A 72,089-nucleotide genomic window follows, 5' to 3' on the forward strand; every position below is an offset into this window, starting at 1 on the left:
TGGCCATATTGCTTTTCCCCAACTCATGGTCCATCCTGCAAAAATCCTGTCCCCGACTTGTGCCTTTCTCTTTTTGCGTGAGTATGTGTCTCTTTCTTTCATTTTTCTCTTTCTCACTGAGCCAAATTCTAGGATGGCAAAGAAGCCAGAACATTCCGTCCCTCAGTGTACTGGTGACATACAAGGACCATGGGACCAGACTGCGTGGGTTAGAAGCCCAGGCCTTCCATGTACTAGATGTGTGACCGTGGGCAAGTTATTTAATGTCTCTGTTCCTCATTTTCCTCATCTGTAAAGTCATGATAATAATAGTATTCATATCTCATAGTGTTGTAAAGATTATGAAATACTTAAAACCGTGTCAGACACATCGTGTTACAAAGATGCTTGCTGAATGAATGAATGATCCTGTCAAAGGATGTGCCAGCATAAAATTAATAAATTACTGTCTCTTATCCTTATGTAGTGTTGAATTATGTACAAAATGCTTTCATATACAGACTCCCCCTTCTTCATAACAACACTGCAAGGAGGTAGTATTTATTATTATCCAATTTTGCAGATAATTGAAGTATAAAGAGGTTAAATGTCTTGTCCAATGTCACACAGAGAGGAGTGACAGAGCTACGAGGAGATCCCGGTTCCCAGACCCCAATTACTCTCCGCCGTGCAGGAAAGCTGACACTCCACACGAATGCCCGTCATCATTCTCAAGTCGCTGCATTTCTTATTCTCTCATAAGGGTAAATCAACAATTAAATGAGCCTCGTGAGGGCCATGTTGATAGAGTCAGCTCACAGTAACATCTTTTTCAGTCCGTTGATTAGTCGTAGAAACCTTGAGCTGCCTATGAGAGCTGGGTTTGAACGTGATTCTATGCCACCATGAACTAGCTGATGCAAGGGACCCAGAAGGCTCTAGAATGGTTCCGATTAGATCCACACCTACCCATCTTGAAATCCTTTGCTGCCATTATGTATCAGTTTCTCGTATTTTCCTTTTTACGATGGCTCTGCTAAGAAATGTGGCCAAATCGGTTTGTCATCTGCAAAATGAGGAGCTAGACTTTGCTCCCACCTTGAGGGAAAGGATTGTTTTTTTATCTAACCCTGAATTCCCAGCCCCTGACTAGTGCCTGGTGATTACGCGCTCTGAAGATCTCCTGATGAATGATCTTTAAAGTCTTGCCCTGCTCCAGCACGTAAAAACATTGACAGCAAAGACAGACAGAAAAATAAAATGATTTTTAAAAAAGATACAGTAACTCAAATGAGTACAGCTATTGGGGGCCACTCACACAGGCTTAAATGTCTCAGCAGATTCTGAGTGTACCAGTGAATTCATGACTTGGTCAACAAATGTCCATGACAAAGACCCTGAGTCACCCAGAGATACTCGTAGTTCAGTATTGTTGAGGAGGCATTGTTAGTATTGTGTGATTCACCATATTAGGGAACCCCCATACTGAAGATATGACCTGTTGAAGACTATAGCTGGTGACCAATAAAACCACAACAAATTCAACTCAACAGACACTTTTTGGTATCTACTATGCATCGGATGCTGTGTGAATTCTGGTTCTCTGAGAAGCAGACACCAAGATGGGGTGAGATTTGCACGACATTCTGATGAGGAAATGTCTACGAAAGATAAAAGGACACGAGTAGTTGGGGAGAGCCCTCAGACAGATACAAATCTGATCCCCGTGGAAGAGGGAAGGCAGGATAGGGAAGGAAGGGCTGAGATCACAGGCATTTCTGAGATAGTGGCGCCCAGGATGATGGCGGGAACCCAGGCAAAGGACGCCCCTTGGCAGAGCTCCATGTAGAGCAAGAACGGTGTGGCTCTAGTATTCCTATAGTGTTTAGTCTTGGGGGACAAGCAGTCCAGGGGAAGCTTGGCCTTAGCCTGAGTGCCAGGGCGAATCTGAAGGCACAGCAAGGAGGCTGCCAGGCTCTCTTGAAGACAGTGGCCCACATACATGGTAGCCATAGACACTCTGATAAGTTCCAGAGGTACAGACCTGCATAAAATCCAGTACTTTCCTTCGGAGAACTTTCTTTCTTTTAAAGGAAGAAGGTCATGAACAATGGGGAAAAGAAGAGAAGGGACACATATAGTAGAGAAGAATAAGACATTAACGTATTTGGGCAAACAATGGTGCCTCCGAGAAGTCATCAGAGAAGACAGGATCACTGCTCAACGTGTTCAGGCCTGATAGCTGAAACGAGGTGTCAGGAGCCGGATGAGCAGACGGACTGCCCTATGGGAAAGAACAGATTTTAAGAATCAAACTGCCTCGATCTGTGAAGAGGCAGCCTCAAAGGGGTCCCAATCAGAGTGCACAAACTCATCAATGGATAACAGAAGGCAGACAGGAATTTTCTGATCGAATCCCACCACCAAGGAACAAGGAGAGAGTGTTTTAGAGCAGATGAAAAAGAGCCTGCTTTACACCGAGGGTTGCCACCTTTTACAGTTAATCGAAAGGATGTGAAGATGCTACAGCAATGCCCCAGTCATCTGACCCTACCAGCAGGGGAATTTTCCCATGCATATAAAATTTCCATATGACAGGATGTATTTCTTTTAAGGAAAACTAAAAAAAAAAAAAAAAATCATATTGGAGAGAAATCTTTCTGAAATGAATGGACCAATACTCGGCCTTCCTAAGCACCATTTAAATTCTTCCAGGTAACTCAGATGAGCTTGCTACAAGCATGAATGACTATGCTCAGATATAGTGATACCCTCACATCCAATAAAGTGTGGAGAACTATTTGCTCCTACACCAAATGGCTCCAAATATTTCACTTCCGAAATTGCCCCCTCCGCTATCAAGTAATCAGTGAACCCTTCTTCCTGCTTTCAAAGAATTTACTTACAGGAAATGTAGACACACTAGCCCTTCTAACTCATTGCTTCTAATCGCCTCTGGGATGGAAAACCTGATAACTGTTCTCATCGAAATTACATTTAACGTGAGAGTCAGAGTGTTCTGAATGAAAAACTTAGGTTCTCTTCTATGATTGAGCCATTAGGAGTCCATGAATTCGATGACATGTAATTCTGCGACAAACATGAGTTTGCATGTGTGTTTTGATGGTGGAGGGAGGGGTGTTCTAGACAACTGAGCTTGCTGAGCAAGTGACAGCTGGATAAATGAGATACTACATGGTCTCACCGTGATGGACAGTTAAGGGAAACTAGGATATTTAGGACTTCGCTGTCTTATAAATGTTCCTGGGCTCCCCAGTTACAACAGAGTAACTGGCACACGGAGGTGAGGACAGCTTCTCCAATGTTTATGCTCATGGGTTTTTCTCCCTCAGGTGAAAAGTGTGCATACGTAACTAATATTTTTCTTATGTCTCTCCTAACCATGCTTGAAGCTTGAAAGGTAAAACCTGGCTTCATTTCTACTCAAAGTTGGTGTTCAGTCAACCCTTGCTAAAAAGAGTTCTGTGGAACAGGAACAGCCATGGCCTGGCCCAGCATTCCCAGTGTGTGGATTTATTATGAAGCTCACGAAAACGCCGCTGCCTGCTCTCCCAAGGACATCAGTGTTTGGAAATGGATGAAAGAGCAAAGATGTCTGGAGTTCCAACTGTGTGTCAGGCACTGAGCTAAATGTCTTAATATCCATTACTTCATTTTAAAGATGAGGGATCGGATGCTCAGAGAAATTAGTGGAATTGCCCAAGGCCATGCAGCTGGTCATGAACGGGGCTGAAGCAAGAATCCACTTTTCTTACTTCAAGTCTGATGCCCTTTCCTTTACATGCGGTGTCCTAAGGAACCTGGAAACCCCATCTCCCGCATGGAAGCAGACTGGCTGGAAGGACAGCCTTAGCAGCTCCACGGCCACTTTCTTCCAGACCAGACCTCTGACTTCACCCTCATTGCTTCGCCAGGTGTCAGCTCTGAGTCCTGCTCCTCACACTTGTTCTGTTGGAAGAGTGTGTCCCACTATAATTACCAACTCAAGACCAGACCCCTCCTACCTGGGCTTTCTCATTTTCCCCCATTTCCAGTTCACCCTTTCTGACCCAACCTAGAAAACCTACTCACAATCCTTCAGATGGTTTGTACTTCTTCTGCATTCTACACCTTCCCTGTAGGATGCCTCTGTCTCAGTAAGAAGACACACCTCCCTCTCCTCTGTGCATCTCGGCTCCTGCCTCCTTCAGATCCCTCCTCAAAGTCATCTTCTGTGGAAATAACTGGTTATACCCAGCTAACTCGTTAGCTACATAGTGCTTGGGAAAAAAACATAGACCCTGCAGTCAGGAAGAACTGGGTTGCAGTCCTAATATGACCAGCAACTAGTTGTCTGATAGGCGAGTCACTTTTTTTAACCTGTTTCTTTAACTATAAAACCAAGATTTCAACACACCTTGCCCAGCTACAGCAGAGGCAATGCAGTATGGTCTGGTTGCGTGCTTGACATTGGGAGACAAACTGCAAGAGCTGAATCCTGGTGATATCACCTTCAGCCAGTTATGGAGTTGCTCTAACGCCTCAATTTGCTCATCTGCAAAGTGGGCTGATACTTGTACTCATAGGAGTCATGAGGACTGCAACATAAGATAATATATGTAAACCCCCTGGCAGAGTATCTGCATGTTGTAATTGCTCAACAAGTGTTAGTTGTTAGTGTGGTTATTCTTTATCACCTACCCCTCCAGGGGAAGGGGAAAACAGCACTGCACTGACGCTCCCATATGGGCTTGCGAGACGCCATTATTTAATATTAGGAGCTTTGCAAACAGCCCAATGGCAGGTTAGTAGCTTGAAATCAGCTGTGATGTAAGTATTTCACTACAGAAATCAACAAATGCCACCTATGGGAGTGGGGGATTGGTTTTAGGTTTGTTTGGTTATTTTCAAAGAAAAATATTTACCAGCACGCCATTACCTTGAACTGTGCCTGAACACAGTAGATTGTGTGTGTGTGTGTGTGTGTGTGTGTGTGTGTGTGTGTGTGTGTGTGATGTGAATTATACTAAGACTCTTCTCAGGTCCCACCCTCCCACAGTTCCTGCCACATCCATTCCTTCCCCCCTCACTAATGGAGGGGCGCCATCTAGTGGCGGAAATAATAATACATTCTCTCAGATGTCTTCACTACAACAGGGATCAATACAAACTACCGCCTGGAAGCCAAATCTGGCCCTCTGCCTGATACTGTAAATAAAGCTTTATTGGAACACAGCCACACCCCATTCGTTTACAAATTGTCTGTGACTGTTCTTTCACTACAATGGCAGAGGTGAGTCGTTGTAACAGACAGTATAACCTGCAAAGTCTGAAATATTTACTCTCTGTCCCTTTACAGAAGAAGTCAGCCGAGCCCGACCTCCAGTTCAGTTGGGTAAGCCGCTTCCTTTACACTGACCCACCACGTTCATAGACCTCAGTGCTCAAATTACTGGTTCCACGGCATTGATTTCCTATTGTCGTACACATAGGTCATTTCCAATATTCCTATCACAATCAGTACTGTAGTGAATCGGTTGTCACTTCATCGTAAAAAATGTGGAGGTGTCCCGAAGGGAAAGAGCTCATGCTGCCACCAGAAAAAAAGGCACTCAGACCCTCTCCTGCTCACAGCCTGTGGGATTTGAGGCAAAGTACTTAAGGTTTCCTGAATCTCAGCTCTTTCATCTGTTAAGTGGAACTAACAGTATTATTTACCTCTCCAGTTTGTTGTGGAAAGCAAATGAGATCATTTATTAACTAACCTTTCACAAGCCACAAAACGCAAGTTCAGTAATGTTGGTTTTATTACCTGCATAGCTGAGGGAGGAATAAATGACTTTCCCCATTGATCACCTAGGACTCTGTGGAGAACACAAGTTCTTGTTTTGAATGTGCTCCTAAAGGCATTTCCAACATCCCTGGTCTGGTCCCTGAGTCCCACCTGTTCCCTTAGAACATGAGCTTAGAACCCAGGCTTGGGTTGCAGATAAGAAGCAAAGGGTCCTGGGGGTTGGAGGCAGAGGATGGAGGTCCACGTGCCAGATGCGGGACACCGTGGAACAGAGGTTCTCGGCCCCACAGTCTCTTAGGGTCTGAGCCTGAGAAGAGAGGTCTCGCTGCTAAAAAGGAAACAGCTCTTGGGGCTCTCTCCTCAGCCCTGCAGACGAGACGCCTCTGGCGAATGCACTCAGGAGGAGAGCTGAGAAGCAAAGTCCCCACCCATGAAGGTGGAGACATGACCCTCAGGGATGTGGCCTGCTCCTCCCTGGCCTCAAGCAAGCCCCTGGGCCAGCTGCTCCCCAACACCACCTCTGGGGAGGCTGTCCCCCAAAGGATGGGGTTTCCTTCTCTTTCTGCCAATATCTTAGGCATCTCCTCATTCCTTTGTCCTTGTTCCCCCTGTCCCCAACACACACACCTGGCTTATAGAAGGGACATCAGATGCCCACCATAGCAGACATCGTAAGTGCCCCCCAATAACCCCTTGACACAGCCTGTTCCCATGCACACAAACCTGAAGATTTCCAAGTGCTGCTGCGTGCTTGGCCCTCTGTACAGGCTGGAAGTGTGAGCTCATGCGTCCCACCCCCAGCAGCAGCCTTCAACCAGTGACTGATGGCAGTGGGTGGATAAACACCCAACCCCTTTGCCCCTCAGGTAAAATAACTTAGGAATGTTGGACCCTCTCTCCCAGAAGTTTCCCAAAGGATTGAGTCCCAGTTGCCCACAACACTAACCTACTTGCCTTTATTGGCTCCTTCCCATTTTCCCCACTCATGTACTGGTGCATCCTGGGATCACCACCCAAATAAATTACCAGCACTCACTTTCTTATCTCCACGTCTTCTTCCAGGGTATCCAATCTAGGACATCCAGTTACGGCCACCTACTTTGTGCCAGACTCTCTGCCAAGTAACTAATAAAGCAAAGAAGGGAAACTCCTTAGAGCGAGTCTATAAGGCTCAGCATGGTCTGGCTTCTGCCTGCCTTTATTATCTCACTTCCAACCACTCCCCCATTCACTCATTTTTGTTCAGCCATATGAGTGCCCCTTCAGTTCCCCCAATATACCAAGCTCTTTCTGGCCACCGGCCCTTTGCACATGCTGTTTTCTCTGCTTGGGACATCCTATCTTACCCCTTTGCTCAGATGACTTTTCAGCCTTCGGGTCTTACCTAAACTGTCACATTTTCAGAGAAGTATTTTCTAATCACCTTACTTAAGTAAGACCCTCCCTTTATCCTCATTATACCATCTTAATATTTTATTCACTTGCTGGTATAATAGCATTCATCAAAATTTGTAATTATGAGCTTCATTGCTTATTTGGACTGGGCAGGGATGATATCTGCTTTATTTACTCTCATATCACTAGTGCCAATCAGAGTACCTAGCACAAATTAGGCACTTGAGATATATATATATATATATATATATATATATATATATATATATATATATATATATAACTGTTGGATCAATGAATAGATGAAGGTCAGAGCTGAAACTTTTTGTCTTCCATTATCCCTACTTGTGTACCCACCTACCTTGCCCTCACCAAACACTCATATGCATTACTGTAATCTTCTTAGGAATATTACCATATGTTTTCCTCTCTGTGCCCCTGAACAACTGTAAATCAATTAACCATAGTCTATTTGTTGAGGGGACAAATGGAAGGAGAAAGATGAATAATTTAGAAGTCCACAGCCCTGTATCTGCCTTTAGTGTCAGTCTATGACCGTGGAATAGGAAACAACTTCCGAGGCTCAGTTTCATTGTCTGTACAACGAGCTAAATAATTCTGCCTCAATACCATGGAGCAGATGTTGTGTGTGAATGGGCCTTACAAACTGCAAAGCACCCTACAGAAATCTTACTGAATTCCCTTGTGAGGTTTTGTGAATAGCCACACCAATCCCTTGCTTTCAACATGGCAAATAGCAAAATGTTTTAAGCCCTGAGAGTTTGCTTACAGTTGCTAATAGTTCCCCCGCGTAGTTCACATTCCCACATTGCACTCGAGGCAGAAAGCCAGAACAAAAGCATCCTGAACCAAATAAGGCCTGTCAGACATGCATCTTTAATGGACTACAGCTGGATTCACTAAGCCAAATTCATGGTGGGTTGTTTCAGGACCCTGGACAGCTCTGGGACCCACAGCAGGACCTAGAAGGGGCCCCAGAGAGGCGTCACCATCCAACATAGGATGAGATCTCAGAGAGCCTTGCTTAATGGGATCTGTCAATGGAAGGTCAGTACAGGTATCAGAGATGGTAGTTGACCTTGGTTTTGTATGCAATGAATCCAGGAAAGACCAAGGTTTGAGTGAAGTAGAAAGGGTGGGAAATCTAAAAAGGTGCATGAATCTTAAGTTGTGTCAACTTCTCACTCATCTGAGAGATGAATTCTAGGACACAGGAGCACATCAATTGGTGTCAGGGAGGATTTCAATGGCCTCCTGAAGGTGGAATTCATAGAATTCTCTTTTGAGAATCAGAATCAGGAGGAAACGTATGCCCTTCGATGACGAATAATGTTGGATTTGAATCTCACCTTCATACTTCACTAGCTATCTGATTGGGGCAATCCGTTCAACCTCTGAACTCAGATTCCCCATCTACACACTGAAGGTAATAATATTTGTATTATTGAATCACTGTCCTCAATTCAACACCCTTTCCCTGGCCATGACCTCATCCCAGGTCGACTATATTTCCCTGCCCTTTGCTTTTATAGTGCCCATGTGACTCTTTTGGCCAATGATATATGAATGGAAGTGCCATCAACATGGGATGAACATATTCTAGCTAGCTGACTGATGACAGGAGGAGGACAGAGATACACGGACCAGTGCTACATCAGCTAACCCACAGAATTGCAATGAAAAGCAAAGCTATCCCAGCCAAGTTCAGCTTGAACGAGTCATGCTCCAGACAATCCACAGACCTGTAAGTGATAGTAAACTGCTGTGTTAAGACACTGAGTTATGGGGTGGCTTGTCACACAGCAATAGCTAACAGATGCAATAGCCAATAACACCCACCTCTCAAGTTTGTCATACAAATTGCATTAGACAATATATGTAGGCTCCTAGTACAGTGTCTGACACACATAAGAAGCCCAGTACACCGAGCCCCTTTCTTCCTCTCCTCCAGTGTGACGTTTGTCGGGTGGCTGGCTTCTACGTTTATCCTGATGCTCCAGCTTCTGCTTAGGAGACATCCCCAATGACTTTAAAGAGAAGAATGTTTTCCTTCCCGATTTCATTTGCCTGGTGCCAATTAAATCAAATTTATGGAATTTACTCTGGTTGGTAATTATCCTGGGAAATAAATTTATTTTCAACTGTTTAAGAAGCCACTGCATTCTCCTTCTCCACCTCCCCAAATTTGCTGGCTTTGGGGGGGGGATTATGACTGTAGAGCCTCCATTGCGAGGGAAAGAAGCTATTGCATTATTTATTTTCTTTGTGTTTGTATTTATTAAGACAGGTAAGGGATTTCAGGCTATTCAAATTTCTCACTAAAGGGGAGGGAAGTGTCAAGGATTTGTTCTCTCAGGCCGCTATCACTTCACTATGACCAAGGTCAAACTGAAGTTAATTATATCACTAAGCCCTAAGTGGTCCTTCCAAGGCCACGTGACTCATCAGTCTTGTTTTTGTTTCTTTTCTGTGTTTATTCTTTCACACATGAGCTCTACAAGTAGACTGGCTGGATTCAAAAACTCTCTGCCAATTGCCAGATGTGTGATCTTGGGTAAGGTACTTAATCCCTATAAGACTCAGTTTCCTTGTCTATAAAATGGGAATAATAATAGTGGCCACCTCATACAGTTATGTGGTCGAAATTAGACAGGGCACATCAAGGTTTAACAAAGGCTTACTCCACATTTCCTGTGGGCTTCCACTGGGGGTACAGGAACGAGCAAGATATTCCCCATGTGTAGGGGAAGGGCACAGTCCTGACAGGCACAGAAAAATGAATCAGGCTAAGCACAGAGGGCTGTGGGGACAAAGAGAGCCACCCAACCCAGCTGAGGAAATGAGAAGTTAAGGAGGGCTTCCTGAAGGACGTGACATTTAAACTGAGTTTTTCAGGTGGTCTGGTTTTTAGTCTTTATTTGTCCTGACCCCTCCCACAAGCCCACAGCCCCTAGAGCCCCCCGTGGTTCCACATATCCCCAGATGGAATGAGAGAGGTACAGAAGGGCCTAGAAAGAAAGAAAATTAACTCACATTCATTAAACCCCTAAAATGAGTCCTACACTTTCACATAACTTTTCTCACTTGATCCTAACAAACTGGCAAAGTAGCTTCAGTGATTTCACTCTATGTGTGAGGAACTTGAGCCCCAGAGAGGTTGACTTACCCAGAGTCACAAAACGAATAGACGGCTGATGGAGGTTTCAAGCCCAAACTTCTCAACCCTAGTCCCAGTTCCATCTTTGTTGCACCCCTTAGAACATTCTGAAAGGAAAAGAGAACCAGTTATTGGGTTGCTAAAGAAGGAAAGGCCAGATTTCCCAATGCATTTCCTCTTTCTTACATTTCTTCAATGCAGTTAATACATAATTGTTAAATTAATCAAAATCTAAAAATCAGAATTAAAATTTTAACATTCTCGGAGATCATTGGAACTCCCTTTATTTAGAGTTCCTGATTCCCTTACCCCTCCAAAAACAAACAAACAAAAAAACAACCTTCTGCAATCCCATACAGAGCTTAGCACTGTTATTGTTTGGGTTACAATTTCTTTGTAATTCTGAGAGGATGAAAATACGAACTGTCCACTTCCTCTGCCTTTAATTTCAGAATAGAAAACACAAAATTCTAAAAATACAACAAGGATGGAAGTGTATTTAAATTGTGACAAATTAAGATAGAGAAAAGGAGTGAAACAGGAAGGAAGGGTTAAAAAAAAAAGGAAGGAAGGAAGAAACTGAAAGAGGGGAGAGAAGAAACAGACAGACAGGCTGGCCCTGGGTAAAAAAGAAGAGATCCAGAGAAAGAGACAAATGCGAGGTAATAAAAAGTGGGAGGGTTGCAGAAGGCAGGAAAGGTGGTGGTGAGAATGAAAGAGGGGACAGAAGACTCTAGACTCGAGAGGCTCACCAAGTTGTGAAGCAAGATGGAGCATGAAGCTGCACTTGGCTTTCAAAATGCTTTCACCTGTTTCCTCCTCCTTTGACATATCGATAGCCAAGTAACATTATTTTTGGTCCTTCTAGCCCTCTGTTCTTTAAAGGACCTTTACAGAGCAGTACATCCTACAAGGAAGAACATTATTCTCAAGACTGATGTAAACACACTCGGAGAACTGGATGAAATAAAATACAGGGCCAGAGTTTCCCCGGTTTACTGATTTGGGGCATTGTTAGAAAATCATTTCACCGCGTATTCGAGATGCTTCTAAGAAGATCAAGTCAGCGACCCATGTCTCCGGAGGCCCCCTTTTAAGCTCTATGACATTGAAAACAACTCCAGCAAAATCAGTTCTTAGGTCAAAAAGAGACTGAAGTGAAACTGAGCAGACATGAATTGATTTTTCTGAAATCCAGCAGGTTTTCCTGGTGAACTGAGATAACCGATCATACTAGCTGATGGAGCTGCAGCTCTACACTGAGTTTCTCATTAGGCATTTTTTCCTCCAGAAGCTCAGGCTCCTGCAGCCCTCTGTGAAATATAAGCAGAAGGAACTGTTGGAGGCCAGGGCAGATAAATAAATCTGGTCTGACACCTCAGACTGTGGTCTGGGTAGCCACTGGGGCTTAACTGGCCAGAACCAGTTCTGGATCTTTCAGACTTAAAGGGCCAGGGCATGAAAGCTTGAGAGAAGTTTTCTTGTGCTTTCAAGTCCCTCTGACTCCTTCCCCCAACCCCTGAGGCAGTCAATCCAGGCCAGCCTGAGATGCTAAGAAGAGAGGGTCAGGAATGGCAAAGGCCTGGAATCTTCCTTACTGTCCAGAGATCCTCCCTGACCTGGGTAAGGAGGGCCTACGATGCGTGTGTACTCAGTTCCCACTTTGAACCACAGGACCACCAATAGCTAGGCTGTGGTCAAAGCTGAGAAAACCCGTAGGTCATGGCCCTACATTTTGTCACCAAAACAAACAAACAAATCGAATAAGCAATATATTAATGCAATATCATAAAAATGAAAGCTATGCCAAAAATACATAAAATAAATAGTGAAAGTCCCCCCATTATCCACCACTCCCACCCGTTTCTTTTCCCAGAAGTAACTACTAATCAGAGTCAGGTGTGTGTAGCCTTCTAGCCCTCTCCTTAATTCATTTGCCTGCATGTCCATACACATATGAAGAGTTTCAGGATGATTCATTTAGGTAAATAGGACTATACTATAGATACTATCCTCTCACTTGCTTTTGGTATTCAACAATGCATCTTTCCATGTTTTCTCATATTTTCATGTCAGTACCTAAAGTCCCCCTTCATTAGCTTTACTCGCTGCAATAGTTTGATAGCTCATTAAATGGTTTCCAATTTTTCGCTATTACAAGCAATAAACATTCCTAGTCTATATACATCTGCACAAGCACTTCAGTATTTCTGCAGGATAAACAGATATCTTGAATGGGGAATTGCTTAGGTGAGTTTCCATATAGGGAAACTGAGGCCCAGAAAGGGGAAGAGTTTCTTTTCTTTTCTATTTTTTTTTAAGGAGGGCACAGCTCACAGTGGCCCATGCGGGGATTGAACCGACAACCTTGGTGTTATTAGTACCGCGCTCTAACCAACTGAGCTAACCGGCCACCCCGGGGAAGAGTTTCTGGAGGAAACATAAAACATGAGTAGCAAAACTGGGACGAGACGTTAGGGCCCCAAGTGCCAGGCCAGGCTCCCCGATGACACCATTCTCACTGGCACTGTGAACTTGGACATGGCCAATCTACTCTCAGAGTCTGTGGGATTTCAGACTCTATGCTGAGCAGAGAGGAACGAAAGTTCAAAGGCGAAGGGAAGGATGGCAATCCCAGCAACAGGGGGAAAAGGCTGTGGTGGTCAGAGGTACCCAGCAGAGGACAGAGGAAGGGACATTGAGCTCAGAACTTAAATCCTTCAGTTCCTGTCTGGCTCCCCTCTCCTCCACCTGTGTCATTCCATATGACTGAGCCTCTGTTTCTTCCACCATAAAACAGACTTCATTACTGTCTGCCAGGCTTCTCGTGAAGGCTGAGCACAGTGCTCCACTGACCATGCTTGAGCTCTCGCTGTGTGCCTGGGACTCTGCTAAGTCCTTTTCCTGAGTCACGTTATTTCACCCTCACAACAACTCTATAAGGTTGATCCCATTTTTGTCCCCATTAAACAGATGAGGAAACTGAGGCACAGAGTAAGTCTTGGCCCAAGGTCACCCAGCTAACACATGACAGGCCCAGGAGCTGAAGCCAGGCAGCCTGGTTCCAGAGCTCAAACTCCTGGCCCTACGAAAGGCACCTGTTGGTACCCCAGCACAGGCATGAAATCCCTGGAACAGGACAGACATGGCTCTGAAGGTGCAAGGCCCCGGAGTAGCGACCAAGCCAACCAAGCCCGAGCTGGGATGTGCTAGAGCGAGGCCCTGATGCTCAGAGTCAGGTTCTACAGCCTGACCTGGTGCCGCGGCCTCTCACCATGGCTGTTCCGCAGCATAATTAACTCACCCCACTGGGGCCGCCAGTACCTGGGGCTGGCAGGGCCCTAATGGAAGCACGCTGGCCATAATTGCCTCCATCCATCACCCCAGCCCATGGAAGGGGACAGAGTCTGGCTGGAGATTTAAACAAGCTGTTTCTTTGTAGAAACAAGGGCCACTGACACAGCCTCCCTTGCTGGGAGTTCACACAGGCAATGCGGACCAAAGCTTTCAGGTCACAGAAGAAGGGGAGCGAGTAGGAGGGCATGGAAGAGGGAGAGAAGAAGCAGAGGGAGAGAGAGAAAAAGACAAGGAAAACAGATAGGGAAAGACGGTCAGCTAGGTAGGAGAGAGAGAAGGGCACTGTGCCAGGAAAATGCTTCTCAAAATGAACTCTGAATCCGTTTGGGGCTAGAGATAGAGACAGAGACAGAGATAGAGACAGAGATAGAGATAGAGACAAAGAGAGAAACAAAGAGAGACAGAGAGACAAAGAGAGACAGAGATAGTGATAAATTGAGAGATACATATATGTGTATATATTACATGTATGTTTATATATATATAAAACATATACTTATATATACATATATCTATGTTTTCATTTTGATGATACCTTAAAAAATAAATACAATCACACCCAGAATTATTCAGCCTACAGCTCCTGAACAGATTACTGCCATCTAATTTAACTGCCCAGCTCCCGCCCACCCCTCCACCAGTCTGTGAAACAGGGAAAACACTTCCCTTTCCAGGTTAATGCGAACTCTGAGTAGCATCATGTATATGAAGTGTCGAGTACATGCTCATGCAATCGCAGCCATGATTACTATTTCTGTTTACAAGCTACTCATAGCTTCTCTGCGCAGCCTTGGGAAAGTGTATTTAGAGGAAGTGATATCTGAGCTGGGCTTTGAAGACTGAGAAGTCCACCGTGTCACCAAGGAAGGGAGCCGGCTTTCCAAGGAGAAGGCAGGAGGTCTTTGAAACAGGAGCAGCCAGGTGTGCTCAGCAATGGCTGGAATGTTGAGAGCAAGAGAAGGGTGTTGGGAGATGAGGCCAAGGAGGTCAGCAGGAAGCAGAATCGGGAGCTGCGGCTTTGGGGCGTTGGCTGTGGGAGCCAGGGGCCTTCTCTGGGCCCCACGTTCCCAAGGCCAGAAAGGTCTCCAAGCTCACCCCAGTAGCAGGTAGGGGGGTGTTCCATGGCACACCAAGAGAAAGGCATTAAGGAGTAGCAGTATGTCTTTTGGGAGGTTCAGTCACTATAGGCAGGAGCTAAGTTGTACAATATCTATTTTACCCAGAACACATGGGGCACCCACCCTCCCGCCCTGCCCCCATGCCACCCCTGCCCCAACCCCCACACTCACAGCCATGAAAGTCTGATGAAACAGGCACTTGGGCGGCGCTTGCAGTATTGAGAGACAAAGGGGATTTGGCTGAGCTTCATCGTGCAAAACCAAAGCGAGGAAGACGGCTTGCTGTATTTCACCAAGACCCATGTTTTTCTCTTCTTCCAGAGGATACGACGAGATTACATTGTTCAGCTCCCCTTGCAACAAAGTGCAGCCACAGGTAGTGAACACTAGGACATATCCCTGCTTGGCCCCAGTTCCCTGGATTCCATGGGCCATTTCCACGTGTCCATCACTCTTTCAGAAAGGTCCAAAGCCAAGGGGTTGCCCCCACAACTTTCCTTTGAGCCTTGTCCTGGGATGATGGGGGCCAGTACTTACAGAAAAGCCAGCCATGGACAGGAGTTCACATGCCTGTAGGCGGCCTTCAGCCAGGTACTGAACACCTAGACCCCTGAGTTGAGGCGGGACCTACTGTAAGGTAAAATTCACACTCCAGAGGTCCCCACGGGATCACGCCAACTTTGGGGACTTTGTCTGAAATTACCTCCATACTGGCCCTCTTCCCCTTCCCAGCCCTGCCTGCTTCTTTCCTGGATTCTCCTGGGAGCACTTCCTAAAGAAATCACCTGTACAAGCATCCCGATCTCAGGGCCTGCTTCTGGGGAACCAGCCTGAGATGCTGTATGACTGAGTGCCAGCCAGCCAGATGGGAGAAGAGGTGCCACGTCCTGGCCTCACATAACAACCCACCTGTCCCCCTCCATGCTCTTTTCCCTTCATGCTAATAGGAATAGAAATGACCCAGAGGGTCACCTTGGAAGACACTTATTGATGATGGCAGAACCTCCAATAGCCTGGATCCTGAATTCCCGCTTGGAAGAAAAATAGGTGCCAACCAGAAACACTACACTGGACTGTGAGACAGAAACCTTTACTGTGCTAAGCCAGTAAAATGTTTGTATATATTTGTGATGGCAGTCACCCACACTAAAATAAACAGTGACTTTATTGTAGCCTCAGTAAAATCTAGAACAGATGAAAAGCAAGAGTTGAGTAAACTATTCACACCTCCCAGGTTGGGCCCTCAGGGAGCCCCCACAAGCTGGGCTTTTGAGCTGGGGACACCTGTTGCAAAATGTTGAGACTTAAGGCCTCTTCCATCAAGACCAGAATTCCCAGAAGACAGCTCTGCATAAACCCCCAAAAACCTGGGATTCTGTTGAAAGATGACCCTTCACAAAGCAACTCACACAGTGCCCGTATAATAAGGACCAAAGCGATTATTAATAGAGAATTATTCACAGGGGTCTGTTCTCCCTCTGGATTCCAAGGGGGCAAAGTTCTTGCTTTCTGAGAAGGTCTCTAGGACCACCTTTGTTGAAGAGAATCTGGATAATTGGCCAGCAAGAGAAAATGTCAATAGAAGTCAGAGGGTAAAACAGTAACTGTGTAAAAAATAAATAAATAAAATAACCAAGACAGTATCGCTGGAAGATAAGAAAGAGAAACAGAGAAGTCATTGTGAGCTGGGTATTAGAGAGAGTTTAAGACTTAGGAAGTGAACATAGCTTCATCTGAGGGGAGGATGATAATAAAAATAGTGATCTGGAGAGAGGAAATTTTGTGTTTTCTCTGTAATAAGGATGTCCTCCAATTTGGCATCTCTTTAAGAGACTAACCATAGACTTGAAATTCTCATAATTAATTTTTAGTTCCTGGACTGCTGCCAGACATGTCACACCACACAAGACTGGTATGTTTGGCAGCTTGGAACATATTGGATGATGGTATTTCTACTTTCAGGGGTCTCCAGGATTTTGTAGCCAAGTCTAGGATACGTTTCATCTCTCCATTCCCATGATTTAAGGTTCATTTAAAATAGCCTAGCCCCAACAAATTTCTTTAATCTCTACCATGAAAATTCACCACCAGCTTCCACCGTATTTGCCGGTGCCTCTAGCACTTAGTTTCATTATCTCCTAGTCAAGTTAACTGGTGACATGTTTGATTTTTCAACTTGATTGTAAAATCTTTCAGAATGTGTACCATCATTTTATTCTCATAGCATCTGTCTTGCACTCAATAAATGTAAAGATTTCTGTCTTGATTATCACTCTCTCCCTAGCACCTTCAAGATTATCTGATTGATGGTAGATACTTGGTAAATGTTTGTTGAATGAATGAACGAAACAAACAATCCATCATAGCCATTAAAATTGGGTTGATAACAATCACAGTCTCCAAGTAAAGCAGGTCTACACATGGCTGCCTTGCTACTCACGTGTTCCTGCTACTATTCACCTTTGCAATCAAATTTTACCGTGGGCTTACAGGTGGGACAAATCTTAGATACAACCGATCTCCGCTGAGAAAGACAAATATTAGGAAATGAAGCCAGAGCCTCACCTACTTCTTAGATTGCTAGAAATCTGTATCTTTCATTCATAAAATATACTCCCCTTGCTTTGTGTAAGGGGTAAAACATGGGCCCTGGAATCATACATATCCACTCCTCTGGTTACCAGTCAGGAAGCTTTGGTCGAGTTATGCAACATAACTTGACCAAAGCTTAAAGAAACCTCAGTTCCCTCAACAGTAAAATGAGTGTGACAACCTTACAGAAAGATTGTGACAATTAAAGGTAATCTATGTAAACTCCACACCCAGTGTAGGTAAGTGGCACATAGTGGTAGGTACAAGAATCTTTGTCTCCTTCCTGGCAGATGGCACACACACAAATGGAGACAGAAAAAAAGACACCATTCTGATATTTTTGGGATGATACACAGAGGACAGGGCTATAGGTCTTCCGCGTCCTTCAAGTTCATCCACAGAAAGAACAGGGCCATGCACAAACTCAAGGACCCAAATTAAGTTTCCTCAGTAGCTCAACTCCCTCACGAGTTAGTGTCGAGACACAGTATTGACAAGGGGAGGAGGTACAAGATTGATTCTTTTATGCTGCAAACCTGGTTATCCCTTCTGACAAGGTGAAATGATCGCTCTGTCCATTTATCTTAATTGGACCATTTTCCATAACGATTCAATTTGTAACAGAAAAGAAACACTATTTCTATTTTTATTTTTCCAAGGGACTGATGAAAGAGATTTACATAGCTAATGAAGGCCCTTTTATGAGAACAGAGAAAGGACCAGGCTTTATTTTGCGAAATTTCCTTCCAATTGAGATGTTGCTTATAAATGTCCAGTTTTGAAATGACCACCTCCCAGGGGGCTGTCTAATCACATAGTCCAAATGCTATGGCAACAATCTCTCGAGAAAGATCCATACACACGCAGGTGATCTTATGCCCAAGTGAAGCATATATTTGTTACTCTAAAAAGAATTTGGTGTGTTAAAATTATGTGGTGTGTCAAAATAGATTCTTCTCTCAATGATATTTAACTTTTTTTACTCTCTTTCATAATATTGAAATAGTTTGACTATGAGACCTAACTGCTTAAAAACACAAGTTTACTCATAGCGTTTATAGCCCTTCATACAGACTCATATTCAAAGGTCTGAATTCTCTTAGAAACTCTTCGTTTATGTTAGAAAAGAGAAGAAAGGGCCTGCATCAATAAAGCAGATGATTTTCATTCAGAACTACTCTTGAATTAAATTATTTGTATATTTCTGAGAGAAAATAATTCTGGGACCAGAGTGACCTAGATAATTACCTTCATTATTTAAGCCATCTTACTAAATCTGGCCCAAATTATTGGTCTTTGAGAGCTGTTGAAGGAGGCATTTCAGAAAATCAAAACACTCAAGATATTTAATAATATTTTTTTTCCACTGGATTCACAGGCTCGCATGATGGAAAAGGTCAAGGACTTATTTAGACAACCAAAAATATCTTAGCCCTAGAAGAGACCTCCTGCTCAATGTTTCTATGGAATCTTACATCTTCCAAAAAAAATATTTGCAAGAACAGTTTATCTTTTCATCCCAACAATCACCGTGTGAAACACGGACCATAATCTCCATGTTTACGGATGAGAAAACGGAGGTTCAGAGAGGGACATGTTTTGTTCAAGGTCACACCACAAATAAGTGATAAACTGGGCCTGGACCGCAGACCTCACTCCCCATCCAGAAGTCTTCTTACTGTACCATAGCTAAATCTAGATGTCTCTAAGGATTGAGGTGAGAACCAGTGGTCCCAAGGAGACATAAATAACCCTCTTGCTAGTGTGTTTTTTCATTTTCTCTTGGCATATAGTGTCCAGGCATTGCTAAGTGTTGAGAATATTGGACAAGAAAGGAGCTTGTCATCTAGTCATGTCTCTAACGTGGGCAAGAAGCTGTGTGAGTCTGGACCTCAGTTTCCCTATTTTACAGACTTGGTGGTTTCTTTCTTTCTCTCTCTCTCTTTCTTTCTTTAACTTGATGATTTCCAAGGTCCTTTAAATTTCTGATTCTTACAACCTGAGCACCTACTATGTGCTGTAGGTCATGCAGAGGAACAAAGAGATACTTATGACTGAACAGCCTGTGACGTACTGAAGCAAAGGCTAAATCAAGGTGGAAAGCATGAAAATAGAAAAGAAAGGCAGATCCTGAAGGGCTTGGAGGCACAGGATGGGTGGGATTTGGTAAGCAGTGCGTATTCCAGGTAAAGGAAATGACATAAGCAAATTATCTTAGCAACAGACTCTGCTGCAGTTGGACTCTCAGCTGCAAGTCCCAAAAACCCAACTCAAACCAGCTCAAACGAAAAATAAGAAGGTGGCAGGGGAGGGGGGGCTCTACAGGAAGGATAGCTGCTGAGACACAGACTTGAAGACACAGGATAAAGCCAGAAATGGGGACATGGCCACCAGAATTTCTGCCTCTGCTTCTTTTGGTGTGCTCCGTTCAGAAAGGCTTTCTCCATATAATAGGCAGGACAGCTGCTGGAAAATCCTGTATCAGTTTCAAAAATATGTGCTCCAAGGAAAATAGAATAAACTTGTTCTCCAACTTGGAAAAATCTAGAGACAAATGATGATTATGGGATTACCTGAGTCTGGGCTACACATCCACCAGTATGGGGACAGGAATATGGGGGTCCCTGTGATTCCCATCAGAATCACATGGGCTAAGATAGGAGTTCCCCAAAGTAAGCAGGAGATGCCTGTGGGGACAGAGCCAGGAGAGCAGTTTCCAGGCTCTCGGCCTCACGTGGAAAGGTGCTGGCTCAGGTAGTAAATGGCCATCAACTGTGATTGGATGGCCATCAGCTGTGGCTAGTTGGCCGTCAGCTGTAACCAGTGAGCCATTGGCCACTAATATAACTGCTGTGGCTATGCTAGCAGAAAATGGGGGCTAGCAAGGGGATTGTGGATTGCGGATTGCAGAGAGGCGGATGCCGCCAGCGAGAATATAGTGGTATGACACCCCTATCTATGGCTCCATGGATGTTCCTGTTTGACCTCCCATATCCTGCATTCTTATGTGGGAAGCAGGACCAGAGACCCCTCATGACACTCCGCATGACAACGCCACATCAGGAAAAAAGGGAAACAGATTCCTAGCAGATAAATAGCAGTATCTAATATAGTGCTTCACATCTGTCAACCCTGTTGTACTCAACAGGCTGAGGCTCAAGCCAAGTAGCCTGTCTGTTAAGAGAGAGACAAAGCCAAACCAGAACCAAGATGCAACTGGTCAAGTCTGTCCAGAGCTGTTGTGATTCTCTTCTCTGATTTAAAAAGCAACACAGGCAAATATATTTTTTTAGAGTGTGGACAGCATTTCAAAGAATAAGGACAAATAAAAAATTACCATCACTAAGAAATAATCACTGTCAAAATTTGGGCGTGTTTTGTTCTAGGCTCTTTTCCTCTGTATCTATGGCCCATATTTGGCATGTGCCATTCTATCATTCATGGTCTTGGCTAATCCACAAAGTGCATCCCAGGACCAGGTCAGCAGTAAGATCTGCCCAGATTCTCTTCCAGACCAGACTGCCATTCCCTCACTGCTGCCAGTAGCTCACAGCTGCCCCCAGCTGAGATGCTTCAGAGGTTTCGCCCTGTCAGGGCACCAATAGCCAGACTGACTACAATTGAGTTATCAAAGCTCGGTTCCCCTCCCTCAAGGCACAAACACTCTAGGGTCCCATTGATGCTCCAGCTTCCTGTGGAATCAGGTAGAAGCTAGACTTCAACTGAAAGTGCATCTTTGGCTTCTTTCTCTCCCCTGTCCTGCTTTTCCATCTTCTTAGAAGTGTCCTTCAACTTATCATTTGCACAGAAATTCTCATCTCAGGTCTTGCTTGTAAAGAATCCAATAGAAGGTAATGGGTGAGAAAGTTTTAACTGCGCTAAGGCGTGGGTTCTAATCACCTGCTCTTTAAAGATGGATGAGCCATTTAACTGCTGGCCAAACCCAGCCAACCACTAGCATTCACATCTTAACATGGTTTTGTGATTTTCAGTTCCTTTTCACCCTTGCAATAACTCTTATGAAGTGCTAAGAGCTGTGTTTCCTGGTTTAAAAAGCCAATTACTTTATGCATTTCTATAGTCGTGTATTTATAGAATCATTAAGGCTCTGGAAAAAAACATGCATTATTCAGTTCAATTTTAACGCATTTTATGGGAGGAAAGTATATGCTGGAGCAGAAGTCTTAATTTAAGGATTCATGAAGAATTTGGATTTATTGATTATCATATTCCCTCCATTCTAAGACATACAACTTAAAGTTTTTAAAAGTCTTAGAATCGATGAACATATTTAGTCAATGTTTTTTTTCTCCCACCCCACTCCCCTGAAAACCTATTAAATATTTTATTTTTCTTCATTCACATGAATTCTAGAATCACCTCATTGGATTCTAAGACATTGACCCCCATGAATAAAACTTACAATAAAAGTAGCTTAAACCTATAAATTAATATGACACAAAATGACATCTTTGTAACACTGAGTGCTCTCAACCAATAACATGGTATGCCTCCCCATTTACACAAGTTTTCGTGTATTTCTCCCAGTTGATCACTCTCATTTTCTCCAGGTATATCCTGTACGATTGTTACTAAAGTTACTATTTTATATTTGCATTGCTAATAGGAATCTGAGTTGTTTTCCATTATATTTTCTAACTGGTAATGTTAAAGCTATTTTTAATATTTCTTAAAATATTTGATTACCTTATAGATCTATCTGATTAGTACTATTAGCATTTCAGTTAATCATTTGGGGTAAGCTGTACAGAGAATTGTACCACTTGCAAATAAAGATAATGTCTCCTTTTTTCCATTGTTACACATTTTACTTCTGATCTATGTCTTATTACATTCACTAGCACTTCTATACAATGTTTAAATAGAGATTAAAAGAAATCATTGGAAATGACACTGGTATTTTACCACTAAGCATGAAATTGAGTGCTTAATACAGGTATTTTTCAGCATATTATATAAAGTGAGTCTACCCTAAGTCATTAAAGAAATTCCATCAATAATGGGGTTGAGTATTATCAAATGTAACTTTAGGCATTTATTAAATCAGACTCAGGATGATGTGCAGAAAATACTTTCCCATTGTGGAGTAAGTGGGACTTAGAGTTGCAAAGCTGCCCTAGGTCTGATCTTGGTCTTGACCCGTTGATCTAACCTCTCCCTGCTTCAATTTCTTTAGCTATAAAATGATGCTAATCATAACTTAGAAGGTTCTGGGATCACTAATTAATCTAGTTTGTGCGGAGTGTCTAACACACGGATGATCCCATGACAGATGTTCAATTACCTGGCATTTCCAAAGTAAATCCTGCTTCGTCATGGCACATCATTCACTTCATACACGAATAGATTCAATTTGCCATCATTTTACTTAGAATTGCTGCATCCATCTTTGTCACCGTGGGCCAAATAGAAACATATTTTCTCTTTGTATCACTTGGAAGATAGCTATGCCTTAAAAGTTAGAAGGGACACACTTAAATAATTTTTATATTGACATGTAACATACATGCAGAAAATTGCATGAAGGGATGCATTTGTAAGTCTGTTAGGACCCAACGTGCTTGATGGCTTATTTCTCATTTCTGCGTAATGCCAATGGCCATTATGTATTGGACACTTATGGTAGGCCAGCGCTGTTTCATGCACATCATTTAATACGATGGTCACAAAATCACCATGAGGGGAAAATTACTCTCCCCATTTTATGGATGAGGAAAATGAGGCTGAAAGAGGTGAGTACCATGCCCATGGTTACATAGTAACTGATAAAATAAGGCTGAATCTAAAATAAATTCTCTATGTACTAAGCAATGGTGTCTTGATTGAAATGAAAAAAATCTCAATTGATCTAATTCTTTGTTCATTTTTGGTAATTCATATTTGCTCTCAAAATCATGCACTTCTCACCAAATTTCAAACATATTAGAATTAAGCTGTCTACAATATTTTCTTAGAATATATAATCTCTCCGCTACCTGCGTTAGTTCTTTTTTTAGTTCAGTCCTAGTTTCATGCATTTGGGCTAGCTTTCTCTTTTTTTAATTTATAATTGCCAGAAGTTTATTTATTCTATGGTCATTTTGAAAAGCCAGCTCTTGAGTTTATCGATTTTATTTTTTCCCATTTTCTAATTAATTTCTGATTTTTATCATTACTATTTCTTTCTCCCTGGTTTCTTTGAATCAGTTTTGAATTTCTTTATTTTAATGCTTCATTCCTTTTCATTCTATCTTGTTTAAATTGAAAATATTAGGACATAACTTTCCTTTAAACATGCATTTGGTCATTTTCTACAAGTCTTTAAATACAAGGTTCTCATTTTCCTAATTTTCAAATAATACACAATTGTAGTTTTGATGTTTTCTTCGACTTAAAAGATATGGAAGATACTTTTTTAAGGGTTTTGAATTTTTCATTGACATTTTATACTAATTTTAATTTTATTTCGTTCTTACAAAGGCTTTACCCAGAACTATTGCTGACATTCCCAGTGTCACTTTTCTTTGTAAACTAGTATAGGTAAATGCTCCATGAACAATAAAGAATATCTTTTTCTATCCATTTGCAAAATAAAAAATGTAATCCAAATCCATGAAATCAAAATCAATATCCAGCCAATCATCCATTTTCTTTTCTGTTTTTTTCTTTTTTTTTTATGCCAAAAGCCATGTGATGTTCTTATTATTTTTATTTTGGTTTTGGGTTTTGAGTTGTGATGTGTTTGGGGGTTTCATTTTTCTGGTCTGTTTGTTTATTGCCCCAATATCTGAAGGATACAATATATGCCAATCAACTGTGATTCTGGATCACGTAGAAAGGGGCTTAACTGGCACTCTTTAAATATCAGGGATACGTGTGTGAGAGGACTAAAAGGATTTCTCAGAGACTCTGATATGATCTTTTGGACGTTTCATAGCATTCTTGTTGAGAATCACCGAGATAAATTTACATTAGTGTCATAGCGTTCTTTTCCCTTTTATCAATATAAAATGAGTCCCTCTGTCTTAAGTGCATTTGCCCCGCACCATATATGTTTCCTGATATTGTGACTCCTAGACTTAGTTTTATTTTTAACACTTTTTTTCTCTCCCATTTAGGTGAAGCTTTGACAAATAGCTGTACACGTCATTGGCTTCTGGTGTGTTTTGAACCAAATCTGAGAAGAACTGTCTTTCAACAGGCGAATTTAACCTAGATCCATTCCTTGTCATTACTGATGTTTGGCCTTCACAAATAACTGATACGTTTGACTTCTACCAGTCAAGTCAGCCTTTGACTTCATCGGCTTTTTGTTATACAATACTTCAAGTTTTATAAGCCAGTCCTGCACGTGTTTGCCCTCAGGTTCATTGCTTCCCCTTCCCCTGCTTTGCTTTGTATGACAGAGGGGCTGAGCCCTACAGACTGAGTGTCCCAGGTTTCCCCATCAGCTGGCTTCAGGCTAGGTGTGGCCGGCAGGAGTCATTGGCAGAAGAAGCAGGAAGAAGTCAGGGTATTTCTCTCTCCCTTCTGACCTGGCTGCACACCTTCTGTAACTCTAACTCCTGCCGGACAGGACCCCGGTGGGTCCACTTTCCACTCGGTGACCCCTGTCCCTGGGCTCAATTACACTACTGCCCTCTTCATCCCTACAGCCCAGAATCTCCATTCTCTGTCCTCTATGTCCCCTCCCCTTGTATACTTGTCCTCTTTCTCTGGGCTTTACCTCTGCATCCGGAGAGAGTGTCTTAACTTTGCCATCCTTGACACCACATCCATGTTTTGCAGGGTTATTTCTCTTCTATACAGCGTCTAATGCAAATGCGAGGTTTATGCTATTGCATTTTATATTTCTTTACAATCTTTATTTCAGACGATCTTGGCTTTCATTCCAGCAATGCTTTTAATCTTACCATTTCATCTGTTGTTTCTTGGATCTCAGAGTTCAAATTTATTGAGAACGCAAAGAAGACTCATTTACTTTTCCATATTTTTCAAAGGGTTGCTTTTCTTTTGAATCTAATAGTGCCCCCTTCTTATGTCCCAGAAATATCTTCGAAGTTCTCTTGTTTGTCTTATGATTCAGAATTGATGAAGGAGAATTCTGTTCAGGTGTGTGGCCACTAAACAATCTGGATGGATCTTCTTTGGTCTTTATTATTGATATTAAACATGTGATGACTATTAGAATCCACATCCAGACCTTAAGCTGAGGATCGATTATTATGCACAGACTTGAAATTCCTAGTGGCTTCATGTCTCTGTTGGACCAAAACAGGTTCTCTGACTTCCCTACCTGGCTTTCTGGGGATTTATTTTCAGGGATAACTTTACACAGCCTTTTCTCTTTGTGAAAAGCACAGCATGGACAGCTACACTAACCAGCGTGCCCCCGTCTCATAGACCTAACTCTATTCCTTCATCTTCCTGACTTCACAGTCTGGCACACAAAGCCCCCTACTGGTTCTCTTCTGCCACGATCCCTTCCTTTTTCTAATTTCTGGGGAACTGTAGTCCCACAATGTGTAAATACAGAAAGGTGATAATAGGGGGTGTTGGAAGCTAAATGGCAAAATAAAAGTTGGACGAGGCAGGACCAGTGGTAATAGGAAAAGGAAGGCTAAGTGTAGTTTCCAGAGTAAGAATGAGGCTCTTAGGGCAGATATTATGGACTAGAATGTAAACCGAGAACTAAGAAGAAGAAAAAGGAGCAGAAACCAGAGAACAGGACTACTGTTCCTAATAGCATGCAATGTGCACGGACAGCTGTATTTCAAAAACAGAGCCAGGATGGATGTGACCCCTTGGCAAATGTTTATTAATTTTATACAACCAAAATTAATTATGGAAAGTAACATAACCTTCTGTTTTTCATTCCTCTGGCAGAAAGCCCCCCAAAAATGTTATGTAAAAGTTATCCTATACTTGGCTGCCAGAAAAGAAACAACTTGGTGTGTAGGATTTGAAATGGCCCATATGTCACTTCAAGACCCAGGCCTCACTTGTCCATGACCTTGGACAACTCCTTTTTCTGACCTCAGTTTCCTTAGCTGGAAAATGGGAATAATAATACCTATGTCAGGGGGCCATGTAGGGGACTGAGTCACATATAAAGTATCTAGCACCCCAGAATCACTCAGTAAAGGTTCGTTTTCATCCTCCTCCACCCGGCAGCTTCATGAGCCTAATGACAGTGAAGGGGGGCTGCTTACTTAACTGGGGCGAAGCAGTTCTGGGGAGCGGACGTGCATTCTGGATTTCATTATGTGCCGGAAGACAAAAATGAACAGTCCTGCGGATGGTAACCCAGCCCTCGCAGCTGCCTTTCTGCTGAGGGATTTACATTCTGCGTGATTAGGCCGGAAATGGACAGGAAGCTTTATTGTGCTAGGCTGACAGGCCATGGAGGAGTAAATTGATAAAGACGCCTGGGTCAGCAGCAAGCTGGGTGGTTCCTGATTTACAGAAACACATCGAATTCCATTACTCAGCCCCTTTCTTCCTGCTCCCATCTTCCCAGCCCCTCCTACTAGACCTTCCTCTACCCCTTCTTGCCAACTGGTGGCTTATTTATCGGAAGGAAGAGGATTTACTGACAAAGATGAGGCATCAGCCAGACCCACAGCAAGTAAATTCCCAGAGATGCAACATCGGATCATTTGACTTTAATACAACAAATATCCGCTGAACTCTCTTTGCCAGAAGCGGGGATGTCAGTGATGAGAAGGACACATAGGTGAGAACCAGTCCCAGCAACTTGGGCACTTAACCCTTCCGAGCTTCAGTGACCTCCTCAGAAAACCATGGGGACAATGCCAGTTCCTGTCTCACAGACAATAAATGCTCAATGAAAAGTAGCAATTATCCCCAGTGCTATCCACCCAGGTTCCCAGACTGCAAACTCTGGCCTCCTCCTTAAGACATCTGACCACACTAAGGATCCGGATGCCAGATTTGCAGAAAATATCCCACCCCTCTCGGGATAACTGTGCTGTTCTCTAGATTATTGCTTCAGAGAAGGAAAAGGCTATGGGAGGGAGAAGAAGGGCTCTAACATTCACTGAACAACTCTTTTGGTCAGGCAAGATGTGAGTCACTTTACACCATTCCATTTAGCAGCCTTCTCGTTGAGCCCCCCACTTTCAATCTCACCCTTTCCTTCAATCCTCCACACCAGCCAATATATATTTCTCAAACACAAGCCTGATCTGATTGAGGCTTGAATTAAAATCTTCAAGAGCTTCTTATGAGCTGCCATATGAAGGTGAGAGTCCTTAATTGGCAGCTAAGAATCTTCATGACCTGGTCCCAGGTGAATAGCCACTCCCCACCACCAACTCCACCATCCACCTGGATTGCTTATATTCCAAGCAGCCAGCTCTCACCTCCTCCATGCTTTTGTTCATGCAGATTTTCATCGATACTGCGATGAGTGTACATATTAATTTGGGAAGGGCTGACATCTTTAGCTATTGATTGACCCTTCCCATTCAGGACAGCAATATGTCTCTCCATTGATTCTGGCCATTCTTCATGGCCGTCAGTAAATCTCTGTAATTACCTTCATATAAATCTGGCCTATTTCTAGTTAATCCCAAAGAGTTTTATCTTTTGTGTCACTGCTGCTATTATGAATGGGGTCCTTCTATACATTCCATTTTCTAATTACATGTTTCTGATCGATAGGAATGCTATTTTTTCATCATGTTCCTCTTGTATCCAGTTACCTACTAAACTTATTAGCATCAACTGCTTTTAGCTGAATCGCTTGAAGTTTCTAAGAAAACAATAAAACAAAAAAACCCAGCCATGTCATCTATAAATCATAACTTTTTCAGTTTAAACAATTATGGTAAATTTATCATAAGGATATTGAGGCACTCACAAAACCCAGGGCTCAGGAACCAGTAGAATAAGAGTTTCAAATGCCATGAGAATTCTGTTTCTCCATCTGTCCCTTTCAACCGAAATTCAACACTATTATGTTAACTTATTTTTGTATGGATTAAAGTATACAATCCTATCCTTATTTGTTTACTTCAATTAGTTTATACATCAATTCAAAAGATCTGTATGTTATAAAAATACATATATACACATACTTAACTAAGGATTACTTTTGAAAGACATGTTTTTCAAAATAGTCTGAAAATGCCAATATAAAACAAATTTGTTTTTTCATTCAAATTTATGAGATGGATAGATGTTGATACATGTAGTTATAGTCTATTCCTTTTTCTTTTATTTTTAAAAATAACGTACAGGAAAATCGAATCTTTCTTTAATACATGTACAGTTCTAAGAGTTTTAACACACGTATAGATTTGCATAACTACCACCACCGTCGGGATACAAAATAATTCCAAACAATCCTTTTGTGCTGCCCTGTTTTAGTCAATGCCCCCTCCCATCTCCAATCCCTGACAACCTCTGATCTGTCCTCCATCACTGTAATGTTGCCTTTTCCAAAATGTCATATCAATCCATTCATATAAATCATGTCATTTTGGATCTTCCTTTCTAATGTTTATCTCTCTCTCTCTCTCTCCCTCTCTCTTTTTCTTCTCTTACTGCTTTGGTTAGGATGCCATTGGTTTCTATCAGTTTATTTGCACCTCTCCACCCAGACCTTGAGATGCTAAAGAGTGAGGATGGTGTCTCCTTCAGCACCTACCCTAATTCTTGGTCAATGTGGGTCATCATTACGTGTTTGTGGAATACATAAAGACAGAACTGTCGCTGGATGGGCTTCTGGTGGGGCCACCATGCAAGCTTCCCCTGACACCAAAAACCCTTCTCCAAGAAAGGGGTAATTTGTGGTGCCAACCTGGCTCATAAGCCTGGAACGAAGTCCCCAGGCCCATTTTCCTGTATTAAACTTGTCAAGACACAAAGGAAAATCCCACCTATTATATGCTCACTGTGCCACATAGAACTGTCAGCCTCTAATTAGAATTAATTAGCTAATGGGGGTTTCACATTTGGAAGACAAGAAGCTCTGCCTGTGTGCTCACTTGGTGTTAATTAGCATGGAAACTTGTTTCAACAGAGAAACTAGCTCAAAGCACTGAGGTACCACTTCCCATGCAGGCTCCAGAAAGTAACCAGTATGATGCTGGCTAACAACCAATAGGGCTGTCTCATGTTATGTCAAGATTTGAGGAAAAAAGAACTCATGGCTCTCCAGGGAGTTTTATTAATGATTCCCTCACAGGAGGACTTCTGTGGAGAATTCAGGACATTCTGGCCATCCTGGAACAGGAGCTCCAAGTTCAAGAGGCAACTGGAAATAAAATTAGGAGGGGCTGGGTCTGGAACCAGATGCCGCCATTAAAGTGAGGCAGCAGAAACAAGACACCTCAACCATTGCCCACTGGATGAGGGTCTCTAACCAAAAGACATACCCCCCACTCCCAGATTGGGTGGGATGATCGCTTCTTGTACTTGCCAAAAAAAAGGATATAACAACCTTCTTGTCTTGAGAGAAAGAGATTTGCTCTGTTTCACACAGAAAGACACACTATGAGAGCATATGTATTAGGGCTTCATCTCCTGATACATAGACGCTCTTCTGGTGGTGGCCTCCCATAATGTGTGGGTTTCTTGTGCTTGTTTCATAGCCATTAATGGACCTGGATACATCTCCGTGGGCAGGCGGTGGCTAGAGCAGGGATCCGTGTTCACCCTGGTGCGGGCTGGGCAGCATGCAGACTGAATTTCCACAGCCACGACAAGTCCCACTTCATCATTCCTATAAAATGCCCCTGCCTCTTGCTCGTTGGTTAGTCATGGCTGGTATTATATTTGGTCCCTTAACAGATAGGGTGAGGATCGGTCCATGATAGACTGAATGGCAACAATTTCAGAATCAAGGATTTACTTCTACCCCAACCTCAGCGCCTCAGAAAAATAATATTAAAAAGCTAAATAAAAGTATTAAATAATTTGAAAAAATCAGGTTCTCTATTAACCAGATTTAGGTAAAAGTGAACTGTTTAATAAAAAAGAGGAGGCGGGGGGGGCTCATTTTTTTTCTTCTGTCTCACAGCAAATCTATTTCTTTCCCTTCGGATGGGTCCTTCCTACTCTGGATTGACTTAAGCTGGAGCTAAATCTGCAGGTAGGGGCCCCAGGGGACAATGAAAGCATACAGATCAATATGCATTGAAATCGTCTGTATATGGTGTTAAAATGCAGATCCTGAATCCGTAGGTCTGGGGTGGGGTCTGGGGTTCTGTGTTTCTAAAGAGCTCTGAGATGATGGCAGTGCGGTAGGACCACACTTCGAGTAACAATGTGTATTAGTTTCCCATTGTTGCTGTAACAAATCACCACAAATTTAGTAACTTAAAACAACACCAATGTATCTTCCTCTATTTATGGAGGTCAGAAGTCTGAAAACTGGCCTTAGAGGGCTAAGATCAAGGTGTTGACCTGGCTCCATCGCTTCTTGAGGATCCAGGAGAGAATCTCTCCTTTGCCTTTTCCAGATTCGAGAGACTGCTCCCATTCCTTGGTTCACGGCCCCTTCCACCACTCCAACATCTGCTTCCACCATCACATCATCTTCTCTGCATCTGATCTCCTTGCCTCCCTCTTATAAAGATCCTCGTGATTACATTGGCCCCGGTGGATAATCCAGGAAAATACTCTCGTCTCAAGATCTTTAACTTAATCACAGCTGCAAACTCCCTTTTGCCAAGTAGGGTAACATATTCACAGATTCTGGGGATTGGGCCATGGACATCTTGGGGAGGGTGTGTCGGTCTTCTGTCTACCACACAGGGATTAATGAACCTGGAGAAAATGGTAAAGGGTGTGGGCGGTGATCTAGGTAGATAGTGTTTTGAACTGGGTTGGGGTCACACATGACCAGGGTCTGCAAAGACACAACATTTGGAGTTCCTATTATTTGGGCAGGTGGGTGGACAGGCCATGATAGCTGTCAGGGAGTCTGGGAGAAGGTACTGGAGTTCTGGGTTAAAATTAACAAGACTTCAGGAACTGCAAGAGAGCTCAGGCAAGGGCCTGGAACAGACCAACTCTAGAAGTGATGGGAGACTTAACTGGTCCACTCCAAGCGTCGAGGACAGAGAATCGAAAAAGTCCTTGGCTTCTTTCTCTCCCTCACTAGTGCACTCCCAGCGGGAGCTGCTTCTCTGGACCTCAATGTGACTTGCAAAGACGAACTGGCTGGCAAAGCGTAAATGACAGGGGCCCTGAGGGAAAGTGACTGTATTGGCTCAGAGTTCCTAATGGCCAAGAAGAGGTTGGACACACACTCTGGAACTTAAAGCAGTTTTCAGAAAGTCCAGACGAAGATTGGCATAAGCTGTGACAGAGAAGATGGGCAGCTCTCCGAGCCCCAGTTCTGCCCACTTGTGGCCCCAGGGAGAGAGGTAGAGCATATGCAGAGGGATCTCCCCAGGAGACTTGTGCTTTTAAAGGTCAGGCAAAGATGGAAACTTGACATCTCACCAAGGGGTGCTGGGTACAAGCGTGACACTGACTGCTACAAACGGGTGGGGAAGCTACCCTCCCAAAGAGCTGGGGCGTTAAAAATGGTTCAGAACAAAATAGGCTCTCTTGGTTTGGTTTAGAAGAACAAGAAGATAAAGCAAGGAAGGTTGGGGCTCCATGCCTAACTCTCTACCTTTCTCTGCTCTGCCATGAATCCCCAGAGAATAACCCCTATGGGCTCTATTGCCAACCTCTTTTGCTGCCTGGTTTTTGGCTGGGCTTGACCCGTGGGAGATGCAGGCAGGAAGTAGAAGGGTGGAATTAGAGAAAAGTTAAGGTATTTACTTTCCTGCTGCCTCCCTGCTGGAGCAGAGTGGCCGTGAGTGCATTCCCCTCCCCCAGGCCACAGCTCTTGTCACATGGCGCTCTCCTAATGTTACAGCTCTCTCTTGGGTGCTGATAACTGATCCCTCTCCCTACCCTTCAGATCTAGGAACAACAGCTTCAGATCTAGAACGATACCCTTGGTCTTCTCATCACTTCCCATGTCCCTGAGTGGGGGTAACCCTCTGCTCATCAATGAACTCCTCTAGCCGGACCACAGAGCCCACAGGTTAAAGGCTGTTAAACGAGGTAATACATGGGACATCGCTTTAAAACCATAAAGGGTCACACAGGTGGGACGGGTTATTTGCTAAAGACCTTTGGTGTTTCACCATCTCCTGCTTGTTTCCTCTAACTTGACCTATCCCTTCCTTAAACTCTCTCCAATTATCCCTGAGTGTGCTCCCCCCTCCACACCCCAGCACAGCACATCAAACCTGCCTTGTTCCCTATCCATTAAGCTGTCCTTTTGTCACCCTTCTATCACCTCCCATTCTCCTCCTCCAAGGCGCTCATGCTCTCTGATGCCCCCCACCCCCACCATTCCTGCAGTTGCTTCTCTGGGTGCTACGTTCATGCACTAATATGTCTGCAAACTGGGACTTATTAAGAAGGAAACAAGTTATACTCAAAGCCTGAAAAAATCCCCCAGAGGAATTAACAAAGTCTGACTTCTTTCTGGAAAACAAGTTGGCCTGAAGCAGATTCAACCCTCATCATCTTGAGTGGGGTGGGGAAAGTCGGGGTCTAAGGGTGGTGAGGGGTGCTCAGATACAGTCCTACTTCTTTGATAGAATATCTACATGGCCTTTCGTAAGTCACTTCCCTCTCTGAGTCTCAGTTTCCTCAACCGTGGAATGAAATTGTTGGATTGGGAGATTCCTCAAGCTCTCCCAATTTTATAATGCCATTTTGTTAAGGTCATGTTCTGTTTGGGTCACTGGGGCACAATTAACTCCAATTATCTATAAGCAGCATTATCCTAAAAGAGTCCGGAAACCCAACAGTCATGCCAACCTCTAAAATGAAAGCTCTAGCTCCATGGATATACTTAATCATTTCCTCCCAAAATAGCTCTCCTCCTGTATCCGTCTTGATGAGCTCCATCCACCCAGTAACCCAAGCCAGAAACTGAGGGATCACCTAGATTCTCAGAGTCCTCACTCTCCCTCAGCCCCCACAGCGGATGAATCACCAAGTCTTGTTCAGTCTAACTATATAAAATCTCTCAGGTCTTAACCTTCTTCTCCAGCCCACTTCAGGCTCCTATCAACGCTCTCAGACTTTTGGAACTGCCTCCTATATGGTTTCCTGACTCTAGGTGTTATGCATACCTCCCTCTAATACCAGCTGCCACCGTTAAAATCCCCAAAACACAAAACTTATGTTCAGTACTCTCTACCTTCTCAAAAAACGTCACTGGGTCCCTGTCTAGAAAATAAGATCCAAACTTAGAACACAACTTCTGAAGCTCTGGGTGATCTGAAACCCTGCCTGTGTCTCGGTCAGAGACTCCAAATTGATTAATGAGGGTAACACGGCTTCTAACCGCTGGCTTTTGGGCTACGCTCTGTGCAAGAACATTACACGGAATATCTCAAGTCTCAGCTCAGGGAAGTGACCCTGGCTGCAGATGTCTCCAACCACTCCTTGACTTCCAGAAACTTGGGACTATGTTGAATTCTGATGTGTCCTCTCACTTCCAGCACCCATGCACCCCAAAACTCAAATTAGAGATGTTCCATCATTGACAGGGAAAATCCAGGTCCCTTTCAAAAGGACTGAGAAGATGCAGAATGATGTGGGGGCAGCTATCCTAAAGCAATTAGCTAAGAAAAAAGAACAAACCATTATGCAAACAATCAACCATTTAGCTTCAGGCAGACTTCGGTAAAGATACCAAAAACTAGGAGAGGGAATTGAATCCTTTTTTTTTTTTTCCTTTCTTTTCTCCCAGTTCATTCCAATTCTCTTTGAAAATTAGGCTTCCATATGGTTAATATTAGGTCTCTGTAGCATTAGGAATGTGCAGCCTTAACTCATTAATATCCATTAACAGGAAAGGCTCGTAATAATAACTCGTCCCATCTGTGTGGCCCTTTATGGTTTTAAAGCGATGTCATATGAATTATCTCATTTAACGGCCTTTAATCCGTGGGATACGGGATCCAGCTAGAGGAGTTCATTGATGAGCAGAGGGATATTCCCACTCAGGGACACAGGAAAAGATGAGCAGACCAAGGGGTGCCTGAGATGTAATGAGGAGATGAGGGGGGTAAATCAGTTAAGCGCAGGGCTCTGAATTACAAAATACATATAAAAAGAAATGCTGCCAGTGGTTCTTGTAAGGGAAGAAAGGAACAGGAACCCATTTAACAGAGGGCTGCCGAGACAGGTCTGGCTTTCATGAGCAGATGAGAGTTAACTTAGAATTAGCATATCAGAGTGTGGCCCATCGAAGCCTGGGCTTGGTTTCTTTTGCAGTAATGAACGTGCTTGGAAAACCATGCACTCACTGGCGGGATAAATATCACTCTTGCCCTTTGCCCTTTATTTTCTCCATAAGCCAAGAGTGATGTTTCTGCTTGTCCAGCATGGACACGGACGGACACACACACACACACACACACACACTCACACACGTAGTATGATGTTATGAGGAAGTTAAAAGCACATTGTGGAATCACAATGACCTGCTCGGCTCCTTTGAAACCCCTTCCATTTGCAAGTCACACCAGCTCTGGAAGCTTGAGTTTCCTCATCTGTAAATATGGTAATATTCCTTACTTCATAATGTGAAAAATTAAGTCAAATAATCCAAGTAATGATGTGACATGTAGCACACACTCACCCCGAAGGTTTACTGTTCCTATTATTATTTAAAGACCAAGCACTTGCTCGCCTATCCCAGTGGGTTCCAGCTCCCTGGAAGCACGGTGGCCAGAGCTGATCTTTGTATCAGACTCTGTGTCCAGTGCAGGACAAGCCCGTAGCACTGCTGCAAGGTTTAGCTGGGTCACTCCAAGTCCTATGACAGAAGTGTCCTGCACATAGTAAGTGTGCAATTGCCAGTGGCTCTTATTCCTATGGTCAGTTAAGTTAGTGTGTATGGCCTTGACAATTTTCTAAACTCATGGAAATGCTCCTCCATGACTTGGGGACCCCAAGGTCCAGGGAGGCCCACAGTAGTTCATGCAGTAGGTAACGAGTGGTCTGGGGAAGGGGTTCCCCAGCTGGATCTACCTCCTTCCCACTGTATTATACCAGGCAGTTCACTGTGGCTCTTCTTGGATCTCGAGCCTGCTGGCTTTCAGGCTGGAACTACAGCATCGGCTCTCGTGGGTCTCCAGCTTGCCGACTGCAGGTCTTGGGATGTGTCAGCCTCCATAAGCACATGAGCCAATTCCTTCTAATAAATCTATCGGTCCTATTGGTTCTCTTTCTGTGTAGAACTCTGAGTCATCACCCCAATCTACAGGCAGAGTAGAATTATCCCATGGGTGGTGCCCATCCTGGGTGGCAGAGGTCACTGTTCATCAATGCCTCTTGAGAGGCAGCCTGCTGACCCAGTCGCAGGACTTAGATCCTCTTGAGGTCTTGGCTGAGTCCATGCCAAGACTTCCCAGGAAGGGAAGTTCTCTGGACCAGTGGCCCTCAAAGGCCCAGCAGCATCAGTATCCCCTGGGAACTTACTAGAAATGCAAATTCTCAGACTCACCTGAGATCCCCTGGAGGTGGAGCCCAGCAGCCTGTTTTGACCAGCCCTCCAGGTAATTCTGATGCCTGCTAGAGTTTGAGAACCACAGCTCTGTAAAGCTTGGTGATGGGGAGAGGAGCCATATCCACTGAACTGAGGCAGCTGGAGCAATGGGATTCAGGTCTGGGTTCCGATTCTGATGCTACTATTCACTATCCATGGGACTTGAAGCAAATGAGTTAACCTCTGTAAGCCTGTGTTTCCTCCTCTTCAAATAGATGTAACAATGCGTGTCATGCCAGGTACTCCTAGTTCCTCAGGGATTACAGTACATCCCAGGGTGACTATGATGAGTGAACAGGTACAAAGTAATGGCCTGGACCGTGCACAGAGTTCAGCTCTCAAATACTTGCTTTCCCTCTCCCTCGAGCCAAATAACTGTCTTCATATTTCCCTGAAAAGGCCCTAATTCTTTCCCATCTTTGCAGTTTGCTCATGCTGTTCGCTTTATGTTGGTGCTTCTCCAACTTGATGAATTTCCTGGCTAGATTCTGGTTCCTTAGGTCTGAGGTGGGACCTGAATTCCGCATTTCTCATCAACTCCCAAGTATTGCCCATGCTTCTGGTCCATGGACTATACTTGGAATCGTAAGGGTCTAGCCAAGATGGCCACCTCCCAATTTCCACCTGGTGAAGGTCTGCTCGCCTTTCACTGGCCAGCTCTAATGTTACAACTTCCACCAAGACACTGAAAACACATTAAAGTAGGAGTTGGAGGGAAGAAAGGTTGGGGCAGAAGAGCCCTTAGGGGAGAGGATATGTCAATATTCCTGGCATGAGGTGGGCAGTGCTCCAACTAAAAAGATGGCAGAAGGAAACAGCTGGGGGAGGACATGACTGAGAAATTAGAGCAAAGATCATGGGCTTATTGACCGAAGAGTTGTAGTGAATCCGTGTAGAGAACCAGCTTGAACAGATGATACCCACTGAGTCAGAGAATAACGGAGGAGGAGCAGCTAAGCAGGGACGGAAGCGTGTAATCAACTTGGGTGGATACACTGGGTTGAGGGTGAGTGTCGCTCATCCAACTGCAAATGTCCAGTAGGCATTTGGATATTTGGGTTCGGAGCTCAGCAAAGAGGTCTGTGCTAAAGGCTGAAATGTGGAGGTCACCTACATGCAGAAGTAGTCATAAATGTGGCTAAGATTGTTCAGAGGAGGGTGGAGAATGTACCTGAACTATGTGGGACGTAGGGTGCATATCCAAGTGCCTGTTATATCTCAACCCCCTGGAATAGTCTGTTCTTTACACCCATCTCTCCCCAACCTGGGGGTTCTATGGATCTGGAGATCAGGAAAGGGGCTTAGCTAACCCCTCGGTGGGAAACAACATGAGGATTTTGGAAGCAGGGTTTGAATGTCAGCTCTGCCACCTACTAGCTGTGTGATTCAAGCACGCTGACTCAGCTCTCAGAGGATCCATTTTGTTATCTGTAAAAACGAGAGCAATAATACGTATATGCCCCGCTGGATAGCTGGAGACTCAATATGATATGTGTATGTTTATGATGTGCTTCCTGGCACCCAGCAGGTGTTCCGGACACGTGAGCTCCCCTTTCCCTTCCCTCCCCACTGCTGCCCCAAGGCCAAGAATTAAATGGTTTTTGGTGGTGACACTCTTGGGTAGTGGCCTTTTTCCAATCTGCCTCCTCTAACCCACACTCCACGGGGCCCGGGATACTTCATGTGACATATCCACAGCAGCAGTTCCTTTCACCATCTTTCTGTGTCTCACCAAAGGGCAGAGTCCCATGTACCTCTCTTCTTTCCTGACCCCATCCCCATGCCTGACCCTTTAAACGACAGCCGCCCACATCCCTAAATGCTACATCTCATCTTAAATATCTGTTGAACAAATACATTGACATATGAGAAATCCCAGGCTCAGAGATGTCAAGAAACTTGCCCAAGACAACACAACTGCCTTAAATCCAAAGTCACATAGTTGAGTATAAAAATCCATGCAGTTTTCTTTTTTCCATGACATCTGAACTTGTTTTCACTTGAGTAAGACTTCTGCTTTATTTTTTATTTTTAATTCTGTTTCTCTCAAGCCAAAGTTTGTGGTCTGCAAATGGACCCAAATGGCTTCTGCATTTGCCAAGGTCATTCCCTATCTATCCAAGAGGGGAGATGGGCCAGGCACCACTGTGTGTAGATTCTGCCTCCTGTAATGTTGCTGTGGGGGAAGATTTCCCTGGGGCACAGGGGACCTCAGAGGGCAAGTCTATTGTTCCTGGCTTTCCACTGCCCCTTGTTAATGCACTAACTTCCTGCCGAAGAGAAAGCTCTAGTCAAAATGGTTGACACCCGCATTATGCTCCTGAGAACTAGAAAGCAATTCACAGTGACAAGGAAAAAAAAACAGATGATGTTAGGAATTAAATAGAGCAGCTCCATCCCTCAAGTTTTCAAGTGGGTTTCCCCAGAGGGGGTAAACAGCTCGGTCTGTCTCTCTTCCCCACCCCTCTTGTTGTCCCCTCCTACTCTGAAGCTGAGCTGGGACATCAAGCTGAAGCACCATGATAACAGCTGCGTTCTCCTAAGATCCACTGGGCTCTCTTGATTCCAGAAATAATTGCATGCCCCTGGTAACAGATCTCTAGTTCCTAAAACCTTTCATTAAACAAGAAGACAGAGCATCCTACTTAGGGCTCAGGGTTCAAGCTTAACAGCATTCAACCAAAGCTGTAGTTCACAACTGGGAGGCAGGGACGGGGTGTTTGTGTATTAATAATGCACCAGCTCTAATTACCGGCTGCCACGAGATCAGTACACACACCCAACCACTTTGCTCTCTACCATACACTGCTTTTTATCCTGAAGCTGCACAGATGAATTTGCAAATGCCTAGGCAGTCTTGCTGAAACGCGAAGCAAGCAGTCTACAGATCCGCTCACCAACTTCCTACAGAGCCTGTAATTACATGTGCGTGTGGTGGTTTGATGTACGGTCATCGTTCCCACTAGGCTGTGAACTTCATGAGGAACAGGGCTGTGTGCCTGTGTTTTACAGGAGGCAGTCAGCATTTACAGCATGGAAAACAAATGAAAGTTGCAGAAAGGGTGGAACTCCTTTCCAACCTGTCTCTTTACTCTGCCACGAGGCATGCTGGCAGCCAGAGGGGAGGAGGCTGGAGGACTGAGTCGTGGGAGCTCAACCAGCCATAACGACCCAGCGGCCCCCATGAGGGTCAGCTGCCAGAATCAGATGGTCTGAAGGGGGCCGTGAACCATCTCTCCCGAAGGGAATGAGTTGATGGTCCCAGAGTCGGTAGATTTGTGTCATGGTAACAAGGGCTGGGATTGAGTGGGTCAATGATCAGAATGGGAGGCTGTGTGGGCACTGAATGAACATTGTTTTGTGTTAACGTTGTCCATCGTCGCTCCTACCACCTGCCTTTGCCCAAATGAGGGGACTCCATCCATTTCCCATGAGCAGCAGTGAGGGTTACATCCATGTGAATCAGCCTCTAGCCCAGGGGTGTCCAAACTGCGGCCCACAATCCATTGTTAATTGGCCCGCAGCAAATTCCAAAAACATATTTAGTTTACTCAAATAAACCAGGTGAGGCAATACGTACTTCACCTCGAGTGAGTAGCCTGGCTGTTTGTGTATTTGACCGCATATGGCCCTTGGTGAAAAATGTTGAAAAAAAAAAGTTTGGACACCCCTGAGCTAGCCCCACCAAAATCACATTTGACCCTGAGCTGGAGCCAATCAACGCTTGACTCATAACACCTTCCTGTACCAAGGGCTCTCCATTCCCAGAGAGCAACCTGTGTGACCTTGAAGTGGAATCAAAATTGGAGCAGAAGAAGGGGTTGGACGTTCCAAGCAGAAGGAAGCTTTCGCCCATGTTGCCGGGTGCCCTCCTCGTGACCCCTCACCCTAACCCACATCAGTGCTGGACTTCCCACTGCCAACACCCCTGCCAGCACGGCAGTTCTTTGCCTGGGGGCTTCCTCCTACTATCAACACTCACTTGTGCCGATCTCAGTGGCAGGCCAGGGGGTGCTAGGAAATTAATACCTCCTCCCCCTACTTCCCCACTGCACCCCCAAAGTAGCCTTCAACTAACCACGTCAGGATTGATGTGTACATACCCAAGTTCTCTCATCCTTCAGGTGGGACAACTCTGAGGTGTGTTCCACCCTCGCTCCTGGAAACTCCCCAGTGAGTCAAACTCCAGCTGCCACAGGTTGGATAACACACCTTCTATTGGCTGCCCTCCCTTCCGTGTTTCACTTTCCTACTCCCCCTCCAGTGCTTCATGGGATCAACTCTCAAATAAACTACTTACACTTGAATCTTTGCCTCAGGTTCTCTTTCTGGGGAAGCCTGAACTAATACAGGACTGTATGTGTGAAGGCCAGGAGTTTGGAGAATGCCTAATGGTGTTTGGTAGAGGGGGGCCAGAACACAGGTGAGAACAAGCACTGAGACAGGAGAGGTTGGCTGCGAGCAACCCTGGGTGCCCCCTGTACCAGGTTGAGGAGTCTGGTTTCACGGAAGGACCATCACCATCGGTTACCTGGGGAACAGTGCTGTAGACATCCATGCGAGAAGGGCTCTAGAGGCCAGAAGGGACCCAATGTCACCTAATTCTGCCCCATCCAGTATGTGAATCCCTTCTGCAGCCTCCATTGTCTACTCACGTGCTCCCAGTAGATCAAGAGCTCATTCTCTGGCCAGGCTGCTCATCTCAGCCAGGTCTGACTACTATTAACTAACTTCTAGAAAGTTCTAGAAATAGCCCCCTTGTTTTTTAGAAAGACTTAGTTGTTCTCCTATATGAAAGTCCTTCAACATATAAACTATGTTTCCTCCCTGACTCTTCTCCAGGCTCAGTCTCTCCAGTTCCTTCCACTGTTCTCATGTAACAAGGTCATTTGTCCCTGCTCCATCCCAGGCCTTGTCCCCTTCATGTACTCTATAAACTCCCAACTTTGGGAATAATATTCCAGGTGTGACCTAACCAGCCCAGAGGTGCTTCCTCCCTGATTCACAGCAAACTATTGACTAAAACCACTTTCGGCCCCCCCATTCATTCATTCATTCTATACTTATTGCATACTTTACATGTGCTATGCCCTGTTCTAGATGCTGGGTATGGAGTCATAGATTTTAAAAAAATAATCTCTGCTATTACGGAGTTTGTAATCTAGAGCAGGAGTCAGTGAGCTACTCCAAATCTGGCCTGTTTCCTGTTCTTGGGAGTACAGTTTTATTGGAACAGAGCCAGGCCTATTTGTTTGTATGCGAATGGTCTGTTTTCATACTATAACAGCAAAGTTGAATAGTTATAACTGTGACTGCATGGCCCACAAAGCTGGAAATGTTGACGATCTGTCCCTTTACAGAAAAAGTACCCTGACCCCATTCTAGGGTGCTTACTAGGGTGCTAACACTGAAGACACAACAACGAAGAGACCAAGTCCCTGTTCTCAGAGCTTGTGTTCTAGAAGCCCAGCTACATATCAGACAATGTTGGGGACACTGGGAATTCTGCAGTGAGCAGTCAACGAATCTTCCCTCATGGAATATTCTAGAGGGCCTATCATGTGCCAAGTTCTGTGCATGGGACAGGTACAGGGGAAAACCAGACTGATAAAATCCTTGCGCCTGTGGCCTTTCCAGTCCGGTTGGGATAAGGCAATAAATAAATAAAAAGACAGTTTCCAATGATAATAAATGCTACAGAAAAAGTGAGCAGGAACTGGATGTCCTCACATGGATGGATGGATGGATGGTCATCGTATATTCCCTAATCTGCTCCTTCTGCAATTGTTTTGGGTTCAAATGGACGCCCTGGTACGGATATAATCTTGTTAAATTCCACCTAACTAGGATGGACTTTTGGTCTCCAGCTATTAAGATGTGAAGAGGAGCAAAGTTAAAGCTGCTGGTCCCGTCAACCACGTAGGCATGGCCCCCACAGGATCAGCCTGACCCCCAAGCCCCAGGGAGATGGTGCCCACATATGCCCAACACACCCTGTGTATCTCCTTATCTCCTCCTTTCAAAAGCAGAATGGCTACATGGGTGTGTGTCTAACACTTTAAAGCAATCTTTACTGCTTCGTTTAACGAAAGTATTTTTCCACACACACACGTTCTCCTTCTCAAGCATTCCTTCCAATTACCATTCTCCTTTTACAGAGTGTTGTGTGGAACTCACAGGGGTAAGCTCATGGTGAGCAAGAGCCCCCGGGGGTAGCAGGGGAAATAAGGCCTGCTATTAGGGGGCTCAGTGAAGCGGCAGCTTCTATACCTTCCCGGTAGGGGGGAGAAACAGCCCGGAAACTGCTCACACTGGGCCAGACGCAGCGCCGTAGGACCTGGCCCTGAGATGGCTTTATACGGTTAGGAAACAGCATCAACATTGAAGGGGATGTGGAGGCTCTACCCAGAAGGCTGGTATGTACCAGAAACTTCCCCTTACTCTGTGGATTGAAGCACAGCCAGCTGATCTACCAGGACCTGATTTCCTTGTGCATGTTTTGAGTTCATTCAACAAGTATGCAGGAAGTGCCAACTACGGGTGTTGGAGGAGTTCATGAGTGCCAAGCAGTTAGAAAGGTGTCTGGAACACAGCATGCTCGGAACCAATGCTTGGTTCCTGTGACTATTATGATACCAAGACCAGCCTCCATTCACTCATTCATTCATTCATTCACTCATTCATTCACTCATTCATTCATTCACTCATTCATTCACTCATTCATTCATTCATTCACTCATTCACTCATTCATTCATTCACTCATTCATTCACTCATTCATTCATTCATTCATTCATCCATTCAGTCTGCAGCAGACATTGGCCAATGGTCAATGATGTCCCAGACTGATGGAGAAACAGAGAGGAATGGGTGAGGATGGATGCGACTTGTCAAGGAAGGAGATGCAGGGCAAGAGGGGTGAAGGGTTGCTGGCTTGCCTTCTTAGAAGGATGGTGCTGCCATTCACTGAGACAAGAAACCAAGGAAAGACCTATACCCCAGAGGTGGGTCATGAGTTGGGTGGGAGCATGCCAAGTAGAGTTACCTGCGGACATCCCAGTAGAGATGTTCACCGGGTGGTGGGGATATGAGCCTGGGCCTCGGAGAGAAGCCTGGAGAGCGAGGTCAGCCCCAGGTTGTGGTATGAGCCTGCTTGGAGGTCTCCGCCCACAGATCTGGCCTGATAGTCAGAGACCAGAGGGAGGTTATTGGGGTCCTAGAGGTCCTAACACAGGCTAGCTTTCCGTGTCTTATTGAATTGAAAACCAAGGGCAGTGATTAGCCTCGGGCTTCAGCCCAGGAAGCCGGTAAGACCCATCTGATAGGTCACAGTTTGTTTACATATATAAATAAACACATTTTATATATTTATATATATGTAGGGGTGTGTGTGTGTGTGTGTGTGTGTGTGTCTGTGTGTGTGTGTGTGTGTAATGTCCTAGCAGTCTGAAACATCACTGACACTCAGTCAATGTTTACTGGAAGAGTGAGTGAATGAATGAATGAATGAATGAATGAATCACTAAATGAAGGTTGGTGCCCAGGTATCACAATAATCACAGCAACCAAGTACTGATTCAGCACACACAATGTTCCATGCGCTCTTCTAACTGTTTGGCATAAATTAACTCTCTAGATATAGGTATACCGTGGGTGCCAAAAACATGTATACACGTTTTCAGGGATGTTATCTGTGCTCAGACAGTAGTTCACTATAATCAGAACTGCCTGGACCCTTATGGGAACCACTCTGAGCACCTCTTGTAATCGCAGAAATCAAATGTGACTTGTATTCATCTTTTGTTATCGGTATATATTGAGTATTACAATTAATAGTTTTTTTCCTTTCTTAAAATGTGTATACTTATTTTGGCACCCTCTGTAGATACAGTTACAGAAAAAGAGAGAGAGAGAGAGAGAGAGAGAGAGAGAGAGAGAGAGAGAGAGAGATCTCCAATGTACCGTGTAGCCAGGCTATGTTCCAAGTGCTGTACAAATATTAACACATATCCTCATTGCAACCCTATGATTAGGTAATATTATTCAATTTTGCAGACATGGAAAATGAGACAGAGAGGTTAAGTAACTTGCTTAAGGCCTCACAGCTATTAAGTAACAAAGTTGGACTTCAAAGCCAGCCAGTGTGGCTCCAGGGTCCCTGCTCTTCCCAGCATCAGAGCAGCTCCTGGGGAGATGCCCAGACCCCCATGCCTAGAGCCATCTGGGCTCAGAGGAGGTGTGTGTTCTGCCTATGTGCCCCTCTCCTCAGACGGAAACCTGGCCCCACTTCCAGCCTTTGCTCCCTTCCTTCCTGCTCACATGTTGGGACGAAGGACAGTCCCAGAGCTCCAGCCCAGCAGCACGGATTGGAGTCTTGGTGGCAGGATGTTGGCTCCTCCAGCGTTATTAGCTGTCTTTTAAAATAGACTTTTCTCTATATGTCTATGAGACTGTTTCTATGTTTCTGATTAGTTTGTTCATTTATTCTTTTCTTTAGATTCCACATATAAGTGAGATCGTACAGTATTTGTCTTTCTCCGTCTGACTTACTTCACTTAGCATATTGTTCTCCAGGTCCATCCATATTGTTGCAAATGGTAAGATTTCTTTCTTCTTTATGGCTGTGTAATACTCCATTGTATAAATGTACCACAGTTTCTTGATCCAGTCGTCTACCGATGGGCATTTCAGTTGCTTCCATGTCTTAGCTATTGTGAATAGCACTGCAATAAACATAGGGGTGCATAAATTTTTTCGAATTAGTGTTTTGGATTTCTCTGGATAGATACCTAGGAGTGGAATTGCTGGGTCATAAGGTAATTCCACTTCCAGTTTTTTGAGGTACCTCCATGCTGTTTTCCATAGTGGCTGCACCAATCTGCTATCCCACCAACAGTGCACGAGGGATCCCTTTTCTCCACATCCTCGCCAGCACTTGTTTGTTGATTTATTGATGATAGCCATTTTGACTGGGGTGAGGTGGTATCTCATTGTGGTTTTTATTTGCATTTCTCTAATGATTAGTGAGGTTGAGCATTTTTTCATATGTCTGTTTGCCATCTGTATGTCCTGTTTAGAAAAATGTCTCTTCATGTCCTCTGCCCATTTTTCAATTGAGTTGTTTTTTGGTGTTGAGTTGAATGAGTTTTTCAATAAATTTTGGATATTAATCCCTTATCAGATATATCATTGACAAATATCTTCTCCCATTCAGTAGGATATCTTTTTGTTTTATTGATGGTTTCCTTTGCTGTGAAAAAACTTTTTAGTTTGATGTAATCTAAAGGCTGCTAGATGAGAGGGAGGTGGGGATGAGGGAGAAGGTGAGGGGATTAGAAAGCACAATCGGTAACCACAATATTGCCACAGGGATACGACAGACAGTTTGGGGAATATAACCAGTAATGTTGTAAAGATTTTGGAGGGTATCCGATGGACCCTTGTCTTGTTAGGGAGACCACTTCATGGGCAGTGTAGACGCCTGACCACTGCACTGTACACCTGAAGCTGAAGCTGAATAGCAATGAATGTCAACTATAATTTAATGTATATATAGTCACGGGATATGGAGTACAGCACAGGGAATAGAGTCAATGGAATTGTAACAGCTATATACGATGTCAGAGGGATAGCAGATTGGGGGAGAGGGGGTACCACTTTGTGAGGGGTATAAATGTCTAACTATTACATTGTTTTGTACACCTGAAACTAATAATAAAAAATAGATTTTTCTATTTCAAACAGTTCCACTTACCACTTGCTGCTCATTTTTTCAGCATAGCCACCATGTTCCCTTCACCATAATATGCGGCTTCAAATATCACAGCCGTGCCGACTTTCTGTGAGACAGCATAGCAGCCTTTTGAGAGAGTTTTCTTTCTCTGTTTTAATTATGCCATTTTCCAGCTGGCCTTTTTCTTTTTGAAAGGTAAGCCTCAGATTACTGATTGTTCAACTGTTCATTGCAACGTTTTGATCACACTTATCAGACGGAGGCAGGAAGAATCTTTAGATGACATAAAGTTCTATCCTCTTACTTTGCAAAGGAAACAACCGTGTCTCCGAGAGGGAGCAGGGCTCATCTGAGATCACACAGCCAGTGAGTAGGTGAGGCGGAGGCAAAATGTGAACCAGTCAACACTGCATTGTGGGGATTTAATAATGGGAGTATTAACAATTCATATTTATCACATCACTAAAGTTCACACAGCACAAACTTTAGTTCTCATATCTGGACCTCCTGTCCTCTCCTGGTTCACTTGCTTGTTCATCTCACTTAAGGAGAAAAGACCCTCTTTTCCCAAAGCCAGCTGTCCACTCGACCCACATCTGTAATGCTATGTGCTTTCATCCTGTAAGAATCACGTGTCCACAATGATATTTGAGGCTCATCGAAAGGCAATAAGCAACTATTTGAGATCCTTGTGTCAATTCTGGAGTCAACTCTGCAGCCCAGACTCCTCCCTCTCCTTACACACCTCCTTTACCTCCTCCTACGGGTGACCGTGTTTCCCCTGGAGATGGCAGGAGGGGATGGGGCTTCCCCCACCAAACAATGAAGTGTCTTCAGTAGATACTCAGCACTGGTAAATGTCAACACTGGAAAACCCATAGAAAGTAGTTCACCCCATCCTCCCACTTTACAGATTGGGAAGCTGAGGCCCAGAGAAGAAAAGGGACTCACCCAAGATCACACTGCTTTGAGACAAGAAACACGTGCCTGGTCCAGTTGTCTTCTTATCCCCTATGTTCTAGATACCCAACATCAGCTCTGGCTACCTGCTGCCTTGTGTGTGGCTTGCCTTATTGTCTTGCTACACAAAAATTAATCCATGGAAAATAACAATAAAATTGTAAGACAGCAGCAACTCATTCACCTCACCCTTCCGTTTCTGAGCTCCATGGTCCTCAATCCTGGCTGCCCATCAGAAACCCTGTGGCACTGTGTAGAGATTCAGATTCCCAGGCCCCACCATGGGCAGAATGGATAAAAGTCCTGGGGAGTGGGGCCTTGGCATCTATGTTTTCCCAAAGCTGCACAGGAGACTTGACCAGGCAGCCAGGGATGGCTAAAGCTCGTCCACCTTTAGCCAAAGTGGCCAAGAATCACAGCAGGCGGTTTGAATCACTGTGATTGAAACACAGTATAACTAATTAATTTTTGAACTTTAAAAAGCTTAATTCAAATACAATTAACATATGAAGCTGACAGAGTGTCAAAGATTACTGACCCAAGGAGCTCTTTCTGAGTCACACCCAATACCGGAGGGCAAGCCTGAACCGTCTCCATCACCCCTGCTCGCAAAAAAGAATACATCAGACCACATACCTCTGAAGTTAATAATGTGCCTTGAACTGAATGTTCAGGTGCTTAAAGGACCATTTTCTTTTCATGTTGCACATTAAGGAAAATGAGTGGTAAATAATAAAATTTATAGATAAAAACTAATCTTCGCCCTCCCACACGGTCTTTCCCCTCATTATCTCTAGTTCTCCCTCATCAAATCCAATCTGTCTTCAGGTCAAGTCTGTAGCCTACGTCTGAAAGTCAGAGTCCTTTTGAAGGGCAAAGCTCACAAAGAAGGTAGGAAGGTACCTTTTTTCTATCTTCCTACCCCCCTGCCACACCTTTGCAAATGTCTTTCTATTAAAGTGTCCTTAAATTACCCCACCTGAGCATGACATCTCATTCCTATCAGGGCTCTTACTGATATCCTTGGACTTTAGGTTGTGCCATTTCTGACCCTCAGATAACCAACCTGAAGGAAATACATAAAGTAAAACAGGGTCCTTATAGGTCTCCGAATAACCATCCTCTGAACCTCGTCCCCCACTTACCCAGACATTCACCTTCGCTGCATGGCTGAGGGGAGACCAGCCTGCAGGGAACCAGAGAGCAGACTTGAAATTGATGATTCAACAGAAAATGCACTGCCTGCCTGATGAGCGAGGGGACAGGGTAGGGGCATTTCATCCTAAAGCTGAGGGGGATAATAAAAATCAACGCGTTTTCCAGGTGTTTTAAGAAGCACATGGCAATAAATGTTTGGATTACCCCTGAAATGAAAAGGGGCACCTGTTCTGCTACAGTAGGAGCAAAAGAAAGGCGGAAATTAGTGTGGGCTGAGGGTTGAATGCTGTTCTGGCTCTGTATTGTAATCATACCTTTCAAATTCATCACCTGCTCCTGAGTCAAACATCAGCTGAACCACATTGAGGAGTAACTATAATTATGCCCATTTTGAGAATGAGAGGAATGGTGTTTGCAGTGGTTAAGACCGCCCCAAGACCCTCCCAAGATCCCACAAGCAAGGAGGCAATGCAGCCTCATTTTGATCCAGGGCCTTCTAATTCCAAGTGGAGAGAGATGCCTTTCCACTGTGGAGACAGAGCTCTGCTAGGATACAGTGGAGCTCTGCTAGCCACAGCGCTGGGTGGGGAGGTAGAGAGTGGGTCCAGAGGAGCAAAGAGAAGAAACCCACCCTCCCAGTGTCATGGAGAGGCAAAAACCATAGCGAGATCCAGAGTCAGGCTGATGGCGCAGGTGTTAAATTTGGGCTTCCCAACCCAGGCAGTCATGGAGAGCCCCTGAGATGAGATCTGCCGACCAAGACACCCCTTTCAAGGGCTCAGGGCTCACTCTGCGGTTATAGCTTCAACTGTCTTAAAGATTCAGTTCTCTGACCAGCACCTGATACCTGCCCCTTCTGCCATCCTTGCTGCCTTCAGAGAACACAGTGGTGACAACTAGAGGTTTTGACTTACATTGAAATCTTGGCTCCATCTCTCACCCGTTGTGTGATCCAGAACAAGTAAGTGAACCTCTGCCAGGGAAGGCAGGAAAGTTCTTTCGTCTGAGTCTTAAAAGGTAAGTAGGAATTGTCCAGGTGAACGCAGGAAGGATAGGGCATTGCAGGCAGAGGAAAGAGCATATGCAAAAGCAAGACACATAAAAGAGTCCAGAGTATGTGGGGAGATAAGACTAGAATGTCCTTCGAGGCTGTAGATGTCACCATGCTTTATTCTTCCTCCAAAGCTGAAATCTTAGAACAATTGATGTTATCCCACACCCATCTGCTTTCTTCATCCAGACACCAGGGCCAGCCATTTCTGCCTTATAACATTTTTTTAGCTTTGTCCATGACTCTGGTCCTCACTGTCATGACTGCCATTGAGGGTCATCCATCCCTGGCCTCTTTGCCAAGCCCTTATTGTTACAAGAGCCAGGTTTCCCTGCCTCCTGCTTCTCTTCACACCAACCTGTTCATTCTTAATGACCCCCCCATTTCTGAGCCAGTTTTGGAGAGTCCACCAAGCTAATGGTGACCCATGGAGGATAACACTTGCTTGAGCTAGAACCCAGAGAGTCCACCAAACAATGAGTTAGAAAGGCAGTTAAACTGCAAAGAGCAGAGACTCGAGGAGCAAGACTATAAGACTAATAAAAGAGGCAGGGTTCATGCATTCATCCAACAATACCACAGACCACTTATTCTGTGCCAGTCTCCACTCTGGATGCGGGGCATAAGGCACACAGAGGAGACCCAGACCCTGCCATCTCTGCCCTCATGGAGCACGGAAGAGACAGCTATTAATCAAATAAATACATAAATAATAGAAAATTACAAACTGTGATGAACACAAGGAAGAAAACTTGAACGGGAGCTCTGCATGCTTACAATGGTGAAGAAAGCCGTCAAGGAAGACTTCCAAGGATGGGACATTTGAGCTGAGATTCGAAGGGTGGCTTAATAGGTGAGGGGTGAGGAGAATGAATAGTTCCTTTTATTAGTTAAGGGAATTAGCCTAGGAGTGATGTTACCTGGATCTGAATCATGTCCCCACCAATAGTTAATTTGGTGAAATTTATTTCATCCCTGCATATTTTGGTTCCTTTGTCTGTAAAATGGAGGTCGTAATTGTATTTACCTTAGAGATTTGTTGTAAGGATTTAAAAAGACAAACCATTTACAGTAACTAGCACAGTACAGAGGAAGAACTCTGTAAATGGCAGGAATACCAGTAATAGTTACTGTGGTGATGGTGGTGGTAATTGCAATGATGCTGCTGAGGATGATGATAATGGTGGTGATGGTGGTGGTGGTGATGGTGATGGTGGTGATGGTGGTGGTGGTGGTGGTGATGGTGGTGGTGGTGGTGGTAGTGATGATGGTGGTGGTGATGGTGGTGGTGGTGGTGGTGGTGGTGGTGGTGGTGGTGGTGGTGGTGGTGGTGGTGATGGTGGTGGTGGTGATGGTGGTGGTGATGGTGGTGGTGGTGGTGATGGTGGTGGTGGTGGTGGTGGTGGTGGTGGTGATGGTGGTGGTGATGGTGGTGGTGGTGGTGGTGGTGGTGATGGTGGTGGTGGTGGTGGTGGTGATGGTGGTGGTGAGAGTGATAGGGTGATGGCTGTGATGATCATAATACTGATGATGGTCATCATGAGAATGATGATGGTGATGATGATGGTAATGACACTGACGATGATGATGACTTCTGTATTCACAACAATAAGAACAGCGTATGCAAATGCCCTCAGGTTGAAGGCAGCATGGCAGGCACGCAGGATAGGAGGTATAAGGAGCGGAGCCAGTCGTGTCTCTTAAGATACACAGAGCCAGGCTTTGCAAATGACAAGTTATAGACTCTGGACCCCAAGTTTCCTCCAAATATAATCAAAGAGCTCTAAAAAGGATCTAAGAGTATGCTATTATAGTGATGACTCAGAATAAGTTAAAATTTATTGAGCTCCCTGCCTTAAAAGGTCTTGCCTATATGCCAACAGTATTGCCAGGGGAACCAGCATTAACTGAGTGCCTATTGTGTGCTGGACTATTATTCATGTGTTATTCCATTCGATCCTCATGATACTTACTAGCTGGCAGGTACCATGCCAAGCACTGATAATACGTTGCTAGGCAGGATGAAGATATTATCCCTATTTTATGTAAAGGAAAATAAACAAAGCATGGAAAGTTTAAGGAATTACTCAAGTCACACAGCTAATAAAGACAGGGTTTCAACCCAGGACCAAAGTTTAAGGCCTTTTTTCTATGTACCACAATGCCTCTTGGCACTTAGGCAGAGGACTGTAGACTTACAGGCACAGACTTGCAGGACCAGGTCACAGTCCATAAAGGGGCTCTCTCCTGCTTCATCCCTGGAGTGGGGGCAGCTCCTCAGATGCCAGCAGAATTCACAGGAAGTCCAGTGATCTGTAATTTGTAGTCACTGTTTTATCAGAAATGACAAGAGGGGAAAAGGATGTAAATGTTCACGGAGCCCCTGCAAGATGATACGTGCTTTATATACATAACTTCACAGAAGCTCATCTCATTCCTTACTCAGGTATTACTACCTCCTATTTATAGAATGAAAGAACTAAGACTCAGGGTGGTGGCAAAACTTGTCCTAGGTCACACAATGGGGGGGGGTTGCCATATTTAAATCAAGTACTGTTAGACTCCAAAGCCTAGGCTCATTAGTCTACACTATTCCCCAATATGTTCTTTTGTGTGGCACAACTTACACACTTACACACACGTACATACATATGACCAAACACAGGGATAGACACTTCAATAGATTTTACCTCAAATCTAAATGGATAAAAATATGTACAAATTCATAGGGCTTTTAAAGATGCCCCACCTCTGAGATCAGAGGAGAAGAATGGAGTGCTCCATTGGTTATTTATTTCATATATAGTGTCCTCAGCTCCTCCAGGAACTGAAGTTACTACAGACGCCCAGGCCAGGGGCTGAGCAGGGATGCTAGGAACATGTCAAAGCCCGTGAGTCATGTATTACCGCACGTGCCCTTTTTGAGTCAATGGCTAAAAGTGAGTTACAATGTGGACTCTGTCCCTTACTAGCTATGACCTGAGGAATTCATTTAACTTTTCTATGCTTCAGTTTCACCATCTGGGAAATGGGAATAACAGTGATACCACCTATTTAACTTAGCTACTGCGGTGATGACACTAAGTAATAAATAACCCCAAAAACTCAGTGGTTTACCACAAGCATTTATTTCTCACTCACAAGCCTGTAAGTTGATTGGCCTCAGGCTACAGGTTGAGTTCAGGTCTTTTTCATTTTTGGATGAAGAGAAGCTTATGTCTGGAGTGCGATCTTCCCATGGCCACTCATGGGAGTGTAAGAGGCTGGCCAATCACCTGAGCACATTTAAAGCGTGGGCTGGATGTGAGGTTCATCACCTCCACTCTTATCCCAATAGGCAAAATCAATCATGTGGCCAGATCTAAAAAGTCTGAGGTGGGGAACTATATTCCACACACAGGGAAGACATGGAAAGAGTAGGGCGGTGTTCCGGTTACCAATGGTATATAAGAATTTACTCCAAAACTTAGCCCAAACCAGCCACTTTATTTCACTCGTGACTTTATTGGTCAGGGATTTGGGAAGGGCTCAGCTGAGCAGCTCTACTTGGACTCCCTCCTGTGGTTGAAGTCAGGGAGTAGCTGGGGCTGCAGCCGCCTAAAGGCTCGACTGGGCTGGAAGTCCAAGACGGCTCCTTCACATGGCTGGCACTTAATGCTGGAAGTCGGCTGGGCAAGGAGCCCACATGTGCCCTGCCAAGCATGGCCATCTCAGGGTAGCTGGACTTCCCTCAGGTGAGTGTATGAATAATATGTGTAAAGTGCTTAGCACAGAGTGTGGCATAGAGCAGTTAATTAATGGCAGCCATACAAATAACCGTCACTGGGCAGAAATTCCAGGTGACCTGCCTGTCTTGCTTATTAACTCAGTCATGCTAGCTGGTCCACCTTGAGGCCAACAGGTGAGAAGATAGTGATGGGGCTACCACTCCCAGCTCACCGGCAAGGTGCCCAGGGCTGTGCCAGGCAGTTTCCATCCAAGACCTCGTTTACTCTCCACAAAGAGCTTGTGAGGCAGTGCCATTACTGTTATCCATATAGTCTGACACTCTCACATCCACCCATCACTCTTCATAGTGTAAATATGCTGCTGTGGTTGTACTTGGGAGAGCAGTCAGGCATCCCATCTCTCTGTCCCTCATGTCTCCTCCCTGGTTTAATGGTCTGTCCCACCAGAAAGCCCATGCAATATGCTCCTCCCTGTGTCACAGCACTAATCCCACTATATGTCACTCTGGTCCCAGTCTCGTATCCCTGGGAGCTCCCTGAAGACAAGGACCCTGTCTGATCTATTTCTAGACCCTGTGCCCAGGGCAGGGTCTGAAGAAGAAGAACACGGACGTGCTCCATTTGTTCCCCCAGGTCCACTCACCACCCTTCTCTACCTGTATGGACCACAAACACAGGCTCCCTTGACCTTTGCTTCTGGGAGAATTTGACCAGCGCGGGAGTCCTAGCAGGGGATCAGAGGAAAGCAGGGAAGTGCAGTCAGGATATTTATTCCTCTAGCTCTCTCTCTCTCTCTCTCTCTGCAAGGTTGCATTCTCTCCATCACTCCTTCCGCCCAGGCTCCAATATCTGGTACTTCCTCCTGCCCCCTCCCTTTGCGCAGGGTGCACTGCTACTACCCCTTATGATTTCCCTACACCTAGTAATTCCTTCTGGAATTGGCTTAACTCAAGTGTGCCGTCTGCTTCTCTTTGACCCTGAGTGGCACAGAGGTGCTCAGGGGACAGTTACCAGACACGTGTTCCCAGCTCTGAGATCTATGGCCATGGACTCTCCTGGTCTCACAGGCCCAGCTGGAAGACCCAGGATGCTGCGGAGGGTCTGGCCAGTTCTGCCTGTCCTTGAGTGATTAAACTGATGGATCACCTCCCAGCTGGAGCTGTCAAGCTTCCATCCAGGACTTCATTTAGGGAGACAGCCATCTCTCTCCTGACATATCAGTGACAGAGAGGCTTTCAATTACAGCCATGAGGGGACTCCAATGCCCGATACATCTCACTAGTGACGGTGAAATAAGTAGGTCCTGCAGTGCCCTGAGGCTCGACAGCTGGCTTCCCACCCTCTCCTCCTCCCACAAGGCTGGACAAGTACAGCGAACCCTCTCCAGGCCCACAGCCAGCTGAATGCTGGTTCCCCACCTGGAGGAAACCTTGCCAAGCGCCCCCTGGCGGGGACTGTGATCTGCCCTATGTCTGCTTACAGGCATGGCCACACCCTTATGCCGCTGCTCAAATCCCTTCACTGGCTCCCACTCACCCGAAGGCCCAGTGCTACCTGAGCCCTACCTGAGCTCCCCCATCCCAGCCCCAGACCAAGTCAGGGTCTCCTGCTTTACACTCCCAAAGCACCCTGGACTCTCCTTCCTAGCTCTTATCCTCACATTTGTAATTAATCGGTCACTTGTATAATTACCTACATTCTATTCTCTGTCACAGTGCTCCTGGGAAAACCTAAGTAAGATCATGAAGTCTAATCTAGTCACTCTGCAGCTCCAACTGCCAGCTGCCTTCATTTTTGACTAAGCAAACACCCATCTTCAGTGGCCCACGAGACCCTACACAATCGGGCCACCATGACCCCGTTTCCCTCCTTCTCTTTCACTCTGCTCCAGCCATTCTGGCTTCCCTTCAGTGCTTTGAACACCCCAAACAGCCCCCTGCCTGGGGGCCATTGCTCGTGCCCTGTTCCTTTGCCTAGAATACTGCTGTCAAGACAGACTCATAATTAACCCACCCCACCCCTCCCTGTTTTCTCTTTTAAAAGATTCACCATTCCCGGGACTTAGGCAAAGTCACAGGACACAGGGGTTTGTTTGGGTCTTTTTTTTAGATGCAAGTGCATAGTAATTTTATAGAAGAAAACAGTAGGCAAAAGTCACAGCCATTGTGCTCCCTGGTTTTCCAGGGCAGGGGTATCCCAGGTATGCTGCCCTTTTTTCTGGTTCTTTCTTGGGTCATGTGACCACTGCTCTGGAAGGGAGGAGCAGAAGGTTCTCAAATCAATTTCAGTCTCTGAGGTTCCCTTTTACCTCTAATTGTAAATCACACATTGAATTTTCGGTTTGGTTGGTTTTTAAATAATCTGTTGTGGTAAAATTCACATGACATAAAATTAACCATTTCAAAGTGAACAATTCAGTGGTCTTTAGTAAATTCACAATGTTGAGCAGCCACCACCTCTGTCTAGTTCCAAAAAATTTCCACCATCCCCAAAATAGAACCTCTTATTCATTACACAGCTTCTCCTCCATTCTCTCCTTCCCCCAATTCTTATATGTAGGTCTTTTAGGTCGTTGACCCATTTTGAGCTAATTTTTTCCTATAGTATGAGTTTGTAGTTCCACTTCATTCTTTTGCGTGTAGATATCAGTTGTCCCAGCACCATTTGTTAAAGGTGAAGAGTCCCTTCCCCACTGAATAGACTGGGCACCCTTGACACAAATCAATTGGCCATAGATATATGGGCTTATTTCTGGACTCTCAATTCTATTCCATTGATGTACATGTCTGTCCTAATGCAAGGACATCGCTGTTTTGATTGCTTCAATTCTGTAACAAGTTTTGAAATTAGAAAGTCTGAGCCCTCCAACTTTGTTCTTTTTCAAGATTGTGTTGGCTTTGAGGGGCCCCTGGCAATTCCATATGAATATGAGGATCAGCTTTTCCATTCCTGCAAAAAAGGCCATTGGAATTTTGATAGGGTTTGCATTCAATCTGTCAATTGTGCAAGTCTTCCAGTCCATGAACACAAAATGGCTTTCCATTCATTTAGGTCTTTTATTTCTTTCAGCAGTATTTTGTATTTTTCAGTGTACAAGTATTTCACCTCTTTGGTTAAATTTATTGCCAGGTATTTTATTCTTTTGGATGATATTGTAAGTGGAATTGTTTTCCTAGTTTCCTTTTTGGATTTACATGAACATTCTTAGATGCTCCAGGTGGAAGATAATTTGATACAAACTTTCTGAAGTTTAGTTTGGTAATATGTCTAAAAATACATATACCTTATGACCCAAACTTTCCAAATTTAGGAATGTATTCTAAAAAGAAACAAAAACATGAAGATACTTGTACAAAAATGTTCACGCTTGATTGCTTTGATTATTAAAACTTGGGAACAACCTAAATGTCTATCAAGAAGGAACTAGTTAAATAATACATCCAAACAAGGGAATACTATTATAGCCATTTAGAAAATGATGTAGAATAGTTTTATTAAAATGAAAGGATGTTCACAGTAAATTATTGAGTTAGTTTTAGTTTATAAAACAGCATGTGCATCTCACTGATGTAAAACTACATATTTGTATCAATATATGTGCCTCCAAAGATCTGATAATTGGCCAAATGTTAACAGTATTTATCTCTGGTTGGTCAGATTAAGAGGTTTTATTAAAGAGATATTTTCAAAACTTTAAAGTAAAGCCAAGTTATACTTTTGGGTGAGAGAACTCAATATGCTAAAGATTTATTTCTTTCCAAATCTATAAATTTCAGGCACTCCAAATCAATATAAGGTGGTGGTGTTTTTTTTAAAGATAGTTGACAAAACAACTCTAATGTTTATCTAGAAGAATAAATGTATAATAATAACCAGGAAGATGTTTTAAACAAAAACTAAAAAGAAAGAGAGAAAGAGAGGGTTGCCCTACTATATTCTAAATGTATTGTTAAGCCACTATGTGATATTAGCCCTAGAATATGTTCATTTTGTTAATAACATGGAGTTGGTTCTCAGTAAGTATCTGTAGAATGAAAAAATGAACAAATATCTCCAGTTATCAGAGAAAGGCGAATATGAACTATGACTACCGTGTTTCCCTGAAAATAAAATGTAGCTGTATCATCAGCTCTAAAGCGTCTTTTGGAGCAAAAATTAATATAAGACCCAGTCTGATATTGTCTTATATTATATTAAAATAAGACCAGGTCTTTTATTAATCTTTGCTCCAAAAGATGCACAGAGCTGATGGTCCAGCTATGTCTTATTTTCAGGGAAACATGGTATCAGTGACAAAAAAATTAATAATAATATTTAGTACTGAGGTGGCTGTGTAAAAAAGACACTAAGCGTCACTGATGGATGTATAAATTGGTATCATCTTTTTGGTTAGGCAAATTAGTTACATGTTGACATATGAATGTCAATTACAACACTGTTTACAACACATTGGGAATCATTCCGTCCAGCAATAGATCATCAGTTAAATTAATCAGGCCCCATCCATACAATGGAATACAATGATGCCACTGTAAATGACAATGTAGATACATATGAGTGTACATTTCTTGACATGGAACGATACACTACTAAGTGAATTTTGTTTTAAAAAATATAGAATTATAATCTTCTACGTCACAAATATTTGTAAAGGGCCCTCTGTTGGCCCTGCACTGGTGGGAACTGGAGAGCTGAGCTAGTCAGGGTCCCTATCCCCATGAGGCTTCCTGCCTAGTTGTGGGGAAAGATACATACAAAGGCCTGAGTATCCTGGCAGGAAAATGCAGACTGCGGAGGGGACCCAATTTCATGTGAAGTCTTCCTAAGTAAGGATGAGGAAGAGCTGTCCAGGTACAGTGGGGGTGGGGGCGCAGGGGGGAGGCAGAAGAGTGAGCGAAGCTGAGCAGTGTTCTCAGAGGAACTGGGAGAAGGACGCATGTACAGGCAGGTCAGAAAGGCAGACCTTGGCGAGGAGATTAAGGATTTTGGCCTTTATCCAAATACAGTGGGAGAAGGCAGTGAAGAAATTTAGGCAGGGAGGGATATCATCAGCCTGGTGTTGTCAGAAGACCGCTCTGGTTATGTTGTAGAGGAGGGAATGAATGCTCAGAAGCCAATATGATTCCACTTTAAAATATATACTGTGTATTACGTATATTACATGTACTTATGCATGTAATAAATATATCTATGTGTATATGTGTATTATATATACTTATATATTATCTGAGTATATACTGATATATATTATATAAACATTTATGCATACACCTATGTATGTAATATATATGTATTATCTACACATAAATGTTTTAAGCATATATATCAATGTATATTAGATTTATGTCTAGATATATTATATATATACCTATGTATATAAATATATATCCATGTACATTATATACATACTTCATAGATATATCTATTTAATGTATATTATACTTATATACTAAAGCATATTATATATGCCAATGTGTGTTATGTATACCTATATATTGTTATTCATATATACTTAAATGTATATTTATACACTTAAGAGTACTATACATATAGACCTATATATATTATATATATACCTGTGTGCAATGCATGCCTGTGTATATTAGATATATGTTATTTATATTATGCATAACTTATGTATATTATATATACCAATACTAGGTATACTATACATATACGCCTATGTGCATCATGCATATATACCTGTGTGTGTGTGTAATGTATATGCCCATGTGTAATATACATGGCATGTGTTTACATACATATGTATGCATGCATGGATACCTACATCAAAATGTCAACAGTGGTTAGCTTAGGGTTGTGAAATTATAGGGAATTACTTCTCCCTCTTTTTGCTTTTCTTAATTTTCTACTTCTCTCCCACCCCTGCCAGTGAACAGACATTACTATATGTGTATTTTTAAAAAGAAAGGAGAAATGAAAGACAGTTGGAGGTCGGAGATAGACCCTGTACAGTTCATGCCGCCCTTTGCCAGGACACATCCTCAGCCCTGAACAGGACCCATCTCCTAGCACAACCCCTGGAAGGGCTACCTGATGCCTTCAGATTCTTCCCCTGCAGGGCTGCATAACCAGACCCCTGTGTTCTTAAAGGAAAGGTATCCTCAGGCAGCCTGGCTTCCCCAGGAGACAGAACAGCCCAGAGAGTTTCGGGAGCTAATCAGGGCACCACAGGAGCCGTCGCCTGCAGGGACAGCTGCAACTGTGAGCCAGGGAAAGGGCCCCCCCATGGAAACTGAGTCCAAGTCATGAGACGCAGAGGAGCTCACGAGCCTCACATCTAGAGGAGAGAGCAGGACTCCCAAGCCCATGCTCACTGAAGAGCTGAGTTCGGGCTCTCGGGCTTACAAACGGAGCCAGGGGGGTCCCCAAGACCAGTCCAGAGCAAGGTCCAGTCTCAGGCACAGCCCCAGGCCCTGTGGCTGCCTGGCAACCAGAAGCCCCAGGAAACAAAGAGATTTTGTCCAGGTCAGAGAACAGCAGAATTTTATGTGCATATTTATTGCCCTCCTGGCAATTTTCAAATGCACTGTCAGTAGGAAACTGCTTCCTGGACACTAAGACTAATCAAAAGCCTGTTCAAAAACGCATTGTGCAGGTACCTAACATAACCACATACATTAGTTTCTTATGGTTTTATATTCAATTCAACAAAAATTTATTGAGTACAGGCTCCATGCAAGACACCATACCAGGGGCTGTGGGAGCCCACAGCAGATAATACACAATCCCTGCTTGTCCCCAGCCCTCAGCTGCTCCCGCTCTGGGTGGGGGTGCAGAGCAACTAACACAGACTGCGTGATTCTAATAGAAGGACCACTGTTCTAAGTGCTATAATGAAAGTACAGACCGCAAGATGGGAAAATGAAAGGAAGTGATTACTTCTGGCTGGGAGATCAAGGATGGTTTAATGTTGATCTAATTGTTTCCTGAGCACCACCTCTATTATCTCATTTCATCCTCACAGCAACCATATGGTATAAGTATTATTATTGGCTCCATTTTACAGATGAGAAAACTGAGGCTCACAGAAGCAAAGTATGATATTAATAGATTGCCCAGTAGCACACAGGTAGTTGAGTCTGACTCCATCACTTGGGCTCTATGGATACTTCGCTAGGGGTGCATATCTTCATATGTAAGGAGCTTTTTCAAAACATATGTGCTCACACCCCACAGCAAATCTACTGGATCAGAGTCTCTGGGGGTGAGTCTCAGACATGTATGTTTTGAAAAAACCTCTCCAGGAAAATCTGATCATTTTGATTTATACCACACTATGAAAGCTTGAGTGGGATTTCAATGGATGAGGTGTAGAGGAAGAAGCATTCCAGGTGGATGGAACTGTAAAAGTACAGAGCTAGGAAAATATAGGGCTTCTCTGGGACGGTGACTGGCCCCAAGGAGAGGGCCAAAGGAAGAGAGAGTCAGAGTCTGCCAGTGCGCTTGGGGCAGCCCACCCTCTCACCGGCGCCCTTCCTTGACTGCTCAAACCCTGTTCATGGCTCAGCCATGCCCTCTACTCTATCCGCACAGGCCATGGCTGAGCATCAGCCTTCATTGAGGAGGAGTATGATCTGCTGGCACCATGGCTGAAAGAAAGCAGCCCCTGTTCAGAGGGAGATGAAGGCCTGTCTGACATTATTGAGCACCTACTAATTGCCAAGCCCTGCACTGAGTCCCTTGCATACATTATCTCACTCATCTTTCCTGATGACTCTGAACATTGTATATTGTTATCTGCATAGTTGAAAAGATAAATGAGGCTCAAAGTGTAATTTGCCCAAGATCACATAGTCCATAAGTGACCTCACCAAGACTTGACCTCATGTCTGTCTGACTTCAGTACGTCTGCTCTTACCTCTGGGATCGAGTGCTTCCAGAAGGTTGTCAAAGGGGCTCAGGTAAGAGGAAGGTGAGGCTGGGTCATATGAGGAATGGGGATCAATGGCAACTGTTCCTGGGGAAAGATTAATTGTAGCTGTATAGCCAGGGTTCCCTTAAAAGCAGAGCCTGAGCCGGGGATTTGGGTACATGTGGTTTATTTGGAGGTGATCTCAGCAGGGAGGGGGAAGTGAGACAGAGAAGAGAAGGAAGCCCCTAAAGGGTGCAGGTTACCACTGTGGGCAACTGGAGCTCAGTCCCACTGGGGAACCTCTGAGAGACTGGAGCACACATCAGAGCTGCCCCAGCAAGGTGCAAGGAAGCTGGCGTCTTTTCGTTCCTGCTGGTCGAGGGCTGTTCCCACAGCACTAACGCCTGCACTGCCAGCCTGCCCTGTTTGAGGGCTGAACACATTCCCTTGGCCAGAGAACACCTTCAGGCAGAGAAGCTACTGGAAGCCTTTGGATGCTCTACAGAGGATGCTCTACAGGTGACCTTTAGGGCCGGCTGATGGGATATGGATGGGAAATCAACAGCATCTCCTGCAACGGCCATGTTCAATACTTGGGGACTAGCACGAAGCTTCTCTCAAGATATCCTTGTGTAAATCAAACCTAGGAAATTAACAGGAACTGGATCAGAAGACCTGAGCAGAGGCATGTGAGAAGATGGCTCCTGGGCCTGAGGGTCAGAGCTAGAACCTGATCAAACATGTTAAGGTCACTAAAGAAGCAGGTGTGGAGTGGAAGGGAAGCTGGTCAACTGCAGGAGCACAGACCAAGGTGTCCCAGAAACACGGTGACAGGGTCTCTCCCCGCCCTGTCCAGGGAAAGGAGTCTGTGGTCAGTGGACTACAAGGACCTCCAGTTCCACTGGCCAGCAGCCCTCCTATGGTCATATCTCAGCCTGGTGCCCTTAAAGGTCAAGGATGTCACCCCCGCTCTGAGAGCAGACTCTTCCAGTACATTCCCATGTGAACCTGAGCCCAGGAAGAAAAATCCTATGATGGTGGTTTCTAACACCAGGGTGATAGTTTAGTATCCGAACCTCAGTCAATGTGAGTTGGCCCAAGCCATGGCCCCGCTCCTCACACTGAAGTAATAGGCAACCAACTCTGTGTGGCTCGAGTCCAGACCCCAAACTAACGCTTATTCTGAGTGGCCTCACTGGACACAGCCCTCCAGCTTTCCCTGGGCAACTCTCCAGATGCAAACAATCCTAGACGAGTCTTTTTATCTACTTACGTTTCTACAGTAAGCGACCAGAGGAGGCTTCGAGGAGATGATGGCTAGGAACCAGGCTACCGTTCTTGTTAACAATCGTGAGCCTCAGCCACGCAATTTTTCTGAACATTCTCCTTAGCCCTGTGTGCATGTGTGTGAATGTTTATGCACATACCTACCTGCATGCACATGTTTGTGTAAGTAGGTGTGTGGAAACAGCAAACATGAGCTCGGCAGTTACTTAACAGGCACTATCACTTACTCGTTCTGTGATCGTGAGCAAATCATCAATAACCCATCCAAGACTCAGTTTCCGCATTGGTAAAATGGGTAGACCAGTAGTGCCAATTTCACAGATGGTTTGGGGGAAGAAAAGGAGGTACCACTTGTGAGGCAGTTTGGCATAAGCCTGAGCGAGTGTGCAGTCAGTGCCAGCACTTGAGGGTCTGGGTTATCGTGTAAGGTGATTCTGTGTGTACGCTGAGGCCCCTTTAAGGTTCCAATGATATTGATCTGTTTATGACCTTTGCTCTGTGTCATGTTTTGGTCACCAATGGGGTCGGTCAAGGGACAGTCTGGCAAACGACCACAACACCAGCATGATGTAATCTGAGGGGATGGTTGCCAGACACCAGTGGAAGGAAAGCCCAAGAGGATCCAAGAGCCAAAATGGTGGACAGAGGGATGACCATGTCGGGGAGGAAGGAGTCCCTGGATTCAGTGCACAGGACAACTTCAGCCTGTGATGCCAAATTCTCTTTCATACAATGTCACCAGACAGACCAGAAGCCTCAGGCCAGCAGCATTCACGGGCACAAAATCCCAGCAAACACAGAACAATTCTTTTCACCGGACTGCAGTTGGAAGGTAACAAGCCCCCCAAACATATCTAGGAAAGGAGATTTCAGAAGGACATATCTCCCGCTTCCCACATGGGGGGAGGCTCTGTATTTGGATGTTTATCTCTAGCCTCAGGGTCTAAGATGATTATTCTGATAAACTGGAATGAAGCTGCAGCAGAAGGGGAGCCAGCAATAGCCCTGCTGATTTATCACCCTTTTCAACCCAGTTGGGTTCCAAGAGAATAAATCTTGCTTGCCTCTGGCTAGGTACCCGCAATCATGCCATAGACCATGACTTTCATATCCCATTAACTCTGAATTACTCAGTCTGGGGCTGAGCTGAGAGGTAATTTAAAATGGCAAAAGGGGAAAAATGTTCTGATTTAGATCTGATAGAGACTGGATTAAGTCCTCCCATTTTTCAGGGCTTAAGTGTGAGCTTTGTAGAGGAACACCTGCGAGTTGGATTGGATTCCTGGGAAGGACCCGAGCCACAGATTAAATGAAAGAACTTGAGTCAAACACATGTTCCAAAGGTCTGGAGGCTCCACCTCATACCCAACCATGAGGCAGGTGCTGAGTTTCTCCTGCAAATCAGTCCATTAAAAATCACCATTCTCTGGAGTATAAATTATCACAACACTTTAGAGTAGCCATTTGGCAGCACCTATCAAGTTGGAGAAAAAAAAAAATCATGCTCTCTGACCCAGACATTTCACTACAAAAACACTTGGCCGTGTTCAAGGGGGTGTGTACAGGGGATTCATCATTGCCTGATTTGTAACACTGAAAAATCAGAGACAAACAACCTGGTCCATCAACAGTGGAATGCCTTCTGCTTTCTTAAGGATGGTATACCATATTATACGAGAAGAAGCACCCATTAGAGAGAATGAGGCGGAAGGAAGTTGTGACATATTACAGAGTAAAAACTTAAATTTAAAAAAGCAAAGTGCAAGATAGTTTCATGTAAAGTATGCTCCTTTTTTTTTTTTTTAGCTATTTTGAGATGAAATTGAAACCACTTTTTTTTTCCCCTCTATCCTTATTGTCTCAATATGTAAGGCATGCTTCTCTTTCAGCAATCACACAGCCTCTGCAGTTTGAGCCATTTTCAACATCCCCAAAAATAAAATTCGCATCCAGCCCGACCTGATAGTTTAGTCTCACTGATCAGGACTTTTTGCCAGGACCACTTCGGGTGCCCGGCTAATATGTTTGGACTGCCACAAAGACCACTGGGTCGGGGGAAAGAAGACAAAGCTTTTCACAGCAGGAATCTGTCTGGTTCTCATCTTTCTAGTGGACACAGAGAGCCACATTGTCGTGGTATGGAATCACCTGCCACAAATGCAGGGGTAAGTTCTCAGGCTTCCCCACATCCGTGGACCTACGCTAGATGAGTATATAGAAGTCAACAGACATGGGATGTTGAACAGCAGAAAACCCTTAGCTGGACATTCAAGGCCCGTGGCAATCTGGACCTGCACTAGTCAAGATAGAATAAGATTTGCCACAATCACATAAAACCCCCCAAATTTCAGTGGATTAATATAGCTGAGATTTATTTGTTACCCACAAAAAGTCTGGTGCTAATTGGCTGGCTTTCTTCCATGCAGTGACTCAGTGATCCAGGCTGTTACATTCTATGGCTCTGCCATCTTGACATGTGGCCTCCAATGTCACTGCAACAGGAGACAGGAGACCTGGGGGAGGTGGTGTATGTGTTCCTAACTGCCTCAGCCCAGAAGTTACTCTGACTAGTCCATTGGTCAGAATTGTCACATGGCCCCAAGCTAATCCTAAGGGGAGCTGGAAAACAGAGCCCTCTTATGTCCCAGGAAAAAGAAACTGTGCACTTATCACCTTGTCTCCACCCAGGTTCCAATGTACCTTTCCAACTTTACCTCACACATACTTCTTTACTCACCTGTAATGCCCAGTTTCTCCACTGTGATATTCCCCACCAGGGAAGGGCGATCAGACTCCAGCCTCCAGACAGATAGAATACCACCACGCCTAGTTTCCTCTGTGCTTTTGCTAGTGCTACACATTTGCTCATCCATTCATTCAACAATTTATTGTGCATTGATAATATCTAAGTATTGTGCTAAGTCCTGAGGGAATAATAATGAACAAGACAGACAGTCTCAACCTTCATGAAGCTTACCGTCCAGGGGCCATTTCCACTATCTCTGCCTTCTAAACCCTACTGGGCTTTGCTCAGCTACCATCCTACCTCTTGTCCTCTCTAGCAAGTTGGGACAATTAGCTGAGCTAATAATGTGTGGGAAGTTCATTACCCAGTACGTGGCACAAGGCAAATACTCAACCAATGTGAGTTGTCAGTAATAGCAGCCACCTTATTTCAGCGGGAAACCTGAGAGGGTTGCTCTGTGCATTCCAGAATCTATTACTACTGTTGGACCACACCCCTCCCTTTGGCCTGGATTTCCAACCGCTCTTCCTCACTTACTCATAGGAGAGGACCCTGTCTGTAAACTTAGATAAGACAGCTAACAGATGTCACAGGGGTTGTAGCTGCTCATGCAGTTCTTGACATTTTTTTCCTTTGGGTCTTGAGAGAAAAATGGTGTTTGTTAATATTAGGAGCTCTGAGGCTCCTGGAGGGGGTTCAGGGCCCATACACCAAACACATTTACCCAATGAGTCAAGAATGAAGAATGAAAAGTATTATAAGACCTTGTGGACTCACTTCCCGCAGGTCCCTGCTCACATGTCATTCCCCAGAGAGGCCTTCCCAGACCACCCTGTTTAAAAACACCATCTCCATCATTCTCTGTTCCTTTACCCTGCTTTATTCTTCCTCAAACCATTTATCACAACAAGAAACAATAAGCTCGTTCAAGATTTCTGAGCCCCTCCACCTGGCGAGCGCACGATTGCCATGTCATCCAGGGTACTGACTGGCTCTAATTCTGTCGAGTAGGTTCCTGGAAGCCAGAGAATGGCCGGGGTTATCCTCTGCTCCCTCTCTGGTACCTAGCCCAGAGTCTGGAAGCATGCATTGCTCCCTGAAAATATGCTTTGTGACTGAATGAATTTTACAAAACTGGATGGCAGGGAGAGCATTAAGAAGTATGCCTCTACACCTTCACTTTTTAAATCGTATTAAACTCCAGGATTTCTGCAGGCGCTTGTTTAGAAATAAAATTAGAGTCATCCAAAATTGGGTTATTCTTCATGGTCGGTTAGTTATTACTGGGAATTTAAAAGCACTTATTTGGATAATATTCAGGTCACTTGAAGTCCGTATCTTCTAAAAGTTGGACCCATGACAGATAAACACCCATGCTGGGCTCCAGGCACAAGAAGTAGCGATATGCTTCAGTTCCTAGAACATCCAATGTAAGGACAACTGCTTCCCCCATCCCCTAAATATGGCCTTTCTCCAAACAAAATATTCAATACATAGTATGAGATTGCATTTGTGTCCCAACATGGGTTTCTGTTAACATACCTCATGCTGCCTTTAAAAATCAGATAGATTGGTTAGAGCCTTTTAAGAAAACGAGGCAAGCAAAGACGCCATTAGTTCTAGAAACCCATCCCATACACAGTAGAAACATAGTAATTATTTTTAAGGGCCATTCTTTCTGATAATGCTGGTTATTTTTGGGTATTAGCTCAAACAGCCAGAACTTGGACCCTCTTTAGAAGACGCCCTTCGAATCAGAGATAATATAATTCATCACAAAATTTGCTGGTGGCCTTTTATCTTCCATTCAATTCGCTTGTCAGTTATATAAAGGATGACCATATAACTTACCTCCCAAAAAGACCCTTACAAGGTTGAAAACGGCTCTGTTTACATGAAGAATGACGCCGGCACGACACACTGAGGCTGCAGTCACCCTAGCTTTATATTTGATGAGCAAGGCCCTGAGCCAGACTCTGCAGGGGAAGCCTGCTGAAGTCCTGGGGGGTAAGCATGGAGAGAAAAGCTGGAGCCTCCTTAGGGATCAGTGAACTTTTTCTTAAAGGGCCAGACAGTAAATATTATATTTAAGCTTTACAGACCAAGAGGCCGAACTGAGGATATAATGTTGGTAGTTATATAACCATTTCAAATGTAACTATTTAAAAATGTAAAAAGGATTCTTAGCAGTTGGCTGGATTTGGCCTGTGGGCTGAAGTGTGCCCATCTCAAAGATGGAGCATCATACCATGTTTCCCTGAAAATAAGACCTAGCCAGACAATCAGCTCTAATGCGTCATTTGGAGCAAAAATTAATGTAAGACCCAGTCTTATAGTAAAATAAGACTGGGTATTATATTATATATTATATTATATTATATTATATTATATTATATTATATTATATTATATTATATTATATATTAGACCGGGTCTTGTATATTAATTTTTTCTCCAAAAGACGCATTAGAGCTGATTGTCCGGCTAGGTCTTATTTTCGTGGAAACACGGTAGACATTAAATACTGAGCTTGGGTTTAATTCTATGGCCAGTAGTTTCCAGAATTGTTTTTATTTCAGGAGTAGAAACATGTCCTCAAATGAAAGCATATATGGGAGCCCAATATATATGCAAAACAGATAAAAATGGGTCTGCTGTGTTTGAAATGCGAATGAGAAAAGCAGTGGGACCACCTCTCTCACCATCAGCAGCAAGCCCAGAGCCCCCAAAGGGTCCTGCTGCTCACGATTTAAAAACCGTGACAGTCAGGGGGTTGCTATTAGAGACTCCTGAGGAGCAGGGTAAATGATCACAGCTGTGTTTTACGACAATCCCTCCGGGCACAGTACGATTGGAAGGCAGACCACCCAGGGCACAGACCAGCGAAGAGGGTCTGGACTGGGAAAGCACAGATGAAGGGATGCTTCTGAGGCAGACATCAGGGACACAGACGTGGGTCTTGGGGGAGATGAAGGCATCCAGGCAGGGCCCGCTTCACGGGTGTGCCACCTGTGGAGTCTCAGAGGCCCCCTGTGCAGAATGGTCCCACACTCGGTTTAAAGTTCTGGTCTCAAATCTTGAAATTCTTAATATTGTTTCAACCAGGGCCCTGCATTTTCATTTGCTCTGAGCCCCACAAATTAGGTAGCAGGTCCTGCATCCAAGATGATTCAGAGGAGTCTGCACACGCGAGTCTGCACCCTCCTCCCACTGCCCTGGCCAAGGATACCTTACGTAGTCCCTGATGTTGAATGCTCTTTATGAAAAGCCTAGGCGCTTTGCAGCTCTGTCTCCCGGTCTTAGATCATGCCCTCCCCCGCAGGGTGCTTCACCCTTTCACAAGCACTCAGGAATGCACACCCAGCTTCCCTCCACTTCCTGGAAACACCAGTCACAGCGGATTAGCCCCAACTCCAAATCTCTGAGGTGCCAACTCCAGTCAAATGCTCTCCACCGGGTGCCCTGTGGGAATACCACTGACCAGCAGCTGCCTCCCGCTGAAGTGCAGGGCTGTCTGTAGACATGAAATCCTAAGGTCACATTGGGTTGGGCTCCACCAGGAGAAGAAGCTGAGGCAAGGATTCGGGTACGGGTCGTTTATTTGGGATATGACTGCAAAGAGCCCCAGGAGGCAGCGAGGAAATGAGACAGAGATGAGGAAACAGCCAATACGGGGTACAGGTGACCGCTGTGGGCAACTGGGATACTCTCTGAAGACTATGATTACACCTGAGGATTTTCCCCTTGACAGGCAAACAAGGTAGAATATTTATCACCACCTCCCCCACCTCATTGATTGAGTTGCTCCTCGGGTCTCCAGAACCAACAGGGCTTGCTGCACCCCAAGAGCCACTATAAAGGAACAACACAGATTTGGGGAAGAAAATAGACTTTGGGGCACTCCAAGTATAAAAGCCGACCTACCATGATTCCTTCAGCCTGTCATTCAAAACATGTGCCAAAGCTCTACTTGTATGTTCAGCACTATTCTACAAGCTGCGGAAAAAGACCACAGACAGGACTTACAGTCGGGTGCTGTCGTTTGTAAGGACCGAATTGCAGGAAGGAAACAGAAGTGTTCATCCATCAGAGGCCAGAACCACTTCACCCGAGTTTCTTACCACATCCAACTCGCAGCCTTCCTTTTGTACGTGACTATACCCAAGACTCCCTCCAGGATTTTAGGATCAGTGGGGGCAGTGGGGGGGGGGGGAGGCCTGCAACACACAGAGAAGGGAAAAGAGGGCTGCAGTCATGACCTAGAACCCTCAAAAGGCCTTAAGAGTAAGAGTGACAGGATAAAAGTAATAGCGGTGGCTGTGAGACCACAAAATGACAGTGGCCTAGAGAGAGTCAGGTGTCAGTAGCAGAAATGAAGAAAGTCAGACAGATTTGGAAGATAATTTAAAAGCAGAGTTAACCACACACACACACACACAAAAAAAAAAACCTTAAGGAGGCACAAAGGATATGTGTTTGAACAACATAATGATCTCTTTGTTACTTGATACTTTTAACTTTTAAAACATATAACATGACCTTCACACACTGGTAGTGGGATTATAAAACAGTGCAGCCATTTTGGAAAAGATTAAGCACAGAATTACCCATGACCCAGCAATCCCACTCCTCGTATACCCAGGAGAATTGGAAACACGTGTCCACCTAAAAACTTGTACACAAATGTTCACAGGAGCATGATTTATAGTAGCCAAAAAGTGGAGACCACCCAAATGTCTATCAACTAATGAATGAATAAATACCATGTGCTGTATCCATACAATGGCCTTTATTTGGTAATAAAAAGGAATGAAGTACTGACACATGCTACAACATGGATGAACCTGGAAAACATTATGCTAAGTAAAAAGCCAATCACAAAAAAAACCCCACATATTGTATGATTCCATTTGCATGAAATGTCCGTAATAGGCAAATCTATAGAGTCAGAAAGTAGATTATTAGTTGTCTAGGGCTGGGGGGAAGTTGGGGGTGGGGAGAATGAGGAGTGACTAATAAAGGATACAGGGGTTTTTTTTAGAATGGTGAAAACATTCTAAAATTGATTGTGAGAATGGTTACACTTTTAAAAACATACTAAAAACACTGATTTGCACACTTTTCAAGGGGAATTGTATGGTTTGTGATTTCTATCTCAATAAAACTCTTACTAAAACTATAACATGAAGTCCTAATATCGGTCAAGAAACTGACACTATCACTGCCCTCTTGCAGCTCCCATTCCAGGGAGGAGAAAGGACAATGAATAGTAAATGCAAAAAAAAAAATTATACAGTATGTTGTTGTGGAAGGTGATCAGCGTTGTGAGAAAAAAAAAAAAAAAAAGCAGAGTAAGGAGATAAGGAATGGCTGGGAGAGTCACTGTTTTAAATATGGGGGGGTCCGGATAGAGGTCGTTGAGAAGGTGACATTTGGGCAAAGGGTTGAAGGAGCCGGCCACGAGGACATCTGGGGAAAGGGCATTTCAGGTGAAGGGCACAGCCCGTGCAGAGGCCTGGAGGCTGGGCTAAGCAAGAGGCGTGTTGGAGGAATAGCTCCAGTGGCGCTGGAGCAGCTTGAGCAAGGAGGGAAGGAGATCAGAGGGAGGGTGACGAGGTCAGAGAAGAAGCTGGGGTTCTTGTGGGCTCCTGGAGGGCTGAGTGTGACACGTTATGACTGCTCAGACCACATGCACAGCTTCAAAGGGAGGCGGTGTGATTTGATGGGATAAATGACAGCTTGTGTCACCTCCCCTGAGTGGCTCACCCAGCCGGACACCAGGGCTCTTGCCATTCTCCCAGGGGACCCAAGCCCACCCAGGCAAAGGAGGGGGGTATATCGTGAGGACCTGCCCAGCTCCAGCCCCAAAACAAGAACGAGAAGTCGGGAAGCAGCAGGCCGATGGGAAACTGCAATTTCATCATCTAATAACCCAGCATGCTTGTGATTTTCAGGTTCCAGTGTTTGTATCATTACGGTCAATTATAGGTCACAAATGATTTCCAAAGCGAGCTGCCCACGGAGGTAGTTGTGCAAATCCATTTTCCACAGCCTTACCACGCCTGGGCTCCTCGGAGCCAGAGTGAGGGGGAGGGGAACCCTGGCGGGGGGGGGGAATGAAATGGAACCAGCCTGGGGATCCAGACAGTGTTTCCACCCAGCTTTGCTACTACCTACTTTGTGACTTTAGCCCAGTCACCTCTGAGTCTTTTCCTTACACAGATGACTAGACCTGACTTACTACCTCACAGGGAGGGATGCTCTGAGACACCCATGAGAAGGGGCCATGGGAAACACCCATCCCAGACCCAACCATGTGCCTGTCCTAAGCAAGCTCTTTCCTGCCTTTTCACAGCTTCCTGAGATATCATTTACATATCACAAAATGCACTCATCCTAAATATACGATTTAATGATTTTTAGTGAATTTATAGAGTTGTACAACCATCACCGCAAACGATTTAGAATATTTCCATCACCCCAAAAAAGATATCTCCAGAGCAATCCTTTGAGATTAGAGTTCCATGCATAGCAACATGAACATCCTATAAAAGAGAAAATAGCAATTTATGAGATTGAATAACATGAAATTGCCACTTTGATAGGTTAAAAATGTCCACATATTAGCAATTCCACATCATTTAACCTTTAAAAATAAATGAATAAATAAATAAATAAACAAACAAACAAACAAACAAACCATTTACAAACATGGCACTATACGATTACAGTTTGCATATTAGGTCATACTCTGTGTGATTGCCTATGAATTGCCTATGTTATAAATGTATACATTATATTATTACAGAAAATCATTTGTTGGACTTTGTGGGTAATTTAAGGGATGTGCGATTTTTAAAGGGAGGCATTTTGACTCTACCCTTCAGCACTGTATTTAGAAGGGAATCTTCACAGGGACTGCCCACTTCTGAGCCAGCTCAAGCTAGACTCTTCGATTTGCAGTTGAGAAAAATGAAGCTTAGGAAGCTTAGATAACCTAGGCATGCACTACCAACTACACCACACTGTTTCAAGAAATGTGAATAGCACTTTATAAACGGAAATGCTGAAACACTTTGTAGCTATAGCATAACAGGATGACGTTTGTACTTGATCTTTTATTATTTTACATGTTTACATTTTTTTTGACGGGGGGATGTTAAGGGGACCTCTATCTCCTGCTAGAGTTTAAGATCCATGAGAAGCGATGATAGGTCTTCTTTTCACCTCTGTCTCTTCAGCACTTAGCTGTACAGCTCTTGCCATACAGTATAAGCTCAATAAATATTGAATAAATGGAATAAATTTGATGGGGAGGAAAGATCCTGATTTATATATGTAATCGCTCCACCACATACACAGAGAAAGAGAGAGAGACAGAGAGACAGAGACAGACAGAGACAGAGACAGAGACAGACAGAGACAGAGAGAGACAGAGAACCTGGCATCACTGTAGACACCAAAAGTTCCTTTCGGAGGAATGATTGCATGAGCAGGTCCAGAAGGCTTTTATGGCACCTGTGGCCGACCCCCTG

This window comes from Rhinolophus sinicus, linkage group LG13 (assembly GCF_036562045.2).
Source record: "Rhinolophus sinicus isolate RSC01 linkage group LG13, ASM3656204v1, whole genome shotgun sequence".
Lineage (NCBI taxonomy): Eukaryota > Metazoa > Chordata > Mammalia > Chiroptera > Rhinolophidae > Rhinolophus > Rhinolophus sinicus.